General features: G+C 34.3%; 6 protein-coding genes and 3 pseudogenes across 6 annotated transcripts; 2 read left to right on the forward strand and 7 right to left on the reverse strand.

Annotated features, from left to right (window-relative positions):
• Positions 1–1,668: 1,668 nt before the first annotated feature.
• LOC120139568 (transcription repressor OFP1-like) lies at positions 1,669–2,897 on the reverse strand. Its single transcript, XM_039154740.1, has one exon. It carries the CDS (start codon positions 2,878–2,880, stop codon positions 1,720–1,722), a length of 1,161 nt encoding a protein of 386 aa, XP_039010671.1. The 5' UTR covers positions 2,881–2,897; the 3' UTR covers positions 1,669–1,719.
• A 1,302-nt stretch (positions 2,898–4,199) lies between these two features.
• LOC120139565 lies at positions 4,200–6,270 on the reverse strand (annotated as a pseudogene).
• A 16,464-nt stretch (positions 6,271–22,734) lies between these two features.
• Positions 22,735–24,297, forward strand: LOC120139579 (CBL-interacting serine/threonine-protein kinase 14-like). Its single transcript, XM_039154749.1, has one exon. It carries the CDS (start codon positions 22,852–22,854, stop codon positions 24,136–24,138), a length of 1,287 nt encoding a protein of 428 aa, XP_039010680.1. The 5' UTR covers positions 22,735–22,851; the 3' UTR covers positions 24,139–24,297.
• Positions 24,298–29,124: 4,827 nt separating this feature from the next.
• LOC120139571 (aspartate aminotransferase, mitochondrial-like) lies at positions 29,125–31,988 on the reverse strand. The gene is made up of 10 exons (XM_039154742.1): positions 31,648–31,988; positions 31,482–31,567; positions 31,161–31,367; positions 30,938–31,043; positions 30,524–30,628; positions 30,264–30,436; positions 29,863–30,022; positions 29,659–29,754; positions 29,476–29,570; positions 29,125–29,361 (listed from the first exon to the last, which is right to left on the reverse strand). The coding sequence occupies exons 1-10, from the start codon at positions 31,813–31,815 to the stop codon at positions 29,178–29,180; spliced, it is 1,380 nt and encodes a 459-aa protein (XP_039010673.1). The 5' UTR covers positions 31,816–31,988; the 3' UTR covers positions 29,125–29,177.
• An 8,672-nt stretch (positions 31,989–40,660) lies between these two features.
• On the forward strand, positions 40,661–43,591 carry LOC120139574 (annotated as a pseudogene).
• Positions 43,592–44,464: 873 nt separating this feature from the next.
• Positions 44,465–45,343, reverse strand: LOC120139575 (TOM1-like protein 6). Its single transcript, XM_039154745.1, has one exon. It carries the CDS (start codon positions 45,341–45,343, stop codon positions 44,636–44,638), a length of 708 nt encoding a protein of 235 aa, XP_039010676.1. The 3' UTR covers positions 44,465–44,635.
• Positions 45,344–45,352: 9 nt separating this feature from the next.
• Positions 45,353–48,121, reverse strand: LOC120139576 (TOM1-like protein 6). The gene is made up of 7 exons (XM_039154746.1): positions 47,910–48,121; positions 47,557–47,635; positions 47,262–47,474; positions 46,172–46,308; positions 46,018–46,099; positions 45,845–45,930; positions 45,353–45,716 (listed from the first exon to the last, which is right to left on the reverse strand). Exons 1-7 carry the CDS (start codon positions 48,038–48,040, stop codon positions 45,353–45,355), a joined length of 1,092 nt encoding a protein of 363 aa, XP_039010677.1. The 5' UTR covers positions 48,041–48,121.
• A 2,143-nt stretch (positions 48,122–50,264) lies between these two features.
• On the reverse strand, positions 50,265–55,810 carry LOC120139577 (annotated as a pseudogene).
• Positions 55,811–58,798: 2,988 nt separating this feature from the next.
• LOC120139578 (protein LURP-one-related 10-like) lies at positions 58,799–60,652 on the reverse strand. Its single transcript, XM_039154748.1, has 3 exons — positions 60,324–60,652; positions 59,987–60,226; positions 58,799–58,939 (listed from the first exon to the last, which is right to left on the reverse strand). Exons 1-3 carry the CDS (start codon positions 60,618–60,620, stop codon positions 58,799–58,801), a joined length of 678 nt encoding a protein of 225 aa, XP_039010679.1. The 5' UTR covers positions 60,621–60,652.
• Between the last annotated feature and the right edge of the window lie 5,305 nt (positions 60,653–65,957).

Raw genomic sequence — 65,957 nt, forward strand, 5'->3', positions numbered from 1 at the left:
TACGCTCTTTTTTTTTATAGAGTAGGTACCGAAGCTTGAAGCTAATTGTCCCAGAAAGAAACTACATCTCAATTCCATTATCAAAATAAATAAATCTCCAATGCAAAGAGCCTTTTCATTTTTTTTAATTTCCACACCCAAACAATTTAAATCGTCATCAATTTTTGTATTTTGAAAAACAACAAAAATCTTAATCGATTAATAGATTAAATACTGATAATTATATTAAAAGAAACACAGCCCAATCATGTCTTTTAATATTATTATTTTGGTTGGAAAAATGTTACATTTGCTTTTGGAATAATCCATGTAACCTTTTTTTCTCCCTCAAGAGATCAGTTTTCAACTCTAGGTAAACCTCCAACAACAAAGCCCTTTCAGGGAATAATATAAAAACTAGGTGACTGTGAATATATTTTCAATTGCATGCTCTCGAGTATAATTTTTTTAATAATTTGAGATGATCAGATGATTATAAGGTAATATATGTTCATATATTTTCTTAGTCTATTAGTAATATGTACATTTTACAAATGCAACTGCTTGAATTCAGAACCTTTAGGGAGAATAACACTTCCTTTTATGGCTAAGATCACTCAATGAGTTATGATCCCAAGAATATTAACAATAATATAAGAGCTGAAAACATAAAATGAAGATGGTAATGAGAAGTATTTAAATTTCCTAATGTATATGATGCCTGGAGGAGGATATATATAAAGATTTAGAGATTACAAAAACTGTACTTAAAAAGAATATATTCTTGTGGTTGAGAAAACATGGAAGCAGATGGATGAAGTTGTCAGAAATTGTACAATGGGGGGACCTCTCTGCTTGCATGCAAGTATTCATGTTCATTGAATATTTGTGGTGTTTTTCTGTTTCCAAATAAGTTTGGTTTTCGTACATTTTCCATTTTACATATTATTTCATTTATAGTGGAATCTTTTTACCTCATAACTACACCCTACAATTATCCCTTTTTTTAATTGAATAAACATAAAATCTCATGTTTAATGATATAGTTTTCAAGAAATTATATCGAAAATTAATTAACTCAGCCACTAATTCCTCTTAAATTTTTTTCTCCTATTCAATACACAATATTATTTAGGGGCGAATAAAAGAGGTGATTTAGACGCTCGCCCTAATCTTACGTCCATGATACTATCACTTTGATACCCATGGTGTCAACTATCAACAACCACCTCTCCAACTTTCCCATCAACAAGATTTTATAACTTAATTTTTGGACACCAATGAATACATTAAATGATTCGTTTCAGGCTTAGAGACACTGCATGAAAACCAGGTAGCCTAAGGGCTCAAACATTCATTTCTAATTGTCTCATTCCAAAGACAGGGAAGCTTGTCTTTATATACCACGCTTAGAGTTGCAAAATTATAGATTTTTCCTGTTTTTCTTTTTCTTTTTGGGATTTCAACTGTCTCAGTTTCATAAATTTTTACTGCAAAAGATGTTTCATTGTACGACAGGTTAGACATAATTTATTAAAACACTAAAATAAATGCACTCTACTATGGACTCTGTTGTCATCAGATACTTTCCTTTCTCCTTTTTCTTACTTTTATTCAACTGTAATTTGATAGGTAAAATTTGTTCATGCTTTAAGAACTAAGTAGTAAATGACAAGAAAGTTACAAGAGAAGATTGAAGGAACAAAATATACAAGTCAAATTATTATGTTTAGTAGGAAATTATTTGAACCGGGCATCATTCAAATCAAACCAGATTTGCTTGAAAACCTTGATGATAAGAGCATGATATTCATCAGAATTGAGGGAAAGGTAGCAAGTAAGCAAATCTTCCAAATCCTTTGATGCCCTTATGTTGTTCTCCCTAATCATTTCCACCATTGATTCCCTGAAATCTTTCTGAGGATCGAACGACGGCTTCACCACCGCAAAACTCCCAGACAGACTCTTTCTCGAGCTTATACTTGAGTTCGAACCTGACGATACGCTTTTCCGAGAAAGACCCTCGAATTTTCGGCTTCTGATTTTCGGAGAATTTATTCTCAGCCTTATACCTGGAGAATTCACACAATTTTTTCTCCCCGGTGACGTTTTCTTGTTTTCTTTTAACAAGTGTGAACCATGAACATTGTCTTCTTCAAATTTTGTTGAAGTCCTTGGATGATTTGTTGGTTCAATGTTCTGTTCTTTCTTTTGGTTTAATTCGACGGGCTTGGTTATGATCCGAGGGAGTTGAACTTCGGAGAAGTTGTCGAACTCGTCTAGCTTTTCGAATTTCTTGACAAAAGACTTGTCATCGTCATCGGCAACAACGATGTCCTTGGCTTCAGAATTCATGGCTTTGCAGCTAGAAGAGTGCGACAACGAAACCATTTTTTCAAACGATCGAGTCGTAAGAATACAGTCAGACCTGAATTCTTGCGGCGGAGAGCTACCGTGATCAGAAGAGGAAGAGGCCGAGTATTGCAGCGGAGAATCAGTCTTAGTCCAGAGAGTTGAACGGCAGCGACAACCGGCGGAAACGGAGGAGCTAACAAGCTTTTCATCAGAAGAAGACCTGATGTTTCTTTTCCTGGATCGTTTTTGACAAGATTTTCTGGGTGGATCAAGTGCATGTGAACCTGCAGACTTGACGCCTGTTGTACGAGAAACATAGAATCCATCAGTCGGGACAAGTTCTCTAGTAAAGTAATAAGATTTTCTAGGATAAAAATGGTGGGGCTGTTTGGTTTTTGATGAAGAAGGTGATGAAATCTGGTGTTGTTTTGTATTGCCATGGTTTCTGGGTTTACCCATGTCTTTAAGCTTATAAAACCAGGCATTGGGCATCATATCCGATAATCTAAACCTATAATTACCCATCAGTTTTTCTCTGTTTTTCATGGGAAAAGGTGAGGCTATTTAAAGAAGATAGTGGGGGTGGGAGGGAGAGAGAAATAAAGGCAAAAAAGGAGTGGTGTTGTTAATGAGTAGACACAAAACTTTTGTATACAAATTCATGATTAATGTTTTTGTTTACATCTTAAAACAAATATGATTTTGCTTTATAAAATTTTGCCAGGGGCCCTACCATCTATGATTTCCACCGTTGCTTTGTGTCTTCTAATCTCTTAGATTGCTTTCCAATATATATAATTCAGTTTATTTTGTAATATGATACTTATAACTTTTAATTTCGAATAACCTATTAAGAGAGAATGTTATTTGTTTTATAGATTTTAAGTTCGAACAAATATATATGTAAAGTATGTATTTTTTTATCAATAATTAAAAAATTCAATATAAATTTTACATTATAATCACCTATATTGTTAAAAATAATTTAATTTCGTATATTAGCGTGGTTGTTATAACTGATAGATTGAATCCGAAATCAAAGGTGTTATTGGTTGAATATTTCTCGTGTAATTTATAATTTTTTTGACAAATTAATAATTTATATTATATAGATTTATGTATATTGTTCTGTATTTAATATTCTTTTTGATTTAATTATTTTTTTATATAATGTTTATATCTTGTATAGTATTACAAAATCCCCACTAACTCCATGCTTGACCTCATTGTTTGAGAAAAAAAAACGCTATGATTAGAGGTGTATTATGAATCTTTCCTCTAATATCTCTATAAAATTAATCTCTACAACGTAAATCCCAAAAGTTTTAGAGACTACAAAAGGATTATATCTCTAAAAGTTAAGACATACTCTCTATTTATACAGTCGAATATTTGATCACCAAGAATTTTTCTTCAATAAGTATTCTTACTAAATAAACTTAGTTACCAAGTAATCTTCAATCAATATAATTATAACAACATCCAGCTTAATTTCTAATTACAATTTGAGCTCATATATAATAATATCCAATTTAATTACCAACTAATTTAAATAAGATATTACATATATATAATATGAAAGTAATTTCTCACAACATAATATATTTTATTCACAATATTAAACTTTAAACTCTAAATATTATGTAAGTGATTTAATACACATTAAACTTCAGAGTTAATTAATCGAATTCAATGACTTTGTTGAAATTTTGAAGGCAAATTAACAAAATATAAACGAATACAATGAATTTAGTTGTGGATCTAAGATTCATAGGACTATCAAAGAATGATCTTTCATTTGTGAGACTTAGTTGCAATATGGAGCGAGTATAATTTTAAAAATTTACAAATCGACCTTAACAAAAATTAAATGAATGCTTTCCATTTATGCCGGCAACATTGTTCTTGATGTACCAATGCCGGTAGTCATCATCATTGAACTATCCACGATATCATTCATATCCAAACCGGCAGTCCATCTTCGAAGAACCCTCAAAAGCGTAGCCGCCTTCCGTTGAGCTCTCATTGTTCTTGTCCCCATCATTTCCCATATAATCTTTTCAATAGACGGAATCGTCGCCAACTCTGCCACAACCTCCGATCCCCCTTTTCTACAAATTGTAACTAAAGTAGCCGCCGCGCTTTCACTTGCAATTTCCGAACCTTCTCTCAAAGTAACACCCAGTTTCATTATTGAATTATAAGACGCTACAATTGCCGCCAAGCCACCTCTCTTCACCACCGCCTCAAGTATCGTCACCGCTTCTTCCGGAAGAACGTTAATGAGTCCAGTGGCAAGCTCAACCACACCTCCTTCCACTAATCTCCCAACGGTCTCCCTACTCCCGCCAAATTCAAAATTGCCACGACTGCATCTCTTTTGGAGTCCGTGGGCTCGTCTTTTGCCAAATCCAACAATCCTTTGATTACGCGTGTCTTCCTCCCTAGCCTTCTCCTGACGCGTGCACACCGGATAAGCTGAATATTGTAGCGGCCGCATTTCCTTTGGCCTCCCAAGTGGTACCCGAACGTAACACCTCGATAACACCGTTTAAAGCTCCGTCAATTTCCATGATCCTCGTTTTTGTTTGCTTCTAGAATAGACAGATTGAGAATCGCTGTAATGGCATTGACTTGGAGGTTTGGATGATCAGAGCCTACACCCGAAGCAAAATAGCTGACGAGGATCGGTATTGCCCCAGCTTCGGCGATGAAGACTCGGCTATCCGAGTCAGTTTTAGCGAGGGCACGAAGCTCGAAAACGACGGCGTTAGCCGCCTCCATAGACGGTGAAACCGATAGTTTGTTGACCAAAAACGACCCCGTCATTTTCGTGGCTTCAAAGGCGGCTTTGGTGGCTTTAACGCCGTTAACTTTATCGTTACTTCCCGCGGTTTCAAACGGGAGTCTTTGTTGGCGGCACCACATGGTTATAAGATTCCTCAAAGCGCGGTTAGGGATGAGGTTGGTGTGGGTCAGGGTCTGACCTGTTTCTGGACACGTGTTGTGTCCTGATTGAATCCATTGATGAATTGACTCCCGATCGTACGTCTGTCCGGAAGCCACGACTACTGGGTCCCGCATCAACTCTAAGATTATCGGGCACCGAAAGTCCACCGGAGCTGTAATATCCGACATCGATTTTCGCCGCCGGTAGTCTGGTTTCTCCGTCGTTGAAGATCTAAACAGAACACATTTAGCGTAACGAACGAGACCGATCAAAGAAACAATCTCCGATTTAGACTTTTCATCGATTTGGTTCTGGATTTCTTGTTGGAGACTCTCGATTTCTTCCCTGCAACTTGAATCGTCGCGTAACCCTATATCCTCCAGAATCCGTTTAAGCTTCAAATGATCCGGGACAATCTCTTTCTTAATCAGTTCGAGCAAAGCTAAAACGTCTCGTCTGAGAAAATCGTCGTTGGGATCCACCGATGGTTTTGATTTGGAGCACCGCTTTCTTACCAAAACAACGAGTTCCTCCACGTCTTGACTCAGATCAAATTCTTTGACGGGGAAGATGTCGAGGAGAGTGGATAATTCGAGGTTGAGCTCGTGGAAACTGTTGGCCAAATGTGGGATTAGCATGAGCAGCCACATCTTGATTCCATTGGAACAATCTTCGATCAAAGTTCTAATTCTCTGTAAAACAATGTACATTTCTTCGAAGCAGAGGAGCGTTGAAGTAGAGAAGAAGATAGTATATGGGTCTCGAAGAAGCTCTTCGAACAATATTGCAAAAAGCTTGGACTTGTTTATAGTGGAAAGGGATTTTCGTATTAGAAGACATTGAAGAGGTTTAAAGGCAGAGATTTCCCGAGACAAAGAAAGAAAAGAATTGACCAGGTTTAAGTCTGCTAATCTCGGAGATGGCGCCGGTCGGCGCTTTCTAGGAGGGAGAACTAGAGGGGAAACGGTCATGGAAGACAGAATATTACTCCAACACAAAGAACTGTTGCAGAATAATAGTCTGCAAAGATAGATATGTGGGCTAATGGGAGATGAAATTTGGTAGCTTTTTTGTAAAGTGTTTGAATTGAAGAAGATAGAGCAGTAGTTGATTACAGGTAAAACCTCTGTTTTGAAAACAGGACCGGACAGGTCGGTTCAACCGAAAATCGTTGTTTAGTCCGGTTTAATTTAAATCGGTTAAACCGTTCGAATTGGACCGGCTAAAAATCGGGTTTTTTTTTTAAAAAAATTAAACCAAACAACGTCGTTTGTTAAACGAGCCAAGTCGAACTCGAGTATTGCTGAGCTCGACTCGAACTTGAAAACTTTAAAAGTAAGCTCAACTCAACTCAAACTCACAAGCTAAAAATTATCAAGTTTAACTCAAACTCGAAATATAATATTGAAACTTGAACTTAAAAAGGCTTGAACTCAAAAAAAAATTAGAAGCTCGATTGAAGCCTAAAATTCGAGCTTGATTGAAGTGAAATAATAGTTCACTCAATGCTCACCAAAAGGCTCCATGATTTTGAATGTCAAATTACCTCTATTATTTATAGAAGTTAGTTGTGATGCGCTTCTATGTTTTTTAGCAATGTGAGATTGTTTTGTTTTCATATTTTTACTCTTTAGACTTTTGAGATGCTCTTCTATGTTTCTTAGCCATGTAGGATTGTTTTAAAAAAAATTAAACCAAACAATATCATTTTGTTATGATTTTTTTAACCCCAAATTTATTTTTTTAATTATAGTTATATAATTATATTTATTATTTAATATGTTTTACCTTAAATATTATGTTGTAGCTAATTTGAATCATTTTGTTTCACTTGATTTTATGATTTTTAACTTATATATGTTATGACTTGCTTTGAATATGACTTGTGATATAAAAAAATTATTTTTATTAAATATTTTTTGTATTTTTATTTAATTTTTTAAATAATTATGATATCGTCCGGTTCTTCCGACTGGTCGAATCGATTCGACCGGTTGAACCAATGAACTGGTAGCATGACCGATTCGCTAACCGGTCCGGTCCTGAAAACGTAAAACAAGTTGGCTTGCATTTCAGTTTCTATAAAAGATTAAGAAAATATTTTATCTTTCTCCCACACTCTTTCCTATGTTACAATAACTAAAATTTATTAACTTATGCAAAGGAATTAAATTTAGTGATACATTTTTATCTTTTTAGGATATTTTCATTTTGGTCCTTGAACTTCTAAAACCTGTATTACATGGTTGTTAGTTGTTATTAGCTAAATTAATTCACTTTCTTTACGGTCATGTCGTTGATGTCGTTATGAAATATTAATGTGGCACATTAAAGTCTTTTTCCCCCAAAATAACCTTAATTTTCTAAATTGGCAATTGTGACTAAGATCAATTTTTTTATTAATGGAGCGATTATCGGTCAATTCCAACAGTAAAAGTGTTATGTCTATACAGAAAATTAACATGATTTAATTTCAAGTTGATTCAACAATTAATAGTGGCGACACAAAAAAAATCAGCTTTTAGTTTCTATTGAACTGTCGCCTCCTTTCATCATTGTTTTTGTCATCGTTCAATAGTTTCTTAAGTCGAAAAGATCATCAACTACTACTCTTGTTCTTTTTCTTTCCTTCATTTAAAGCTCATTAGAAAATCTTGCAAACTCCTCAATGCCCAATTAAATCTCAATCAAAAATAAATGTTAAAACTTTTTATATGTCATTACCAACTTTCAGATCAACTTGAAATCAAACTATTTGGTCAAACAGATCCTTCCCACCATTGAGATTGATAGAAAATCGCTTCATTCATAATAAATTTGACCTTTGCAACTACTGCAAATTTGAAACTTTATGATTTTTTGGGAAGAAGACTTTAACATGCCATGTGTGTTTCTTAATTGTAGCTAACAACAATGAACGTAATAAAAATGATTTAAAAGTTTAATGATTGTAATGTAAGTTTTAAAAATTTGGTGACTAAAGTGAAAATGCCTTAAAATTCTTGTGACTACCAGTGTAGTTTACCTAAAAATTCACATATAACAATTAATAATTAGTCAAGCGTAAATAAGCTCTCTAAGTCTCTTAAACAAAGTCAAGAGCTCAATTCTTGACATTGTGAATGAGACAAACAAAGTTGAAATGATCACCTAAAATAAGCTTTTATTGTGTTCGATTTAAATTTATTGATTAATAAATCAAATATCAATGATTATAAAAAGGTACATATTAATATTTAAAACACAATATTTTTAAGGGTAAGCTACATCAAATATCATTAAACTTGAGGAATTTTATCATTTTTACCATTAATCTTTTAATTGGTTGAATTTTAACACTAAACTTTGATTTTGGATATAATGTAAGCATTGAGCCGTTAAGTCATTAACAAGCGGGTAGTGTGTTAGATTGGTGCTAACGTGAAATTTTAGTCTATGTATAAATTTTGTCATTAAACTTTAAAACGCTTCAATCTTAGGCACTAAACTTTAGTTTATATATCAATTTGATCATTATTGATCAATCATTACCTCTATTGGATAATCAATGCCTTCATCACTCATGGCATGATCAGTATCAAAAGTTTCACATTTTACTCATCTCTTCTCCTTAAATTAAATTTCCATGAAACATGTTTAAAATCAACGAAAATTAATCTAAAGGTTCAATGTTCTAATGCTCTAGTTTGAGGTTTGGAGATTTTATTAGATTTGAGGGTTTTAAGGTGTTTGTTCGAAATTTCAAATGGCGAGAAGCATTCTTTCGAGAAGACAAAAGGCATATATTAAACTTAGTCTCTTCAGATAATAATTGAAGGAGATTAGAGTGTTAGAATGACAAATCGTTAGATAGATATTCATTGATTTTGAATGGGTTTCTTGGAAAACTAATTCAAGGAGAAGAAAGATGAGTGAAATGTGGATATTTTGGTATAAATCTTACCGCGAACGGTGATCAGTGATGAGTGAAAATAAACCAACGACAATGATTTAACCGACAATCACCAAATTGATATGTAAACTAAAGTTTAGTAACAAAAATGATACACAAACTTTAAGTTCTACAAAAGAAATGATCAAATAATTACGTTTTTACTAATTTAACGAACCAATGCTTACATTGAATGTTTAACTAAAATTTAGTGTTAAACGTGAGGGAATTGAAAGTTTAATGGTTAAAATGATACATAACCTAAAGTCTAATGATATTTGATATAGTTTATCGTTTTTAATTATGTTGTTGCATGGTTTTGGTTTTAGTAAATGAAATGGTAATGGTAGGCAAAAGAAGAATCATTGAAGTATTGAACAATAACATTTACAATTTCGATCAACCTGCTTAGTCCAATTTTGCACAATTGCCTTGCCGGCTGCAGGCTCCCTAATTCCACGTGCCGAATAATATTTTGTCATATTAACTTTATAATTCTTTCAGTTTTGATGTTAAATCGAGCCATGTGATTCCCCCCCCCCTCCCTAATTTTAGGTTTAAAAATAATTTCGTAATTATTTTACTAAATAAATGAGAAAAAAGAATAAGATGAAAGATTGAAGAAAAAAGTTGTTCAAATTAAGTTTCACCAGCGGCCGGCAGTTGAGCAGAAATATATAATAGAATGAATAAAATATTAGATTTATTGAAACTATAAATTGATAAGTAAATTTCATAATTTTAAAAAATACAATCAGTCTAATGAAGAATAGGATAAATTATATCACAAATCACTAGATTATTAATAAGTTTACAAATGAGCTATTGTGTTTAAAAAAAGTAATAATCAAATCATTCAATTAATATTTTTTTTAAATTTTTTCATGTATGTTTTACGGTTGTCTCTTCCGATAATATTTTATGTAAAGCTTAGAAAATAACGAGAAGATATAAAAGAGGTCTAATAACAATTATGGATCAACAAAAAATCATCCTAAACATTCAAGAGTTAAAAAGTCTCAATTTGTATTATTTTTTTCTTTTTTTCATTGAGCACTAATTTATTCTTCATTGTAATTCATATTTTAGTATTTTGTAATTATTAATTTGCTAAAACTTCCATCAAATTATTTTTAGGTTTAATGTAAAAATAAGTGTCCAAACTATATTTAAATTTAACTTTAGGTGCCTAAAGAATTTGTCGTTAAAAAAAAGCGCTTATCGTTTCCAACGTTACACTTTTAGGTGTTTTGATTGTAATGACCGTTAAATTTGACTGTTAAGTGACACATGTAAAACTTATAAAATTTAAAAAATTTATTTTAAAATAAAAAACTTAAAATTAAAATTTACTAATAAGTTATCTTCTTAGAGATTAAATGTGACTTCTAATTACAATAATATTTTATGAAAAACTAGAACTTAAGTTATCTTCTTAAAGATTAAACGTGACTTACCATTATACTTGATACTTATAGATAACTTAATTATAGCAAGCCCTCATATTTATTCAACAATGAAGGCTTCCCAAAATTCCAAAGCCCTAAGTATTAGCTCTCTTGAAAAGCCCTCATTTGCTTATTTATTAAGTGACATAGCCACATAAATTTATTTATTTTTTCTTGATTAATATGAGATAAATACAAATTAGTATATGCTCAAAGGTAATTCTTAACCCTTTGAACGCTTATAATTCTTTAATTGTTAATATTTAGAAAATTTACTTTCTTTCTTTTAAATGTCAATATGGGTCAATAATCTTTATAACATGTAGTTAAAAACTCAGTTGACATTTCTCATCTCCCTTAAATTATGAGTTCAATACCTACTAAGAGTAAAATTTTCCTTTTTCTTCTCTCAAAGTAAGAATTATTCAAAAAAACTTTTAATATGAAACGTGAACAGTAGGTTATTTATGTTTCACATATCACCATAATCAATGATTATTTCCATAAATTTCTTCACCTTGAATATCAAATTATTAATTTGTTTAACAGTTAATGAATATCAAATTAAGGTTAAGTTTATAGGTACAGCTATTCACGAAACCACTCGTTCTTCAATCTTATAAGTTTGACTTCAATTGAATCAAATCTAAGACATAATTTTGTAATCGACTAATCAATTTTATTTATAATCATTTTTTATTTTCCATTAATGACAAAAGATTTGTGTTTGTTTCAAATCTTCAGTTCTGTTTAGTCCAACAAACAACATAAATGAAACACAATCAATTAGAAAAATGTATATGATTTATGAGTTAAATTGATATTTTATCTAAATTTTGAGGTTAAAATACTATATTATCTAAAGTTCATACGTCATGTTAAAAATTAATTTCTTTTACTAATACGCAACATTATCACAACATAAGTGACCAAACTATTTTTTTTCAATAGATTAAAGGTTAGATTTTTAGCTTTAGAATTAACTGTATGTTCCCGGATTATGACCTCGTTTCAAATTAATCATTAAATTTTTAAATATTTTAATTTTATCCTTAAACTATACTCACTCTGACAATGTAAAATAAAAATTAAAAGGTATATTCTTTAATTTTTTTTTATCTCTAGGTCTAATGAATCTACTTATCCTACATTGTCAATAAACATAACATAAACACTCCAATATACTTATATAAGCTAATTTCATTAAGTTCTTCAACTCATAAAACTAATATGTATTAAATTATGATATTAGTCATTATAGTTTAATTTTTTAAATTTTGTTAAAATGATTTGAGAGATGATGTGGATATTGAAAAGCATGTCCTTGAAATGCACCCTCAAGTGGTGTCATCTCAACATTTTCCATGGAATACATATTTCATGATACTTACCTTCCGTATATGTGAGATGTTCAGTGAAGGTGCAGATGAATATATGCGTCTTTCTTTACGTGAAGTCAGTTTGGATAAAACCATGCGAAAACGCGAATGGTGATAGATCATTAATATTAGGATAGATAGTGTCTTATATGTAATTAATGGGTGTGAGGGTGATATTTTGGTAAAAAGTCAAAAATTTTGAATTTTATTTGAGCAAATTAGGAAAAGTAATAAGATACTGGGAATCCAGCTGGTCCAATCCTAATCCAACATTACAGATTTATTTGCTGGCCACATTTTATATATTCTTAAAATATTATTATTTGTACGGTCATCTTATTTGTCAGGTTATCACTTTTGTTTTGTTCTATTAAAAAATCATTTACCCGACTGTTTGGTCTGGAACTTAATCCAATTTCTTTCTCCTCCTAAACATCAAAATTATTCAGATTCAATTTAATTTTAAACTGCTGTTTATTTTCTATTTAAAAAAACTATGTTTAATTAAATACTTGAATATTACTTTTATCCGATTAAATATTTAAATTTGATTTATTTGTTCAAATTAATATTTAAAATTAACCTATAAACAAATTTAATTTATAAAGATAACTTTATATATCTAATTGAATAAAAAATATTTTATATATTAAATCGGATAAAATCAATTTAAAGTATCAAGCCTTAAATAAAATATATACTAATAATAAGTTATATGTTTTTATGGTTAACTCTAATTTGAGAGAACTAGGTGGCAGTTGAAAAAAAAAATCTTAATTGGAAAATTTTGTGGTCCCCCTTTCTAAAGCGGGGACCCCAAAAAAATGTTAGGATAAATGACATTATACCAAGAGTTCCCGCTCAGGAAAATTATATATATAAATAAATTTTAATTTATATAAATATGTTCGTATTATAATTCAAAGATTTTATTAATAATTTAAGGGTTTAGATTTAAAATTTTAACTTTAGAGTTTAAAATTTAAAATTTACTGTTAAAGTTTAGAGTTTAAAATTATATATAAAATGTATCTCTTCAGAAATAACAATAAAAGTCAACTGTAGTTTATGAGTAAAATACTCCTGCTTATTTAGAATATTCATCAATGATTGTTCTTCTGCTTATTATGTGCATTGTTTTGCAAATAAAATATGTGCTAATCAAATTGACACTTTAAAACGAGCTGAAGATACTCGCTGGGATTCACATTTTTATTCTATATGTAATCTTATAACAATTTTTGATGCAACTTGTTTGGTACTTGAAAATATTAAAAGTGGAGGTTTCACTTATTCTCAATGAAAGGATACCATGAGTGCATCCAAAATGATTCAATCGTTCAAATTCATTTTTAATTCGTTTTGCATTTGATGAAAGAGATCATGTGTATTATTGATGTATTATGTCAAGCTTTACATCAAAAGTCTCAATATATTGTAAATGCTATACATTTGGTTTCAAGTACCAAAATGTTGATTCAAGATTTGAGAAATAACGGTTGGGAAAGTTTGTTGAAACATGTGGTATTATTTTGTGAAAAGAATGATTTGAACGTTCCTGATTTAAATGCACGACATTTTGAAGGTAGGCGTCAACAACACTAACAAAATCAAGTCACAATGGAACAGTATTATTATTTTGACATATTCAATGAAGTGATTAGTTTTCAACTGAAAGAATTGAATACAAAGTTTAGCATAAAGGCAATGAATCTTTTGAAACTTTTATCTGCTTTGGATCTTAATGAATATTATAAATTTTTTAATATCAATGATATTTGCACTATTGCTAAAAAAATACTAACTTTTGATTTCACTGAGATGAGAAATTGAATTTGAAATCCCAGTTAAAGCATTTTAAGTGCAATATGCACCTTAATGTGAACTTGCAAAATTTATCATGTCTGTCTCAATTGTGTGTTGCTATGAAGAAAACAGGAAAATCAAAAGTATTCTATCTTCTTGATATATTGATCGAACTTGTTTTAACTCTTTTAGTGTCTACAACAACTAGTGAGATGCTATTTTCAGCTATGAAGATCATCAAAATAAGATTGCGAAATAAGATGAAAGATGAATTTCTTGTAGTTAACTTGGTTATTAATATCGAAAGAGAGATCACTAAGACTTTTACTTCGGATTCAATTTTTGAGGATTTTGTTTCTTCAAAAGAATGTGATTCACAATTCTAGATAACATTATTATAGATATTTGTTTTTTGAATTTTAATGAGAATGGATGAATTTTAAGATTTCTTAGTTTTTCTTTAATTAGTGTGAATTTTTGATTAAATTATACAATTCTTTTTAAATGCCTCCGACAAATAATGTTGAATTTTGCTATTGTCTATTGCCACTACGCCAAATGAGGACAATGAATTTTAAGGGTTTTAATTTAAAGATTTATGGATTGAGGTATCAAAAGGACGATAATTGATCACTCGGTGAACAATAACAAATGAGTGATTGTTTGTTGGTGGCAGTGTCGACGACATAATGGAGAACATATTACAACAATAAGAGGGATTAAAATTAAGAATATTAAAAATAAAATTTTAAAAATTCTAAATGTAACACATGTGAGATAATAATTTTTTTGACGAACTAACTATTTGAATTAGTAATATTAAAAACATTAGACTTACATTAAATTAAAAAATTAAACATTTAAAATAATAAAAACTATTATTTAAACACTTATTTTCTTTATTAAACCTTTTAGTTTAAAACTACTACCATATTAATAAGATGTTGTGTATACTATTTAATTTTCAGGCGATTTGATCAAACTGACACCCTTTAATCGAATATATTTCTTTTTAGCACCGTTTGTTCTATATATTCCGAAGTGGCACATTTTCGGTTGAGGTGGCGAAAGGCGCATCTCCGGGGACGCGTTTTACCTGGTTTTACGTTGAGTTGGATGCCACGTGTGAAAGGCGCATCCCCGGAAACGCGCCTTTCATTAAATGTCTTAAATACCCATCCGATTTTTCCCCAACTATCCCTCCTCCTCCTCTATATAAACCCCCTCATTCTTCACACCAAAATCTTCTTCTCATTTTTTATATAACTCAAATTCTCCAAATCTCTGAGTTTTAAATTTCTTATTAGTGGTAAAAAAATTATTTTTTAGTTATTTTTTTTAAACAGTAATTATATTTTATATTAATATAATTATATAAATATTATTTTTTATTAAAATAATATTTATATAATTATTATTTATTTAAATTTATTAATTAATTATTTTTTGTGCTAATTGTTTTTTTTTGTCTACAGTTATAATGGAAAGTGAAATGCTGCTGCGATTGGATGATGACCATATCTCCAGACATTTTAGCGATATGGTAATATTTTTTATAATTAATGTTAATATTTATTGTTATGTTTAATTTAAATTTATTTTGAATTTATATTAATTTTAATTTTTTATAATGCATGTTATTTATGATATTGATCGTATTTTAGAGCCATTTATTAAAAATCCACGTATACCGACACCGGAACGTATTTTGCCATTTTTGGCTTCTGTCGAGTTCGAATATATTGCAACAATCATTGGCGGTTGTAAACTCGAACCTGTCCTAATTTCTGCATTGATTGAGAGGTGGAGGCCCGAGACACACACTTTTCACATTCGATGTGGAGAGGCTACAATTACATTGGAGGATGTCTCTATGCATCTGGGGCTTCCCGTCGACGAAAATATGATGTGTGGTATGGCAGATGGTGATTGGCAGTCAATGTGCATTGATTATGCTCCGCCAGAGTTTAATGGAGGTATAATAGTTTTATCTTGGTTGAAAGCTAATTTTGAAGTTTTAAATGAAAATGCTTCAGAGGATCAAGCAAAGGCATGTGCTCGGGCATATATTCTATGAATAATTGGAGGAATACTGATGCCCGACAAATCTCGCAACCAGGTGCATTGTATGTGGTTGCGACATCTGATCGATTTTGATGAAGCTGGAAGATATAGTTGGGGCGCTGCAGTTTTGGTATTTCTCTTTAGAGAAATGTGTCGGACGACGAATTATAAGAAAACTGCTATCGGTGGATGTATCATGCTTCTGCAATCATGGGCGTGGTTCCACATTCCTTTCTTATGCCCGATCGTGAATGAACCATACGTATTCCCCTTATTGTTGAGGTAATTATCGAACTAAATTTTGATTTAAATATTTTTAATTAAATAGGGTGATATTTAGTTTATATTATATTTCATAGGTGGTCGATGACAAGAAAGAACCATAGAAGTATACCTACTGGGTTAGAGGAAATTTGTCTACTTATTAATACAAAAGCTGAGTCTGAGGTATGTTTTTACACCTGTTTAAATATTAATATTTTAATTTAAAATGCTAGATATAATTAGAATATTTTATTTATTTGAATTGTATATTTATATTTCAGTTTCAATGGATACCTTATGCGAGCGATGAAGTGAAGGCTTGCATCCCACCCCACCTTGGTGGGTCATTAGAGGTTTGGATATCGGTTATACCTCTTATATGTTATGCTATTATTGAGTGGCATCCAGTTGATCGCGTGCTCCATCAGGATGGTTGTACGCAATATATTCCTGGAGCACCTAGGAATTTAGACGTCGTGCATAACATAGATAGACGAGAAAAGAAATATGTTAACTGGGTAGTGAGACACAGAGATTGGATTGCGCTTTGGGAGAACCGGTATGCACAGTTGGCCCCTCAAAAATATTACGCTGAAATTGGTCATATGGTTACGGATAACTATATAGAATGGTTTAATGAAAATGGGAAGCCGTTTCTACTTTCGGCGAAAGCACGAGGGGTTAGCATTCCTAGGCAACGAGAAAGACGTCAACCGTCTCAATATCATCGTCCTCCGACACATGGACGGAGAGAAGGTGCTACCGATTCTGCATCAGTCCCACCACAACATCCTTATCCACCGATGCCACAATGGTACATGTCCAGCCCTCCACTTCAGATGCCATCTCCTCAGGGGTATATGCCAAGCCCACTAGTGCATATGTCATCTCCGCATGGTTACATTGCTAGCCCACATGGTTACATTCCTAGCCCACCAGGTTACATGCATAGCCCGCAGGGTTTTATACCATATGGAGATGCATATACGGTTATGTTTAATGATCCAACATATGGTTCATATGCATCTTATTTGGCTGGTGGTGCTTCTCCTCAGACACCTCAATCTCCATCTGGATCACAGAAATCGATGCCAATGTTTCCACAGTTTTCACAGTTCCCGAGGAGCCGTGGGATGGTTACTAGCACTCCTCAAAGGTCGTTATTTTATACAGGCCTTTCAGCACCTTCAGCGTCATCTACGCCAAATGAAGAAAATGTCGATGATGATGATAGTGAAGATGAGGAGACTGAAGAACAAGTTCCACGAAGAAATCTTCCGCGAAATAGACAACCACCGCCATGTGGAACTCATTCGAGAAGACGACATCGGTGATCCAGTTGTATTTTAATGTTATTTAAATAGTTATATTTCAGAAATTTATGTAATTTGGTTATGTTATTTAAATGTTTCATGGTTGTTACTGTTAATATTTTTAATGTTATTTTTTATTCAAATTTAACATTAAATGTTTAATAAATGTTTTTAAAATACAAATTATAGTATTCGAAATTTAAAATTAAAATACAAATAATATTATTCAAAATTTAAATTTAAATATAAATTATAGTATTCGAAATTTAACATTAAATTCAAGTTAATATTCCAATTGTATTCGAAATTAAAAGTTATATTCCAATTATAGTTCACAGTACTTAAATTGAAATTAAATTTATCAATACATATGATTTTATCATTAACATATATATTAAAACGTATACATTAAAATCAACTTATCACTTCACATTTATTCGTAAAAACATGTCGATGCTCATTCCATACAATTTCAATGTCACAATAAACTTATCACTTCACATTTATTCAATTTATCCATAACATTTTATCTAATTTATTCAAACTTCACATAACGTTTTAATTTAAGTTATGGACTTAAATTTATCTATATATATAATTTTATCCTTAACTTGCTGAACTTCCAAAAGAAGTTAAATTTTGGTTATAATTTACCTGATTTCACCATCCATCTATAGTTCCCCAGGAACGCTCTTTAAAGTCCCCTAAGGAATAATAGGTATTGTTATGAATAGTTCTCGGGTGGAAATAAGTGACATAATAGGATAATGATAACATATTCTCTGACAAAATAATGGAAGGCGCCCCCCGGGAACGCGTCTTCACGGTCCCTTAAGAAATAATAGGTATTGATATAATAGTTCCCGGGGGACATAAGTGACATAATAGGGCAATGATAACATATTCTCTGATAAAATAATGGAAGGCGCGCCCCCGGGAACACACCTTCACAGTCCCCTAAGGAATAATAGGTATTGACATGAATAGTTATCGGGGGACATAAGTGACATAATAGGGCAATGATAACATATTCTCTGACAAAATATTGGAATGTGCACCCCCGGGAATGCGCCTTCACGGTCTCTTAAGGAATAATAAGTATTGACATGAATAGTTCCCGGGGGACATAAGTGACATAATAGGGTAATGATAACATATTCTCTGACAAAATAATGGAAGGCGCCCCCCGGGAATGGGCCTTCACGGTCCCTTAAGGAATAATAGGTATTGACATGAATAGTTCATGGGGGATATAAGTGACATAATAGGGCAATGATAACATATTCTCTGACAAAATAATGGAATGCGCGCCCCCGGGAACGCACATTCACGTTAATAGTACCCCAGTTATAGACACTATTATATGCAACGTATTATAAACTTTCAAAACAAACTTCAGTTCACAAGCTTTGAAATTCTCAAACTCTAAATTTCTCAAAAATCTCAATCATCTATTCTCTGAAAATGAGTCGTCTTTCTGCTGTTGTTTTGTATGATAGAGAAATTAAACAAGCTGAAGAGGGGGTTGTTTTTTAGTCAGATCATTATATCCCCATAACCTTGAAGAGAAACATCACTTTTGAGGAGTTAATCACAAAAATTTCGTTAAAGATTCGTGTAGCAGGCCGGAGAAGATTATCTTCACTTCAGTACAGATTTCCTAATAAACTTTTTCCGCTCACGTATACATCATTTCAGCTTTCAAGCGATGATGATGTTTCTATGATGGTTGATGCTCATATGGGAAGTTCACAATCTCTTATTGAAATGTATGCGTCTTTTATTGAGGTTCGTGCTTCTCGTGGTCTCTCATATTCCTCTCACTTTGGCATTGTATATCAAGCTGATCAAGTTAATAGCCCGACACAACTGATCTGTAATGTTTTCACATCATTAATGGCAGATCCAACACCAGATGCAATGTCATCAAGTTCAGTATGAAGGCATTCATCTGCAACTGCTTATGATCTCAACCCACGTGGTTTCACCAATAATCCATATGGAAACATCTCTTCTACTTCAAGGGGCAGACATTCATCTGCCAATATTTTCGACTTACATATGGAAATGCCAACGAGACGGCAGTTTATTCACATCTCACATTATACAATGGCCTCAAGTTCAAGGGGATGACACACAAGCGGGAACTTATTTGACCTCAACATTAGATTATCGGAGGAACCATCATCTCCACCAGAAGAACCTCTTCGGGAGCCAGGTGCAGATGGTACTGAAACGGGATTATTCGTTGAACCTGACTCACCACAGTTTAACGTACATTCTGATGATGACGAGGATGACGTTCCGATAAATACAACACCAGCCGATCTTCCTGTACATATGTATGAGGCTGATTATGATGCAATGTATGAGCCTGAATTTCTGGATCTTCCTGATGTTGGCAACTATAGACTTCAATCAACAGTTAATGACGGTGATTTACATATTAGAATGGAGTTCGCACCGAAGGAGGAAGCAATGATGGCATTAAAGAGTTACAATATTCGTAACTCAGTTCAGTCCCGAGTTGATCGATCTAACACAGATAAATATGTCTGCTACTGCGTCCAACGTGACAACGGATGTCAATGGATGGTTTGTGTATCAAAGAAGAATAGGAAGAACAACTTATGGGAACTAACCAGATATAACAGTCCTCATACGTGTTGTGCAAGAGGTATAAACAAGGATCATCCCAACTTTGACTCCAACATTATTTGCCAAGCAATCATGCCTATTGTGAAGCAAAACTCTCATATAGCTGTTGCAGTGTTGATTTCTGCTATACAATCACAATATGGGTACACCGTCTCATATAAAAAAGCTTGGTTGGCAAAACAGAATGCCATTTGCAAACTTCATGGAGAATGAGATACATTTTACAACGAGCTGCCCAGTTGGTTTCATGTTGTGCAAAGACTCAATCCTGAGACAATTGTTAAGTTCGAAACTCAACATCATTACGTGAATGATCGAGTGGTTCGTGATCGCTTCCAATTCTACCGTGTCTTTTGGACTTACCCTCAGTATATTAATGCAATCAAGTACTGTAAACTAGTTGTCCAAATTGATGGTACTTTCTTGTATGGGAAATACAAGCAAATTTTATTATTGGTTGTGATCCAAGATGAAAACCACAATATTCTTCCCGCTGCGTTTGCTCTCGTTCAAGGAGAAGACACTGAGTCTTGGGCTTTTTTCCTTAAAAATTTACGTTTATATGTTATCACCAGGGAATGAGTATGCATTATTTCAGACCTAGGAGTCGGGATAAAAGCAGCAATGGACTCTTTGGGTACAATGTATAGACCTTCACATGTTCAACATCGTTATTGTGTCCGTCATATTGTTGCAAACTATTACGGAAAATACAAGAAGAACGATGAACGTCAATTAGTCGTGCGGATGGGTATGTTACTTTTCCCCAATTTTTCTATCATTTTCGTATTACTTATTTATACTTCATATTAAATATTACATATTCCTAATGGCTTAGGTTACGAACTCTTACCTCAAAGGTATAAGTTGATGCTACAATAGTTGTTTGGCAAAAATAAAAAGGGGTACGAGTACATTATAGACATCAACAAGAAAATGTGGACAAATGCGTATAACGGGGGTATCGCTATGGTCATATGACAACAAACTTGGCTGAAGCAATAAATTCAACCTTAAAGGGGGGGAGTCATTTACCAGTCACAACATTGGTCAAAATGATTTATTTTCTTCTGGGTCAACTCTTTGCAAAGCTCGGTGGACAAGCTCTTACTTGGATACAAAACGGTCATATTTACCACCCAAGACTAGTAGCTGATTTACAGAAAAAAGTGGTTGCATCAAATGAGATGTTGGTTATAAATTTTTCTCGCACCCTTGAATTGTTTCGTGTAACTGAAATGACACGTCTGTTGCAAGGGATTGAAGCTAACTCTTTCATAGTTAATCTGCATGAGAGGTGGTGCGATTGTGGTTTCTTTCAAACACTTAAATATCCATGCTCTCATGTCATTGCAGCTTGCTCACATTCGCATTTGGATTACAAAAATTATGTTGATCCCATATACCAACTTTCACAAGTATTCAAGGTATATAAATTTGAGTTTCCGCCCATAGAAAACGAAAGAGACCCAGATGAGATTCAAATTTGGCTTACAATTGCACTAGATACATTGCTATTGAAGGACTCAGGTCGTCCAAAATCTACTAGAATACATTGTGATATGGATATTCGGGAGAAGTCAACAGAACAAAAATGATGTGGGCATTGTAGAAACATCGGACACAATAGAAAAAATTGTCCAGCTCTATTATCATCACATAATCGTTAACCCTTATGTAACCTAATATTCTATTTAAATGAATGTTTTTGTTTCTAATATTTAAATGTAATTGTATTTTCTATAATTTCTCAATGTATAATAAAAATAATAACAGATTAAATGTGTAATTATACTAATTTTATTAACTTATGCATCAATATTTTAGTTAAATAATAATAACAAATGACTAGATTGATAATATTTAAATAATTAAGTGATAAAATTAATAAATCGATAATCAAAACAAAAAATAATAATATAATCATACGTGTAATATAATAATTTTATATATTTTTCATATAACTATAATAAAATAAAAACTAGTTTTCATCTGTTGTTCTATCCGATTAATGTGGATAATACACTCTACCTTTAACACACATTTAAAAAATACATTCGATAATTATTAAATTATAACTGAAACAATTTACATAATATATTACTAATTTATAAAAATAATAAAAATAAAATTTTTATTATTAAAAAAAATACCACGTAACAACTGAATTAGTAGAATAAAGATAAAACATGTTTTCGAAAATACGTCTTTCACACGTGACATCCAACTCAACATAAAATCAAGTAAAACACCTCCCTAAAAATACGTCTTTCACCCCTCAACAGAAGGGACCGGTTCGAGAAATATATAATATATTAAAATTAGAGAAATTCGATTAAAGAGTGTAGTCAAATCGCCTAATTTTCAAGCTTATATACAGAAATGTGACACATGGGTGGCTGAATTTGTCCTTGGCGTTGCGTCACCCGTACCCTGACAGTAACTTTTAAGCTTTAAAAAAGAAAATAAATTAAATAATCAAGGTGTCCATTTATTTGAAATGAAGAAAAGTCCCAATCTACCCTTCATGAACTGCTTAAAATGCCGTGCCATCCAGTCGAGTCAAAATGGTCCACTGTAACTGATTTCCAGTTCAAACTTCCTTTCCTCTTTCTTAAACAATAAGGATGATCCCATAATCATCTCTTTAATGGTATTTCGTTGAAGTTTCCATATAAAATTTATTCCTGTGTGTTTGACAACAATGCCCGAGGTTGAAGACAATAGCAGTTACAGCACGATCAGTGAGTCGGCGGTGATCTCATCGGCGAACACCCTGTCCGGGAAATACGAGATCGGGAAGTTGCTGGGATGCGGGGCGTTTGCGAAGGTTTTCCACGCTCGGAACGTGAGGACGGGGCAGAGCGTGGCGATCAAAGCCGTGAGCAAGCAGAAAGTTCTGAAAGGCGGGTTCGTGGAGCAGGTTAAGAGGGAGATCGTTATCATGCGCCGGTTGCACCATCCCAACATCGTCAAGCTCATCGAGGTGTTGGCTACGAAAACCAAGGTTTATTTCGTCATGGAATTCGCCAAAGGCGGGGAGTTGTTCACGCGGATAGCCAAAGGACGTTTCAGTGAAGATCTCACCCGTCGGTATTTCCAGCAGCTGATTTCGGCCGTCGGATATTGTCACTCGAGGGGAGTGTTCCACCGCGATTTGAAACCGGAAAATCTCCTTCTCGACGAGAACTACAATCTAAAAATAACGGATTTCGGACTCAGTGCGGTGAAGGAACAGATACGACCCGATGGTCTCCTCCATACTTTATGTGGAACACCGGCTTACGTGGCGCCGGAGATTCTGGCGAAGAAAGGGTACGACGGCGCCAAAGTCGATGTGTGGTCATGTGGCATCATTTTGTATGTTCTGCACGCCGGTTATTTACCGTTCAACGATCCCAATCTGATGGTGATGTACCATCGAATCTATAAAGGCGAATTCCGGTTCCCGAAATGGACGTCTGTCGATCTCCGGCGATTCATATGCCGGCTTCTCGATCCGAATCCAGATACGAGGATCACCGTGGATGAAATCATCAACGACCCTTGGTTCAAGAAAGGTTACAAAGAAATCAAATTCCACGACGAAGATTTTGAATTCAAAGAAGAATCCCAGGGCAAGAAATTCTTAAACGCCTTCGACATAATCTCATTTTCATCGGGTTTCGACCTCTCCGTCTTGTTCGACGAGGCCGAACCTTCTGTGCGGAGAGATCGGTTTATATCGGAGGAGAGACCGGAGAAAATCATTGAGAGAATCGAGGATGAGGTCGGTAGAACGGGTAACGTGAAAGTGAAGAAGAAGAGAGAGAATGCGATAAGGTTGGAAGGGCATAATGGTAATTTTGTCATCGCAGTCGATATCCATCCGTTGACGGAACAACTGGCGATGGTGGAGGTGCAGCGCCGCGATTTTAACGTCGGCACAAGCGATGAAATTTGGGAAGATAAGTTATGGCCAAAACTTTCCGATTTGGTATATAAAAGGTAAGCAAGGCAACGTGTTTCTGGGTAATTTAATGTAGATGATAATTTATGTGTAAAGTCATTGCCGTGAATCTTAGAACAGGCGGTTGTAGTACATACACATGTACACAACCAGCCAAGAAAGAAGAAAAAAAAACCGAGAATCTCCGTCCGTTTTGTCTTGATGGTTCGACAAATCGGAACTGACCCAATTCACGGACCGGGTTCCTGTATTATGCTTTTTCCCGGATTTAAACTTTAATTTTAATTGCTATAGTTTTTCGTAATTATTATGTATTTATTCTTGAAAACCGACTACCTACCTGTTAGTCATTTTCATTTTCCTCTTATATAACTTGTTTATTTTCTTTATTAACGGAGAATGTGGCAGATTTTCCAATTTATCACTTTTTTAAATATAATTTTGGATTTATTCTCAATCTGTGATCGAAAAACACATACAAATAATGAGACAAGTGTTGAGTTGCATCATCATTTGTTCCCCATGATTCTCATTAAATTTATTTTCGAGGTAATTCTCCGCAAAATTTTAAATATTTAAAATTCGAATTGAAATTTTAAATATTTAATATCTTTCTTAAAACTCGATTTTTGTTTTTCATTTTCATAATTGGAATCCAAATTAATGGTCTAAGTTGTTGAAAGTAATTTGTTTAATAATATCTTTCTTAAAATTCAAATTTTTCTTTAGGTCACATTAGGTTTTTCATAACTAGAATCCAAATTATTGGTCCCAGTAATTGAAATAAATTGGTTAACTGATTTAGGGGATTAAAAATAGTGTAAATTATACCGTTAGTATCTCAATTATATTTTGATCATTCATTTATTTTTTATATTACATTTATCATTTTATTTTGGTTATCAATTATTAAAAAATTAGCAGTGATACTGATAGATAATGTTACACCATATTATAAAATAAAAAAATATCACTTCAGAAATTCTATTTAAATAAAATTAAAAATTAACATCAAGTATAATCAAAATAAAATTAATAGTTGGATACTAGTCACGTAGGCACCCATCCACTTTATGCCGATGATAGTTTGACATTTCTTTAAAAAAATGCGGCGGGGGTTACACGACTTAAAGGAATTCTCACTATGTATGCTCGGGTCAAAAGGTAAATTACGGTATGTCTATGGTCTATTTCAGTATAAATATTAGTAGTGCTACCCGCAAAAACATATGTAACATTCTTGATGTTTGAGAAGAAAAAGATCCAAGCTATTATCTTGGTATGTAGTTACTAGTTGGTCGCAACAAGACACAAGCTTTTGATATTTTATGTGATTGGGTTAGCAAACGTGTAGGGAGTTGGACAAGGAGTCTTTTACCTTTCGGAGGTCGTGAAGTTTTTTTTAACAGTGGCACAAGCTTTTCCGACGTATATTATGTCTTGCTTTATGCTACTAGATAGTCTAATTAACAATATAATTTCTATCATGCGTGACTATCGGTGCCCTGGTAAGGCGAACGAAAGAGGATGGTCGTTAGTAGCTTGGGAAATAATATGTCGATCTGGAAAGGAGGGAGGTCTTGGTTTCAAGAATTTATTTATTTTTAACACAACGCTCCTTGAGAAACAAGTATGACACCTCATTCATGATACTAATTCACTATGCTATATGGTTCTCTCGACAAAATATATATTTTTTCTCGTGGCAATGTCCTAGAAGTGAAACTTGATGATAAACATTCTTTTGGCAAGTGAGTTGCAACAGAAAAGCTTGGATTCTTAAAGATCATTAGGGCGGAAAGAAAAAGATTCAATTTGTTTCTACATATGTTGATGATGTTGAAAATCCTTTGAGATGTGATGATTTTATGTGTGCAGAAATCAGCTCTTGGAATGATGATTTAGTTCGACAAGTTTTTACTCCAGTAGGTGTTGCTGCTATAATGGATTGTATAATTGCACCAACTAATAGGGATACTATTATTTAGGGACATGCAGATTCGGGAGTGTACTCAACGAAATTCCAGTATTTCTGGCTTCAAGGTCCCTCAAGAATGGGCAGATAAGAAGAAATTCTAGAACAACATCAAAAAAAAATTCACCCTACCTAAAATTAAACGGTTTTGTTGGCATCTTGGTCACGATACTTTACCAACGGGAAGCAAGCTGCTGGCGACAGGACTAGAAGAGTAGATTTGCAAAATGTGTGAGCAAGACGATAAAACCATGATTCATGCTTTAAGGGACTGCCCTTGTAACGGTGAAGTACTAAATTTTGGTGGCTAAGTTCTGCATAATGCAAGCATGAGTTGCAGAAATTGATTAGAGGAATTGCTGAAGTTGTTCGATATGGATGGTTTTACAAGTTTTATAGTTATCTTGTGGAATGTATGGAATCAACGCAATGCGTATGTGCATGAAGAAAGACTTCAACCAGCTTGTGTCGTGTTTGATAATGTAAAGATTCTCCACGTGGATTTTAAAACTCACACAGCAACATCAGACAATGTTCTGAATCCAGCTCTACGGGTTGTTCATCGGAGCAAACCAAGTTCGAATCAAGTGAAAATAAATGTTGATGGTGCCTATAGTGTTCTAAATCGAGAAGGAGCTATTGGAGTTCTTGCTCGTATAGTAATGGGGGTCATGCACGACGTATACAAGGGCCACCGGATGCAGAGCTTACCGAAACACAGACGTTCCTCAAAGGGCTTCATCTTGCTATATATCACCAATGGAACTTTTTTTTTTTTGAAACTCACCAATGGAACTTGATTATTCTAGAAGGCGACACCATCAATATAATAAATTGCAACCAATCCACGACCATATTTCTCCATTTTGGGACATTATCTTCAAAAGGCTCATAGATTACTAAAGTAAATTAATAACGTAAGGTGTCGGTGCGTGCATTGAAGCGGAAATGTAGCTACTCATAGCCTTGCAATGGTCATATAATGGCAATTTTCCAGTGTGGTTTGATTATAAACATCTAGATTGTTTAACTAATATTGTTGAATGTTCTTTCTTCGATTGAAAAAAGAATTAAAATAGCTCAAGTGGTCATTAGGATTAAAGTTGTGGTCCTAACTGAATCATTGATTTCTTTTAAATAAGAGTCTTGTTACAAAAATGTTGATAATTTAAACTTTAAACATATAAAAAATAATTTAAGAAATAAATTTTAAATAGAAAACAATTATATAAATTAACCAAGAAAAAAATACTCATGTATAAATTTCTCCGATAACAATTTGTTACTATTTAGAATTATCCAAAGAATTTTGAGTTTCTTATTTTTGCTTCTAAAGTAAAGGTAGGTGTTTAACTTTAAGTTGGTAGTGTTGAATTGATAAGGATAACATTTGTAATCTTATCAAACAAGTTGATTCGATGATTTGTTTTTAACACTTTTTTCTTTAATTATTCCATCATTCCTAAGTTCAAAATTATTTCTTTAAAGAATTTATGGGATCAAGTTCAAAAGTTTTTTGCATCCGAATCTCATCGGTAAAAGTTTAACGGTGATGTTAACGTGTCACTATAAGACAATGTCATATCATTATTGAAGAAAATAAAAATGTCACATTAGCAGTTTTATTAATTTTTTAACAATGGTTTACCAAAATAAAACATAAACTAAACGATTGATATAGTTTAAAAAATTAATGTTTGAGTACTAAAACATAATACAAGCAATCATTTATATACTAAATGTGTAGTTTACCCTAAAAAAATTTTGCAATGGAGCTAGAAACGTAAACCTTCAATTTAAAGGAAGACGAAAGTCATTGCAAAATGCCAATAATTGAAACCCACCAACTTTTTAATGGAACAAAACTTCATTGTTTACGTTAATGATATGATTTTTTTAAAAATCATATTTTAAATTCCAGTGTTTCCTATATAAATCATGCGAACTCATTTCACCTTTTTGTTTTCAGTTCAACTAAATAACCCAGAAGGTATACAGATATCTTCAAGCCTAAAGCTTTTTCCTTCGTCTCTGGGATTATTTTCCTTTAAATAATCTCTTTTACCCTCTGATCACCGAAATCCCAGAAAACACATCGGAAGATGTTTAACACAACCCCTGATCATCTTCCCCATGATAAGACTCTGGAAATCAAGCAAGATGACAAGTTCTTTTGCAGGCTATTATCCAAGGAAAACTCTCTTGCCAATCCTTCTTTCAGGGTCTATTATGATGGACTCTCTGCTGCTGTCCCTTTCATATGGGGATGTCAGCCCGTTACTCCCAAATCCACTGTCTCCGATGCATATATCCCTCCTCCATCTTATTACTCCAACTTCAACTAGAAATCCATCAAGAGTAAGCGCTCAAGATCTGGTCTTTTGCGGTCATTGTTCCCGAATATTATCAGTTTGAAGAAAACCAACAATTTTTTACCGTCATCATCTTCTTCTTCACCAATGTTTCTTGCAATGAGCCCCGGGAAAGACAAGAAGAGGACCTGATTTTCGAATCCAAATGATGAAGATACTGCAGCCATTGAACCGCCAACTTCGATTCTATGTTTCGATATTGGTAGAGGGAAGCCCTGGTAGTTAAAGCTTCGTGGATGATACCGCTATCCTCAGTTGTTTTGTGTTGAATTACTCTCTAATAATCTAGGTATGCGTTTTAGCTCTTATTTGGTTAATCAAACTGTGAAACCACCCAAAACTGTTGAATGCATGGTACTGAATCATATAGACATTTGCATGCCGATTCATCAGTTACTGATCTTAGTTATTATTAAATTGTACAGTTGTGCAGTTTCTTTGCAAATTTTATCATATGATAATTTATTGTACCCTACACTGCTCTAAACTACTATCAAAGGGAACATGCTCTTTGAAAGGACACTAAAGATTTTGTTGCATATTTACTGGTTTGAAAAGATCAGAAATCGTCGTTAAGCAATTTGGGGTGGTTGATTGTTTGCAGATCTCTCTGTGTCATCATTTAATACTTGGATGAAGGATGGATAAAGGTTCCTATCTTCGTATTAACATGTTTCAATGTTTCTGCAACATATATAAATGGTACAACCTATAAGAAAAGAATAATAGGGATATTACAGGCTTAAATTCATTCCCCTAGCTCTTGATTTACTGGCACCAAGGGAAGTGAAACGAATATCAGTGTTAATCCTATATGCATCGGTGTTATGCAGTATCTTGGCATCCTGATCACATGTGGTGACTTCATGAATAGAGTTCGCTAGATAATCAACATTCTTCGTGGTCACCCCGGCCATGCTGCAAATGTCATCGCAACAAGAAGCTCGGATTAGCTAATGGTAGTAATGCATGACAGAGTAGCAAGTCTCAAGCCTTCAAGAACAAAACCGATGTTTTATATTATAAATATACCTTATGCGTCCATCAGGCGTCATGTATATATGAAATTCCTTTGCAAGTAGATAGACCTCAGCACGATTTAATCCGGAGAAGCAAAACATTCCGACCTGCAATTTTGCATATTCTGATGTGTTAAAATGCAAAATAGGGAGCATTTCAAGCAGCATCGGAGAAATTTCTAGTTACATTACTGACCTGGTTGGTGATGTGTTGCCAATTGAGGGGAGACCCTAATCTCTCGAGAGCTTCCCGTAGAATAGCTCTCATTCGGTGAATACGAGTTGCCATGACCTTATAACATGTAGATATTATTAAACGCGCGTCAGTCCAATCATCCTTGTGATACTGTTAATTGAAGAAAGTGCAGAACCGGAAAAAGAAACTTGAAAGTATATATACCTTGACCTCTTTGAGCCAAATGGCCTTAATGTCTGGATCACTCAAGATTTTCGAGGCTAGTGATATGCCGTGAATCGGTGGACTGCCATACATAGTGTTAGAAATCTGCTGTAGCTGGCCCTTGATTGCCATTGCTTGTATTTTGTCGTTGCAGAGAACACTGGAACAATCATTGCAGTGTAAGATTGCTGAAGAACAATACGGACCAAACCAGAACACAACGTGATCCTTGAAACCTTAGCCTTCTAATGAATTTTGGATCGAATGAGTGATCTCGACATGGAAATAAAGTTCATTTCAAGCCAACCATATTAAAACACCAAAACTTGTTCGGTACTAATTCAGAGAGGTAAAACATATATCCATCCAAATATAAACAGAAGTGAAGAACATTGGCAGACCTGAGACAACCCACTCTGTGTCCATACAAACCCATGTTCTTCGCGAAAGATTGTGCACAGCCTATTGAATGGCCATCTTCAAGAAAAATTCTAATTGCTCTGGCATCCCTCTCTACATCTCCGCTGGCAAACCCTTGGTAAGCCACGTCAAAGAAGGGAAAATGATTCTTTGCCTAGAAAGTAGTCAAGGCAAGGATTTTAAAAGCAGCAATAGATATTAGAGAAATGATGACTCAACACAATGTAATTATCATCATTACCTTGAACAGAGATGAGATTTCTCGCCACTGCTCATTAGTAGGGTCGACCCCAGTCGGGTTATGGGCACAAGGATGAAGTAAGAAGAAAGAACCATCTGGTGCATTCTATAGGAACCATCAAAACAAAAGCAGTCAATAACTGATTTCGTACTTGAGAAATTTTATAGTATTTTCACAGGTATGCAAATATTGAATCTCTCCATAGAACGCAAGTTCCACGCAGCAAAAATGAGTATGCATATGCAAATGTAGTATCTTTGCAAGGGAAATATTTAACTTCATGACAATTTAGAAATCGTTCACATTTAAAAGTCTTTTCTTCATTATATCTACATTTATTTTAAAATAAAGATGCATATATGTGTAGACCTGCACTTTGTTGGAAATAACATCCATGAGAGGTGATCATGGTACCTTGATGTCATCCATGAGTGCCACGAAGTTTAAACTCTTCGAATCGGGATGGTAGTAGCGAAAGGTTCGATCCGGAACATGAACATCTCTCCAAATGTTGCGGTGACTGCGAAACGAAAATCATTTAGGTACTTAAAGCGAAAAGCTGAAAATTTCTTTTGCATAACCCATTTCTTATAACTCCAAACAACAGAATGAAATGAAAGGGAACAAGACAACTTACTTGGACCAAGTTGGATCAGGCAAATATATTCTCGACTCCGGATAAAATCGTTTCTGAAACTCGGCAAAGAGACGACAAGCACCGGTTCCAGATAGAGCCGGAATTCCGGCGAACCTCCTTTCCTTTATAACATTCGAATCCTGTCCATAAATCAATTTTGCACTCTCCTCAACAAATTTCGAGCTAACTGCGGTAGACGTTGACTCCCTGCCAATGCATCACATAAGATAAGACAAGAAGACGTTTGGAATTAGATATAAAAACGATGAAATATTATTGGGAAAAGTCACAAATCAGAAACATAATGAAAATGAAACTCACAAGAAATTGGAAGCCGCAATCTTGCCTTCTGCTTCTCTAACGCATTGAAGCACAACAGGTTTCCCTTCATCATCCCTGTAAGCTCCCTGAAAAAAACCCAGACCCACAGTTATTCGTATTATCCCAAAAGATTGAACAATCTATTGTGAAAGACAAAAGAAAATACCACTCCAAGATTTATCTTGTAAGGAAAAGGGTCAGCTAGAAAGGCCTCGGTGACTGCAATGATGGGGTCCTTGGGCGCTGGAGTGACATGATCCCACCATGAGCGTCGAGTGGCGCAGGTGGAAGCTGTTGAGATTCCTCTTCTTAGAAACCTGGAAATAATCATCATCAAGAAATGCGATAAACTGCCGCTGATTTGGTTCTGTTGTGTTCAGGTAACTACGGCTTGGGTCTATAAACAAGTATATATGAAGACGAAGGGAGTTTGGGGGGAAAGGGAAAACAACGGTGTTGTTGTTCCTCTTCCATGGTTTTGTGTTACTGTTCAAAAGGATGGTGAACTTAGTCTTCAATTTTTCAGTGGGTTTTACAGTTTTGTTCGTTGGTTTTCCTTCTTTTTCTCCCCTGCTTGTAGCCAACAGAATAGCAGAAATGTTGTGTCGGATTTGAACTTTTGTCGGCTGGTTTTATTTAAATCCAGGGTAAATTACACAAATAGTTATTAAATTATGTTGAAATAATATTTTAATCTTTAAAGTTTCAAAAGTTATAAAATGATTATTAATTTTTCAACCGTTAAAATGGTCATTAAAATTTATCAAACTATTATAAAATGGGTAAATTCACGAGATAATGTTCTCGAATTTTTTTTTCCACGATATGGTGCACATCATAGATTAATTGCTGGAATGGGGTGAATTCAACAGTGATTGCCATAGGACGCCATGCAATCCAGGCGACCTTGGAGGACGCCATGCAATCCTGGCGACATACGGGGTGACATACGAGGGTGACATACGAGCCATATACGAGCCATATACGAGTCATACGAGCCAATGGGGAGGATGCAACGAGGCAATGGGGAGCATGCAGGAATAGAGAGCCAATGGGGAGCATGCAACGAGCCATATACGAGCCCACGGGGAGCATGCAGGAATAGAGAGCCAATGGGGAGCATGCAACGAGCCATATACGAGCCAATGGGGAGCATGCAGGAATAGAGAGCCAATGGGGAGCATGCAACGAGCCATATACAAGCCATGCAGGAATAGAGAGGTCGCCATGCAGCCTAGGCGACCTTGTAGGTCGCCATGTAGTCCCGGCGACCTTGTAGGTCGCCATGTAGTCCCGGCGACCTTGTAGGTCGCCATGTAGTCCCGGCGCCATTCCATCATCCATGCACATGCACAGCCACATAGCCACATAGATTCCTTCACGTGCTCCCCGCTGCATTGCCTACACCTCCCAATTCACGTGCTCCCCGCTGCATGCCTACACCTCCCAATGCATGCATGTGAACCATTTGAGGCATGTGAACCATTTGATTATTGGTACAATAATTGAACGCGTGAAATCAGCTGCAATTGTACAATTGGTGAAATAATTGAGGCCTCAGCCGGTTATAAAAGAAAGAAAGAAAGGGAGAAGAGATTGCAGAAGAAAGGGAGAAGAGATTGCAGCCGAGAAAGAAAGAAAGAAAGGGAGAAAGGAAAGGAAGAAAGGGAGAAAGGAAAGTAAGAAGAAGAAAGGGAGATAAGGTAAATTTTTTATATTTAAATTAGTTTATTATTATAAATGTTTAATTTGTTAGTTTAGGGTTTAGGGTTAAACAAAAAGCAGTTAATTAGTTTGTTAGTTTAGGGTTATATGATTGTTAGTTTAAGTTATAGTATACATAAATTAAAAATTATTTAATTAGTATATGTTTGATAGTTATATAGTTAAAAAATAATTAATTAGTTTGTATTGTTAATAGTTAGTTATATAAAAAAAATTATTTAATTAGTTTGTGTTAGTTAAATAGTTAAGTTATATTTGTTTGTTGAATTTATATTATATAAAAAATTAGTTAGTAAGTTTATTAATAGTATATTATAATGAAAAAATAGTTTATTAGTTAGTTTTAGTTATATAAAAGAATATTTTATTAGTTGTTTAAGGGTTTAGCGTTTACGTTTAACTTATATTTTAAAAAGTTTAGTTTGTTAGTTTATTAGTTTATTATATTATATGTTATTATATTAAAGTTTAGTGTTGTAAATTAGTTAGTTAGTTTATATTAGATTATATTAAATGATTTTTTAAATATTGTTGTTTAATTTTTTTACAGATTCATTCTAATGGCTGACCAAATTCCACTGTTGAGGCTTGACAATGAACATATTTCAAGTCATTTGGGAATAATGGTGAATAAAATATTTGTTTAATGAATTATAATTAATAAATATTTGAATATTATTTTATGATTGTGATAATTTTTTTGAAATATTTAATTGTAGGAGGACGAGCAGCGAGTCCTTCGTCTTCGACTACATAAAGTGCCCAAGCCACACCCACTAATAGAAGAAAATTTGCAAGAGGCTGGATTTTGGTATATAACATTTGTGCGAGATTACAAGTTGGTCCCAGGTTTGATCAGTGCGTTGATTGAACGTTGGAGACCAGAAACGCACACGTTTCATTTGCCGTGTGGCGAATGCACGATAACTTTGGAGGATGTAGCAATGCAACTCGGGGTCCAAACTAATGGGATGCCGGTGGTAATGTCACATGAGTTTAATAAGGTGGAACAACTTTGCAACTTGTTTCTTGGGAAAGCGCCCGTACCACCAGAGGGTATCCAACGACTTCCTGGTCGTTCAATTGCCGCCAAAATACCCGTTCCTCTATCGGATATCAAGCAAACTCCATCTTCACGAACGACATATTGACGTAGATTGGTCAGAAAGAAATCCCAAGCCTCTGTTGTCTCTCCCTCAACAATGGCGAATGCAATTGGGAAGATATTTCGCTCACCATCTTGAGCAACTGCCATCAAAAGTACATGCCTATATTGACCATACAACCACGTACCATCTACTTGGATCTTCAACCATCGCCTTCACGTATTCACATATTACATCGGAGTCCAATAGTCGGTGGTCTTGTTCGATGGAGTTTCGCAAACATGTGTGCGAACCATTGTACCTCGTGATGACCCAAACATCGTGCCTTTGATTTTTCGACACTCTGATCTTCCACTTGCACTCTGGGCCATATTTTACACACTTTGCGTATAGGGTTTTCTGGTTGGACTCTGCAACATGGACATCAACATGGCATTTGATGCAGTACTCTTTAATCGCCAGCGTAGCTTCATTTTTTCCTCTGAATTGCACCCCAACTGAAAATTCACCAGAATTATCGAATGATTCAGTCATTTGGTACGGAGGTAAATGTGGCATGTCTGGGAATTCAGGTGCCCTCATTGCATCATAATCTATCTCGTACATGTGAGGAGTAGCTTCATACGGTGTCGGAACTTCATCAATTGCACCTCCACCAAAAATATTTTCGTCGCCGCCCAAAACGGGTTCTTCAGTTTCTTCATCTTCGCTTGAATCATCATGAATTTCTCCCCATCGATTTTCAGCGTCATTATCAACAACCAATTCCGGTATGTTTCTCGTCTCATACTCTGCTGCTGTAGATGTCCCCCCGACTTCATTTACACTTTCCAATAGTGCCATAAAACTGTTCGGGAACCTGTATGTCGGCTCCTCAAACTGACTATATAAAGCCATTTCAGATGGATTTTGAGCCACACCTCTTGATGACCCAGGAACATCACATATGTTACGCACATCAACAAATAATTCAATAACTGCTATATTGGTTGACTCATGTAATCCAACCATGGTTCCAATATCATCATCTTCTTCAAGTGGAACTGCAGCATATCTGACTGGGTTAGAGCATATCATAAACCTATACCTCAAACCATCAACTGCAGCTCGAATTTTTCTTTCTATCTTATGCTTCATTTCTATAAATGTGATGTCTTTTTTGAACATCATATTTTGGTTTTTCAGACTGAAAAACTACTCCGACCTCATTTTCCATAATCTGTCCATTATAATGGACAATCGTGAAAAAGTTGCTGCTCATTTTCTCTACAAATAAAAAAAAATTAATTTAGATTAAAAAATTAGATAAGATAATTTCATAAATTATTAAATATAATATAATATACTATTATATTAATGATCAAATAAAATTTATTATTTAACTTGATTGATTGCTTACTAATAAACCTAATAATGATTTGATAATTACTATTAATCTAATGATTTGATATTTAATGATTTAATAATAATATGATTTAGTCATAATCACTAATAATTATTTATTATAAATATTTAATGATTTTGATTTGATACTAATCATTTAGTAATTATTACTAATAATAATGATTAGTTTGATAATATTTTTTATTTTTTAAAAATATCAAACAAATTTGTTAGGCAAAACTGTCGATATACTGTTCTCGAAATAATTATTTCGCGAGATAATGCGTTGTCCGGATTATTTCATTCAATTAATTTTTACTTCTTACTAATATACACATACAATGTAAATTAAACAATTTATTTTTAAAACAACACTAAATATTTTTAAACACAATATTTTTTAAAACGGAAATTATCTCGCACAAATTAGTTTATATAATATAATATAAACTTACTAACTAACTAATTTACACATACACAACAACAAAAAATGGACAACAAAAAATAATAAATTACTCACGTCTTTATGCCTTCTTCCTTTACTTTTTTTCCTGCCTTGTTTCTTTCTTCGAATCAATCTGTACGTGGGCAAATATTGTGAAATAATGTCATGTATGTGTAAACAAAATATTTATTTAAACAACAATAGCTCCCACAAATTAATTTTATATAATCTAATATATTATAATATACCTTAAACTAATAAACTATTTCTTTATTATAATATAACTTAGTTAAAATAACAAACTAATTAAGCACTAATTAATTTTTTTAAATATAACTTCAACTTCAACGAACAACCTAATATACGTTTAAAGACACATACAAATTAATAAATATTTTTATATTTAATAACTTAAACTAAGAAACTAATTAACTAATTTTTATATAATAATATATAACTTAAACTAATAAACTAATATATAACTTAAACTAACAAACTAATAATTTATACTAACAAACTAATTAACTAGATTTTAATTTTACCCTAAACCCGAAACTAACAAACTAATAATTTCATATATTAAACTAAATTAAACAATAAAAAAATTACCTCACGAAATATGTTTGAGCCTTTATCTTCTTTTCTTCTTCTTCCTTTTCTTTCTCTCGGCAAAGTTTATATTTGCCGGTTCTGCTTGTGCTTCTACCCTAAACACCATATCCTTTATATATAAAGCAACTGAGCGTTGGACAGAGTCATTAAATTTGATTGTTGAAGCAAATAATATTAGCATTGTCGTCTAACTATTGAGCATTGAAAGGCTGACAGCTAAATTAACGCTGCAATAACGCAACAACACATACAGCTACGGGTGCAGGAATCTCAGCTATGATGCAACGCATGCATGCAGCAGCTACGGACCAGACCTTGGTCGCCGAGACTCCATGGCGACCTACCGACCACGCCGCCGTGACCTACACCGTTCGACGTGCATGGCCATGCACAGTTCCCACGTCCCATGCACAACATGCATCTGCATGACCATGCACAGCATGCATCCCCTCCCCCATGCATTCCCACGGCCCATGATTTTTGCAAAATATGCACAGGCGCCATGCAATATACCTTGGAGGTCGCCCGGATTGCATGGCGACCTCCAAGGTCGCCTGGATTGCATGGCGACCTCCAAGGTCGCCTGGATTGCATGGCGTCCTATGGCGATCACTGTAATTCACCCCATTCCAGCAATTAATCTATGATGTGCACCATATCGTGAAAAAAAAAATTCGAGAACATTATCTCGTGAATTTACCCATTATAAAATAGTCATTAAATTTTTTAAATTATTACAAAATGACCCTTGAACTTATTAAAATTTATATTTATTTTATAATGTGCATGACTATTTTATAATAGTTTGATGAATTTTAGGTAAACTACCTATTTAGTCAGGCACGTATCATTCTGATTCTATTTTGTGCTAAATGACACTAGGATAATTAATGAGTTAAGTAGTTCATGAATTGCTCGAACTCGATTTGATTAAACTTTGATCAACATTTGATTCGAACTATTGTGCTAGGATTTACCTATTATTAAAAAATCATGTTGAGTTAATTTAATTTTTTATTTTTATATATTTTTAATTCCTATTAAATAGTTTCTAATATTTTCGCATTCTTTCTCATTATAATTAGGGATGGGCATAGGACCCAAACCCGATGAGTTTCGAATCGATCCGTTCGAGTTAGGTCGGGTTTTTTTTAAAAAAAATGGGTTCACGTCAAGTCGGGTAGGATTTTTTATAGGTGATGTTCAGGTCGAGTCAGATTCGGCTTTAGGGTGAAAAATACCCGACCCCGAAAAAATATAATTTTACCTTATATATTTAAGAATAATTATAATAATACTCCTCTATATATTATTTCTTTCAATTAAATCATTATTTTTATTGAATAAAAATAATATTTTATTATTAATTTAGGTCGGGTCGAATCATATTCCGATTTTATCTAAAAAAAATCAAGTCGGGTGGAAGGTATATATTTTTTAGGTTGAGTTGGGTTGGGTCGGATGAAGGATATAAAATTTTCGGATAAAATCGGATTGGCCGAAACCCAACCCATGTCCATCCCTAATTATAATGGTATTAAACTTTTACAAAATCGTGACATAATTTGATACGTGGGGCACGATTGGGGGCATTCATTTACGTAAAGATGGAGGTATTGAAATTAGGGATGGGCATATATAGGAAGCTGACGGGTTTCGATTTAATCTAACTTGTTTGAATCGGATTTTTTTTTAACAATCATGTTCAAATCGGATTGAGTCGAGTTTTTAGAGATTATATTTGAATCGAGTTTGGTTTAGCCCGGAGCTTTTTCCGAATTGAAATAGTTTTATTGTATAGTATTTCATGAGATGTTAATTTCACATCCTTTCCTAACTCAATTATTTTTTAATTTTATTTGTTCTTAGTGCTATTAATTTAAAATTATGTCTAAAATCTGTTAATCTATCGGTAAATATCTATAAATCTAACAAATGAATGAACGAACAAATAAAATTTAATTTGTTAAACATAAAACAAATATAATATAAAAAATACTCTCAACAATCAACATTTAATTAAATAATTATTTTGATCTTTGTTCTCCTTTAACATTTTACTTTTAAATAAAATGATATCTAATGTCTAACTAAATAATTATTTTAATCATTTTTTCTAATATTTATCTCATACCATTTTTTTCTAATGTTTTAATTTCACATCCTCGTTTGAAACTGTTAGTATATCTTTTGATCATATTTTCATCCTTTTTTACTTTTGGAAATTTCTATTAGAACTGTGGATCAAATGAGGAGAGCACCGCAGTTTACTTCCAAGCAGAATTGAAGTTTCTACATGGTGCTTCTCTGCTAGAATCTTGCAACAGTTAGGGCACTAGAAAGGGAGAGACGATTCAGTCTATGCACATATACAGTAGCACTGCAAAACTCTGCAAGTAAGTTAAATATTAGCTGCTACAATCCATTTTTTATAACACTTCTTTTTGGAACTTAATATTGTTTAGCTAAAAAGTTTCTTTCAACATGGAATATTTTGTTATCGACTTCTTTGGGTTATTTTCTCACCTTTTTATCTTTGTTTGTCTGTTACTAATTGATATTTCACCATGAATACGAGAGATTAAATGACATTGTTGCTGGTTCTTTGGCCTACAAGTGTCTAGAGGTGGTTTATACAAGTTTTAGTAGTTTAGTGATTTAAGGTGTAAGACTCCGTTTGGAGTTCTCAACTCTCATAAAGAGAGTGATTATAAAGTAGTGTATGTTTAAAAATATTTTAATCTTTTAACCGTAAACATTTAAATATTCTTGTATGGGGGCCAAGGGGAGTCTTGCCCCCGCCAATTATTTTTATAATTATTAATTAATTTAATTTTTTTTAAAATATTTTTTTAATTATCTATAAAATTTTAAAAATATCAATATGTTAAATAATTTATTATTTTACAAAATCAGAAAATTCCAATTAAGTTAGTGTACGAATGAATCGAGTCAGGGTGATGATAGAATCCTTTGAAAATTTTATTTTACATAAATCGAAAATAAATTCATCGTAACTAAAAACTTAATTAAACTTCGTGTTCTTCACATTGTCTTTTCTAACGGATCTATAGGTGAATTATTTTGAGCAAGTCACACGGGTGGCCCTTTTATTTTTGATATGTTTTATTTTGGTCATAGATTTTGGAAAAAAAATAACGTGTTCATCATCGATGTTATCAAGTAATTATATTTTGGTTACTCTACTGTTGACTTTTGTTAGTTTGACATGATATGTTATTAAAAGAGATTAATTTCTAATTTAATCCTTTAACTTTTAAATCTTTGTTTTTCACCCTCTTCAAACAAAACAAAAAACTCAACCCCCCAAAACTTATTCCTTTAACCTTAACTCTAACCCCAAGCATCATCCTTGATGATGTTGCCGCTGCCGCTGCTGTTAGCCACCACACTCCCCTTGTCCAAACCCCAACCTCTTCGTACTCTCGTTATCATTCATCTAAACCTCAAAACACAATAACCCCTCGACTCCCACTAATTTATCACGTCGTCTGTCGCAGTAGAACACATCAAACAAGTCTGTTAGCATTGTAGCACAAGTGTACACAACAACCGAAAGGGGACAGCATTGGTTGGACGAAGTGGGTTAAAAAGTGCTAGGGGTGGTGGAGAAGCTGGGTAAAAGGTGAGTAAATGGATGGAGATTGGCATCATCAGTCGTCGCATGCGCCTTTTCTAAACCCCAACTCCTTCATACTCTCATCATCGTTCCTCTAAACCCAAAACTCTAACAACCTTAAACCTCGACGATCCCGCAACTCCCTCTACTTTACCATGTTGTGCATAGTAGCAGAGCACATCAAACAAGCCCATTGGCATGGCAGTACCGACACACATTACAACCCAAAGGCGAGGGTGTTGGTTAGAAAAACCAGGTCGAATGCGTGATGGGATTGAAGGGAAAAGCTGCGGTTGGCCATAAGATAGGGGTGCTGGAGACGTTAGATAGAAGGAGTAAAAGGCCAGGGTAAGAGCTAAAGGCTGGTGTTCACGGGTTGTTGGGGTGCGACATGCACCATGGGTTAAAACGATCACGACCTGTTGATAAAATACAATGATGTTCCACCCGAGACCCGACCTAATATATAACTTAAAAACCCGATCTGACCCGAAATAATAATAAAAATATTATTTTATTCAATAAAATCAGTGACTTAATTAAAAATATAATATGTAGAGAGGTATTATCGTAATTAATATAAAATATATAAGGTAAAATTATATTTTTTTTCGTGTCGAGTCGGGTCAGAACCCGTCAGGTTCGGTCCATGCCCATCCCTACTTGAACATCGATTGAAGGCGATGATGAAAACAACGCTGATGAGGGTTAAGGTTAGATAACAAGGATTTTTTTTAGAGAAAAATGGATTTGGGTTTTTTTGATTGAAGAGGGTGGAAAATAAATATTTGAAAAAGTTCATAGAATAAATTAAAAATTAATATTTTTTATTAATATGTCACGTTATCGAACTAATAAGAGTTAACAACTCAATGGTCAAAAATATAATATATTAATAATGTAAGTGACGAACATGTTACTTTTCAAAAATCAGTGGCCAACATAAGATAGGCCAAAAATAAAAGGGATTGTTAGTGTAGTTTACCCAATTAATTTTTGATAGTATAACTTTACTTTTATTTCTAATTTGGTCATTTAACTTTAAGAAAAACTCAATTATATCACTAACATCCCACTTTGAATGGTGGGGAATTAAGGGAGGGGGACAAAATCAATACATCTTGATTCCATATTAATTTTATAGTGGATATTAAAAATCAGACTAATATATGATCAAAGATTTTATTATGGTTTTATTAATTTGCGAGAATTTCAAGAAAAATAAAACTAAAAAGAAAAAAAGGAGAGAATGTTTTAATACTAAGTATATTGTAAGTAATGGACGTTGATGATCGAACAACGATGAAAAAAAAAGAGATTCTAATTATAAAAAAATGAATGTGAAAATTTTATGAAAACTTCAAAAATAAAAGACCCAAAAAGAAATAGCTTGGCTGTAACATTAAACAATCGGATGACCAATACAAGTGAAATGCTAAAGTTTCATTATAAAATTTAAAAAGCATTTACTCTTAATTTATATCTAATGGAATTCACTAGCAATAGATAGACTGATTCCTACAACTTCCTACTATAACATTTTTAATTTGAAATAAAAATTTAAAATACGATTTAGGATGGGTGCAGGTGGCTAAAATTCAATCATTCCTATATGATAGCATGCTGGTTTCATTTCTGAAGCCATACAAGTAATCACCAATATTTGGCGTCTCCTACAATCTTCTTCCCCTTTGATCAAATTGTCAGGATTTCCTCGTGAAGATAACGTCACCTAACATTCCATGTTTTTATTGACAGGGAGTTGGTGGAATCATAGAATTGGCCCCAGGTTACTTGCCTGCTGTTTATAGCACCATAAAGAAAGCTGGAGGTCTTTGCATTGCTGATGAGGTTCAGGCTGGCTTTGCTCGCACAGGAAGCCACTTCTGGGGATTTGAGAACCATGGGGTCGTTCCTGACATAGTGACAATGACAAAGGTTATAAATTCTCTCATTTTCTTAGTTATGAAAATCTCCTAGCCACCTCCCTTTGCTAGATGTGCATTATAACAGTAATCTTACTCTGATCTGATGGTAACAATTTTTTTTTAAAAAGAAAATTCAATGAAGTACACCACTGGTCCCTGGAATCTGTTTTTGTGTAGCTTATCCATTTACTTGCATCTAACTTTTGTGCATCGACGTGTTTCTTTTACCACATGGACAGGGCATTGGAAATGGCATTCCTCTGGGTGCCGTGGTAACGACCCCTGAGATTGCGACGGTCTTGACTCGCAGAAGTTACTTCAATACCAATGGTGGGAACCCTGTATGCACCGCTGGAGGGTTAGCTGTCCTAAAAGTAATTGAAAAAGAAAAGCTTCAGGAAAATACATTTGTTGTTGGGACCTATTTGAAAGAGAGATTAACCGCACTAAAAGATAAATATGACTGCAAGAACTTATCCTTTCTCCTGTATATTCTGCTTTAAACATTCTCTAAACCAATGGTGACTGACATGGCTGATTGTACCATGTATGTCTGCAGTGATTGGTGATGTGAGGGGAAGAGGATTAATGCTCGGAGTCGAACTTGTCACTGATCAGAAGCTCAAGACTCCTGCAAAGCTAGAAACTCTTCATATATATAATGGACCAGCTGAAAGGTTCGAGTTCTTCCATTCCCCACAATAATCATATACCGTAGAATGTACTTCGCTTCAAGTTGCTAACAACCTATTTTTGCATTGTTCTAGAAACCGGAGTATTGGTGGGGAAAGGTGGAATTTATGGCAATGTATTTAGAATCACTCCCCCTCTCTGCTTCACTAAGGAAGATGCAGGTAGGCACGCTTCTTCGGATCGGTTATCATAGAGTCGAGTACCATTCTGTTTTTAATGAACGATGATTTCTTCTTGCAGATTTCCTTGTAAACATCCCTATTGTAAGTGAAGAAATAATAAATACAAATGCTATTTAAAAATAATGATAAATACAAATAGGTTTCTGCTTCAATAAAAGCTTAAAAGGGTTGGTAGCTATGGTTTGGAAATATGCTATTTATGAGTCAACAACTCGTTGCCTCTCCGGTTGATGTCGTTTAATCCTAACTATTCAATGCCTTTATGAAAAATTATTCACATCAAGGCATTTTGACGAATAAGACCATTTTGAATCTTGCCAACGCATTGCTTGTTTAGTATGTGTTCATGAATGCCTTATGCAGTTGTTTATTGCAATTTTGAAACAGATTGGATAAAATCGATTGCTTGATGTTTAATACTTTGATTTGCTGTTGTCTAATTCGTATGTTCGTGCTTTACGGGTCAATATTAATTAATAGACTGTCACTGGACTACACCCAATTACCCATTATATTTTAAACATGTTGGCTTAAATATACGCCCGATCCCTGAATTTGTACGAGGGATGGGACGAGACACAAACTCGATAAATTTTGATTTTGTTGGGTTTATTTATTTATTTTTAAAATACAAATTGATTTGAGTTGGGTTACGTTAGGTTGAATTTTTTTTAAAAAAATAAGTTCAGATCGAATTGGATTCAGGTTTAAGATGAAAATACCTGACTCAACATAAAAAATAATATAATTATATCTTATATATTTAGAGATATTTATAATAATATCCTTTTCTTTATTATTATTTTTCAATTAGATCACTATTTTATAGAATAAAATTAAGAATTATATATATATATATCTTGTGTGATTAGAAGATAATATAGGTTCATAATCATTTTTAGCTATTGACAACACACATTTTACAGACACAGTTACTCGAATTCAGGACCTCAATAAAAATCAACACTCTTTTTAACCATTTACATCACTCAATAAATTCGATAATTTTTTCCATCTTTCCAGATCATGTTTTCATACATTAAAAGTTATTTGATCCAAACTTTTGTTTATTTATCTATTAATGATAAAATATTATAAGATTTCATTATATGAGCAAACTTCTTAAATTCGATTTGCTCAACTTACAACTCAATCAAACCCAACATTCTTCAAAATATCTAGTATTTTATTTCTGAACTGATAGTTAATTAGGTCATATTTTTTGATTGAAGACAAATTATTCTTATGGAACTAAACAAAATCATTTGATTGATATATATTTCAATAATTAAATTAAAAAATGGGACCAAATTGATATTTAAATCAATAAAAAGGAATCAGCTTAATTGATGAATCACCCGAACTACACAGATGAATCCAAAAGACAATTCCATGTCCATCTTCATATGAACATATTATTACTACAAAATCCAAACATCTCTACTTCCTTTCACCAACCATGCTTTGGGTAGAACTAGAAGTAGTGCTCTTCATCTTAAGTCTTCCATCGCCATTTCCGAGTACATTCAAATCCTCAAACAATCTGTACGGAGGAATATAAGGCTTCTCTGCCAGCATCGGAGTCCCCCAAACATCACCATTGCTTGCGTTCACGGGGAATGAGTTACACATATTTGCACCAGTGAAATAACCTGGAGTATTCGCCCATTTAGGAAGTGGATACCCAGATGTGTATGGATGATACTGAGTTTGTGACTGGAACTCTTGTTGCCCTAAAACCAGTGGATTTGAGTGGTTCTGTGGTTGATATTGTGGTTGAACTTGAGGCTGAGCCCATGGAACAATGTAACTATCGTATGGAAGTGGTCCATGAGGGACCTGAGCTGGATGGTGCATGTTTTGGTGAATTGCAGGTGGTGAAGAATTAGGGGTATGGGGTGGTGAAGCTGATGATGTTGACAATGTCACGGTTAGAACATCAATCAATTCTTGCTCTTTTGTGGTGTTTTCTTGTGCAGCTGATTCCGACGGCAAAGATAACGCTTTGCAAAGATCATCAGTGGCAGAACCAGATGGCTCATATGAAGTTGTCACAACCGGTTCATTGACAGGCACAAGAGAATCCTTTGTTGCAGCAGATGTGCTCTGAGATGACCTCGACCCTGTTTTCGAACGCCTGAAATGCATATCGAAAAGTTAACCGATCGAGAACCGAGCGACACTCGTATTCGACACATATTCAGACACACCTAGTCTGTACGATGGAATAGAGGTTAGAATATGAAACCTTCTAGTTAGCTGTGCAAAATCTTCTTCGTCTTCTTCGATCAGGCTTCTTGTCACAACAGCAACACTTGCAGGTTGACAGATATTCAACGGCGGGCATGAATTCTTTGCCTCATTTGATTTTTCGATTGTAATTGCTTCAGTTGGCTTGGAGCTTACACTAGTAGTAACTTGAATTGTCAATGGAGAACCTGAACATATGGCATCATGTTTCGCAAGTAAGCTTTGCAGTCCATCATTTAGCTCAAGGCCCCGAGCTAATAGCTTCTCATCCCTGCCACATGATATCCGTTAGGAATTCGAAAACAGAAAAATAACCAAAACGACGTAAAAATAAAATAAATGCGATGCGACTCAAAACGCGTCTGAGTTTGTTGCTAAATCATGAACATCGACACTAACCCGGTATTTGTAAGCATCTGCATTAGCTTTTTTTGGTTAGAACGACATTGGTTGACAAGATCAACTATAACTTCATCTTTCACTGCCTACACATACAAAACAGAAAGATTATCAAAATTAAATGACAGAAAAAGGTTATATTTTGTAAAATTGAATTCCATTTTTGTTGTTACCGAATGGTCCCTAGGGTTTACAGCCTGCAGCATGTCACCTAAGAGATACATAGCATCCTTCATAGAGTCCAAGCTTGACAAACTAAGATAAGCAAAAGGAAAATTTTAGAGAAAAACATATATGCAACATCTCTGTAAGTAGAGAAATGTATACCTTAAATTTCCAATGTGAGTTTCGTCAACCCTTTCAGAAGAATTGCTTGGCGTTCCATAAGCAGGATGACGCTTAGCCAGTGGTGCAATGATAGGGACCGCATTTGGTGACGACTCGGGAAATGATACGCCTGAACGCTGACATTTGTTCACTCACATAATTTTACTTCTTTTTTCAAACATTCCACATATAACAAATATTATACTAGTATTTAATAAGTCTAACAAAAGGGATAGTTAATTGTGTTTTATTGACTCATTGATTATTAAAAGCTACAAAATGATTCTTTAATTATAGTTTATTATTTTGTTGAGTCTTTCGATTATTAAATATTATAAAATGATCATCTGACTATCATATGTTTCAAACTCGTCATTTTTTATTAAAAATTTGACAACAGTCTGAGCTGAACATTAACCTACTGACTGTGATAATATAATATCAAAATCTCAAACGACTATCATATCTCAGTCAACAGGTTAACACTCAACCTAGATTGTCATAATTTTTTTAAGAAAAAAATGACAAGTTTAGAATATATGAATAGTCGGGTGATCATTTTGTAATATTTAATAGTCGATAGACTCAACAAAGCAACACCTTATAATTGGGGACTATTTTTGTATTTTACCCTCATATTTAAGGTTAAACTTTTAAGTTTATAATTTTAGGATTATTTTATACATGTATATATATAGAAGATTAAAATCAGAAAGGATTAAAGGAGATCGGCCGTCTCGATCTCTTATTAAAAATTTTAAATTATCATATATTTTAAATATTTTTTTGTTATTAATTTATTTTCATTCCTTGAATTTTATAAGTTTGTCTCTCTATTAAAATTTTAAAAATTCTTCCCCTTCTCTAACTAAGATTATCTATTTATTTTTTCTCGTAAATATCCTCTTATTTTTTATTGTTAGTTTTAATCTTGCATTTTCACTCATATAATATTTCTTAAAAATATATAAAATTAATTTTTTTTACATAATATAAGTAGACCTGTCTCTCGATAAAAATTGAAAATGAAAAAATAAAATAAAATTATAACATAATAATTTAAACGTATTTGGGTATTAGCTAGGGTTACCTTTAGGTCTTGACATGCCCAATAGTACTGAGGATGTTCACCCGTACGACCGCCGAATTCCTCCTGCCATGACTCTAACAATCCCAATATTTTATCCCTCACTCTCGTATCTGCCTTCTTTTTCACCATTTTGATCATATCCCGCAGTACTTCTCTCTCATCAATCTGATAATGGACAAAGTCTCCACAATTCTTCACCATTGTCTCCAAAAGCTTCAAAATTAATTAATCCACATGAAACATCCCCCTCTCTCCACAAAAATAAAATATTTAATTTCCAATAATTAAAAGTTACCGTCAGAGCAAGTAATTGCACTTTATAATTCCTGTGTTGCAACCTTCTTTTCACTGCCTTTAAAAAATCCTTTCTTTGCCTGCAAATTCATCACCCATGAACAAATGTATAATTCAAAGGGACAAATTTTATAATTTATGAAAATAAATTATCAAAAAATATTTTCAATATATGATCATTTATAATTTTTAAGGAAGATGACTACCCGATGTATCCCAACATCCATTAAATATTATAAATAACTTAACTTTTCATATGTTACATTAAATATTTAACATATACATTTATACAGGATAATATATTAAATATAAATCCAAACCCTTTTTTTAAAAAAAGAGATTAAAATATTTTACCTGGGATTAGAATTAAGAGAATCACAAATATTAATGTTGAGAGTCCAATCGGGAGTGTTTAGAAGTTCGCTGGTTGCCTTGTCGACTGCCACTGTTGCAGCTGAGGATGGAACTGGTTGCAGTATCATCATCTTTTCTCTTTTTTTACTGGTCAATAATTCTGTTTGTTTCCCGAGGAAATTCAAACAAAAAGGAACAACAGCCTATAACCTTCCCCACAAAGAAAGAAAAAAACGCACACACCACCTTTTCCTTACCTTGTGTTTGAATGCCTAGAAAAAAAACATAAGGCCTAAAGAAAAATATAGAAGTGAAATTCTTTCTTGGTCTTCTTTGCTTTGTTTGTAATTAATTATCAGTGAAATAATGCATTTTCTTTATTGCTATTATTTTTATTCATATCCGGTGAATAGAAGGAGCGTTTGAATTAATATAATCACACTTGGTTTACATTACTAAAAAAAGTTCATTTCCCCCCACTTTTCTATCAACTTTTGGCCATGATCTTATCATAGAAAGGAAATTCTTTTTCCTCGGATTTCTAAAACTTTTGGTTAAAAATTTATCCTCGTGTTATGTATCGACAATTTATAAATTTAAGGGTAAAATATATAAATAGTCTCCAAACTTTTAGAATTTTGCATTTTAGTCACTCAACTTTTAAAATAATGCAGTCATCGAAATTTTAGTTGGTTTTCAGTAAGTGCCCTGCTGCTGCTGCCGGTAGTTCTTGGGGGTGAAGAATCGAAGCACCGGCCTCGAAAGTTGCACCGCCAATGGAGACAGTGGCCATTCGACCACTGACGACGAACCTGCTTTCGAAGATGATGATGTTGGGAGGGTTGGGTTAGGAAGGAGTGAGGTGGAAGTAGTTGCGTAGGAAGTGGACGACGGAGTAACCGCCGATGCCACTGTCGCTTCCGACGATGCAGACTGTAGACGGAGCGGATGCATCGGTTGATAGGCAGAAGATGAGAGGTTGTATAGAAAGGAGGAGGAAGATGAGGAAACTAAAACTGGGTTTGGGATCGAAAGCCATGAACTTTTGATTCTGGGTTTGTTTTGAACTGTTCCTTGTTGATGTTAAAGGATCCAACGGAGGAAATCTCAATCCATTTCCATGGTTACAGTATAAATATATTCATTCATACAGACACTGCAAGCTCTAATCGAAGGCTAAAATATTAATATTTTATCATGGTTGATTGAAAATTTTGAGCTTGGATTTCGAGCTCTATATGTTGGTTCTTTTGCTTACTAGAATCGCCATATAATATTTAGGGATAATGCAACTCCCCGCGTTGATAACTTTTATCAAGGTGTTTTAGTTTAGAGACAAGAAGACTTTTATCAAGTGTTTTAGTTTAGAGACAAGAAGACTTTTATCAAGTGGTTTTAGTTTAGAGAGGAGAAGAAGAAGAATAACGGGGTTAACGGAAGTTAAATGTCACGTCATATAAAACTAATGGAAGGTAACATCGGAACCTTACTAAAAACGAATAAAAAGTTGGATAATTGTATTGCAAGTTTTACAAGTTGAGTGATTAAACTGCAAGTGCCCTAGAAGTTCGGGGACTATTATATACTTTACCCTAAATTTAATTGACTTTTTTTTTCAATTCCAGATTTAGATTAATAATAACAAAATAAAAATGTAGCCAAATCATCCCAAAGGAACTTATATACCACATAATATGACTCAAAATCAATCAAAGCGACTAAACATAAATTTTGATCTAATTCATACATCTAATTAGTTTTAGTATTTAGTTGAAAGCTTTAAATTTCCAGTTCACTTGTGAAATTAAATAATTTTTATGTCTGTTGAAATTTTAGAACCATTTGAGTTAAAACCAAACCATAATTGTATTTTTAAAATCTTAGGACAAAATTATCAAGAATACAAAATACAATTAAAATCCATCTAAAATGCCAAATTTCAATAAACACAATTAGTACCAATACCAACAATTAATATCAACATTGAACCTTGAGTATTGATATTACAGGCTACATTGTAAAATTTTAATGTTTTAAAACAAAAATCTATCTCAGTTCATCATCATGAACTCTAATCATGTTCCTAACATAATGTCAATACATCAAACACTTAAAAATACACTTAAATGTCATGTTTGACGATAAAAACACATTAGATCATAATTTGAACATATGATTCATTTTGAGTCATTTTCAAACATATTATGCACTAACACTGCCATTTCATGCATCATAAGTCATTACGTTATTCCAACAAGTTAGATTAATCTTATTCATCATATTAAACATGCCCATGACATCAAGATCACACAAACACATTGATTAACATACTATGTCTTTAATCATGATGGTAAATCAATTATTAAGTTTGTTAAAGAGTTTCATGTGGTTTGTTTCCAAACGAGCTACCACTGACAAACTCCCATCATTTGTTGGGCTTGGCAGTATCACAATTTTGCCTTCCTGGACAATATTTGCTGGCCCCATAAAACTGGGGCGACCCCATCCGAAATCTGTATCATAAATAGACAACCGCACCTATGTATTTATACTAAGGTTTGGGCTGCGGAAAGTATGTGATCCTCTAACCAAACTGCTTAAATCAGACAGTGTCTCAGTGTAATGAAGAGCTGATCTCAAATATTCATCATTAATCTGATCTAATCGTTCATGGATCCTCTTTATAGTATCGGTAAACGATTCGGTTTTCAGATCACCAGCTTGAGTAATTAGTGCAGTTATAAAGATTGCATTACCGAAGTATCCTGCTGGGAGAGGAGGACTTAATTTCGATCGACCGTCAACCGGAATGTATATCTTGGTAGGTTGATCATCTGAGAGACCCCTGACTTTACTTACACAACGCCATATATGTGCAGCCAGTATGTTGAAAGTACTATATTTTGTACCATTATTTGCACCTGCTTTGGATTTTAGGAGATTCAATTGATCAACTGTGAGCTTGAAGGTGGAGACAATGGATGGCTGAAGATCATCCGAGTGGGAAACCATAGTCTTCAATGGTGGAGAAGGATCATATTCAACATGGTGAAATTTAGGCATCGGTGGGACTCGAGCACGAAGAAGAGTTCGATTGATGAACGGGGCAACTGCAGGCGACAAGCCCCGTGTGGTGTCAGCCCAACTATTGATGAAATGGCGAACCGATGTAGCATCTCCTAAAGTATGTTGCCTGTAACCCCCAGACTGATGCGATAACTCGATCCGATTTGGGTTGTCACATTAGGGCCACCGGAGAGACCCACTGTAAAAATAGCGGAAAATTTAAAACTTTTTATCCGAACATGTAAACTTATAAAACCATTTTTCACTATTTAAAAATAAAACAGATTTCCAGACTCGTATATAAAACAAAATAAAATTACATGCCCCCTAATCACATGTACCATTCTATGAAATCAACGCCGGAAGAACTCCCATACTAATGACGATAGTTGCACTGGTACAATTCTTTTAACCTGCAATGTTGAGTAATAGAGTGAGCTTCGGAAAGCTCAGTAATACAGAACTACCAGATGATGCTGATGAACGTGCAGATACAGATAAATATTTATATATCCTTATTGTTTCTGAACATTTACAGACTTTTATGCTGAGCAGAGATCCTACTGATATTTCAGGTGGTAATGGACAATGAGCTTTCAGTTCAGAGAAATATTTCGGATGACTAGTTCAGGAGATCAGAATAGGTTATCTAGTGTGTTCCCAAAAACCATGTAACTTTTCAGATCTTTTTAAAACATATATATATATATATATATATATATATACCCCTATCCGTCATGTACAAAATGTGTATGTTCCCCAGAACCATACAACCCCGTCACGTCCAGTAAGGCCCTAAGCACACAGCCGATGAGCCGACAAGTAAGGCCCTGAGCACAAAGTCGAGGAGCCTCCAGGTATTCTTCTTCCAATAATACCCCCAAATAAAACATGTTCCGTCCGTAAACGGATATATCAAAAATTAAAGCATAATTCATGTCAAATATCATATCAAAATCCAGGTCAAGTATCAGATCAGAATCCAAGTCAAGTATCATATCAGAATCCATGTCATATATCATATCAGAATCCATGTCAAGTATCATATCAGAATTCAAGTCGAAAATCATATAAAATATTCATGTGAGTAGGAAACACACCAGAATTTACAGATATTATTCAAAGATATTAGATAATCTTAACAGGTAGAGGAACACATATCTTCTGTATACCGATAGAACATCGGAATTCAGAATCACTATTGGAAGAGTTCAATAACTGACGAAATCATCAGTTATTCAGAATATGACTTGAGTCGGTAAGAAAGAAATGAAGATTCAGGACATTTACATTCTATGTCGATTATTCGGATTTTCTAACAACTCCAGATGAATAGTTCCCAGAACTAATGCTTGTCAACTGGTCAATTCATTATCCTTTCAGGGTATTTACTTTTTAATATCAAAAATTCTTATCTATATATCATCTTGGAATCATCGCTGAATAGATCTTAAAGAAACTAACAAATATACCAATGCTCTTAATTTCATTTCCACGCTTCCACGATATCATGAAATGCTGTCGTGCTTGATTTGTAGTTCATAACCCATAAGAACATTACATCATGTATGTTCATTAACGTTTTCAGACTCATCCAAATCACTTATTTAATCCATAGTCATTGAGGTTACTTATTTCACTTAGCAGTCAAGTCTATTTCAGATACTTCGGGGTTTTCCAAGGTAATTCAAACATTTCTGAATTTCGGATACATATTGTACTTCCGTTCAATTCAATTTGGTCTTCGTGGTTGATTTGTCTAACAAATATCAAATTCTTACTGTTGAATGCGATCTAGAGTTGAGCTGAGCTGAATACTTCCAAAATTATCATCGAGCCAAACTTGAGAATACAAACACACATTCAAGTGACATCTATATCGTTCAGGTACTGATATAACACTAGCATTGGTTTCTCGGCTTAATATGTGATCTGTAACTTTTAAGAGCAGTACCACATCCATGTTTATTTGGATTCCTTAATTAATCCAATACATTTCCTTAGTATATGCCATAAGGGTATTTTGGTCATTTTGTGTTCAGTTTATTCCAATCATTACAGAGCTCAAGGATATCTAATCATTCCTGATCTTGGTGATATTCTTGAGTCATTTCCATTACAGGGGTATTTTGATCATTGTACAGATTCAGTGTAATTTAATAATTTCCTTCCGTCTGATCTTACTATTAAATTCAATCTTATCATTTATTTCAGTCCTTTCGAACAATTCCGACAACAGAATAACCCCGACAAATTATTCTGCAGGTATTTACTCATAACTCGGATATTTTCGGGTCAAGTGTCTTCTCAGATTTTACAAACGGAATATCAGGAAATTTTCCTGCACTAAATCAGGATCTTAATAATCAAATCCGTACTTAATCAAGTTAAGTATGAATCCTCTAAGTATTTTCTTATTCAGGGTTAACTCAGATTATTCTACCTCTTAAGGGTATTTCCGTAATTTCTTAACCAGATAATTTCGATATTAGCTCTTAACGAAAATAATTATAATTTAGAGATCCTATGATTAATTGCTTTCCCGAACATTCGCTGATCTTGAAATTATTCCTTAACAAACTTCTAGTATCTTGCACGAACCCTTTTTAGCGATAAAAACCAGTTATCCAAATTTTCTAAACAAAACTATCATTTCTTATGCACATCTGTAATTATATTAGATCAATATGTCCTTTCAGAGTTATTAACCAACTTCCAGGGATAATTTTTGACATCTTACAACATAAGGGTATTTTCGTAGTTTTACCCTACCGAAGTATTCTCATAATTTCTCATCCAAATACCTTTAACATTTAACCTTTGATGATATAAAATATAAGTTACAAATCCAGGGCTGATTTCTTTATCACCAATTACAAACTTGTAATTTAATTCTAACAATTCCTCAATCTCTTATAATAGTCATCTAAGCCATATTCAGTTATCTACTTGCTACCGTATTCGTATCAAATTTAGATATTCATTAATTACACATATGAGACCAAACATTTCCATTCATGCATTTACCAATACCAACATGTTTTATAAAGCATAAAGAGGTAGTAAAGTATTACCTCGATTTTCGTACAATACTGATCGACCATAAAATTCCATTCGAATGCTCTCGATCTTGAAATCATCTTCCAATATTTCCTCGGATTCATACCAACAGAAATTACATAAAAACGGAGATTAATTATGAAAAATGGATCGAATCGGATGATAAATCAGTGAAAAACAGCTAACCGGGTTAGAATTTGGCAAAACGGGCTTCGGATTCAGATTCAGGACGTCGAAAGCATAAAATATGACTTTTCGAAAATTTGAAATTTTTGGTCAAAATCAAAGTCAACGGTTTTGATTGGCAATTTCAAGGCCTTATGGTCTGGATTTCGAAAAACGAACTGCGGAATCGGATTTGGAACGTCGAAAAATGTCAGGATAAGTATACTCGGTCAAAGTCAAAGGTCGTTTAATGCTCGGTCAAAGTCGGTCAAAGTTTTGGTCAACAGTGGTCAACGCCGATCAACAGTCAACGCTCAACGTGTCGAGTCAAGTTATAACCGGTCATTTTTTTACTTCCCACGCGCAGGCGCGTGGGGTTGCGTGAACAGTACTCTGATGTCGAAAAAAATCCTAAAAATTATTTTAAGCGATTTTGAGATATTTACAAAGCTCGGTTCAAATTTTTGAACGGCGGAGAATTCGATTTCAACGAATCGGAAACTTTGACCGCTTCACCTCCTCACGCGCCGCCGTCGACGGAGACCAAGGATGACACCGGCAGACTCGGAACGATGCAAAGAACACGATGGTACGGGAGGTGTCGTAAACGGATGCTCGGATCGTCGTGAATCGATGAAAATCCAATTAAAATCGGGTTATTACCAACGATACTTCCGACTAAAATTAACGACGAACGACAACGATTCATGACGAAAGGTTTGAGGGGTTTTGTGCTTCGCTCGACAAAGAACACGATGGTGGTTTCAACTCGTCGATCGGAGGTCGGACAACGAATAGATCGCAGTTAAAAGTTGGGTCAACGGGAGAGAAAAACTGGGAAAAATGAATTCTGCTGCACAGGGAGGGGTTATAAATTCTCTCATAAATAAAAATGGTTAAACTATGAGTTTAGTCACTGAACTTCCTGTCTTTCTTAAAATGGTCTGCCAACTTTGAAATTTTACAATTTAATCCTCTATTTCCTTCCAAAATTCCAATTAAATTCACCACTTTATAATTTCTTAAATTTAACCCCTAAATTAGAGTGTTACATTGCCACCCAACTCCGAGACAAACCCCACCACATTTGAATTTGGTTACCTGATAAAGCATACACACAATAAATCAATCAACTATTAGTCATATAATCTCTTATATCTTTTTGCCTATAAAATGCTTACAGATTACCTGCAACACAAGAAGAGAATAAGAAGAAATTCCTCCAGAATAGTCAACCTCAGGAACTAATCGAAGAACTTGAGAATTATCAATAAAATCACCAATCAAATGATCCATAGCTGAAAGAGTTTGAGCTTCAACGAACAAAACTCCTTCATCGTTGCATGATATTTCAAGTCTTCCATTTTCATCATATCCGAACCTTCCAGCAATAGGGTAAAATGACACAAGAATGTTGCTTAAAGCCTCCTTAAGCTTTCCAGTATCAAAGAAATCACAAGACCCATTTGGCTTATAATAGTATACCAAAGGTACGTGGTATCTTGTAATCAATAGATCTAAATTGGAGTTCCATAGACTTTTTCTGCCAGTTTGTTGAGCAGGACGAACTATTGCAGACTCCTTTAAGCTAATCTCCATAGCTGAAAATTAGTTAATATAACACTAAGAATCAAAAAGAATAAATCCGAGAACGAATTTTTCTTAAACGGGAGAGCGTTAAAATCATTGTGTAAAGCAAAAGTTCTTCTCAGAAACACTCCTTCCAGAAATATTAGAATCAAATTGAAATGAGATAATAAACAAAAGAGTATGACAGAAACCATACCTTTGATCGTAGTAGAAAGAGGGTTAGAAATGAAGAACAAGCATGGAGATGGTAGAATACAATTTGTAGAGGTTGGACTGCCGATTATGAAGTCTTCAACATATAAGCTTATTTTATAGATAAAAATTCATCAATCAAAACATAAAAATAGATTTATTACGTTACACATCCCTAAACTATGAACCTTATTATAAGTCAGTCTCTAAACTTTTAGTTATTCCAGTTTCATCCCAAACCTATGATCCTTAATCTAAATTGGCCCTAGACTTTTAAATATTATAATTTTATCTTCAAGTTATCTTCATATTATAATACATCCTATGTTAATAAAATCATTAAAAAAATTAACTACCATATAAACATTAATGTATTATGAGTTAATTTTTCAAACATTAGTGGTAAAATAAGAAAACTCAAACATGAGTGACTAGTTATGCAGTTAAGCCAAAATTAATTAATAATATCATATTCTATAATTAGATCTAAGAGCATTGTTTGAATTAGGATGGATTGCCTTTTAAAGTATGTAAAACACAAGAGCTGGGGGGCCAAGCCTAGCATGCCAAGAAGCCAATACACAAGACCTATATATGAACTGTCAACAATCTTATCACTCGTAATATATCCTTATGCTCATGCACGACTGGGATACGCAGTAAGTAAAGACCTCACCCCTCCCAATCACCTGTCATAGGTCTTGAATCAAACATTGAGTGTTGCAAAACAAAACAGAAAAATCAAAGTCCGAGATTAAACTGAAATTGAGGAACATATAAAACCTTCTTAAACCAAAGAAGAAGAAAGACGAATGTTCCCTGAATAAGCAACAGGAACAACTGAATTATCAGGTAGAAGGATCGTGACACCTTGAATTGGAGTCAAAGAATCAAAAAGATCTTTGATATAACAAACATGTCTTGATACTCCTGAGTCTATAATCCAACATTTGTTAGTATCGAATGAACGCAAGCTATTGATATAGGAAACAATCTTGCCTTGCATCGAAGGATTGATAGAGGTAGAAGGATGGTCCAAAATTGGAAGCAGACTGTAGCTGATTGGTAACCATGGCGATAAGGTGCTGACTCTGTTTTGTTGTCAAAGAATCACTAGAAATGACTTAAGAAGAATTATCAGAGGAAACAACGGCATTTGAATGAGCCAATGATGGATTCTTGGAACGAGCATGATAACCAGGCGGATAACCATGAAGCTTGTAGCATTTATCTCTGGTGTGGCCCAACATGCTATAATAACTACATTGTGGTTGAGATTTCTTGTAACCGGAGAAGCTTTAATAGCAAAGGTAGCTTCAGCAATGGGAGAATTGACAACAATGGAACTTTGATTTTCTTCTTGAAGAATCCAAGAAAAAAATTTAGTTATGGAAGAAAAAGAGTCCATTAATAAAATCTGGGCACAAATGAGAGCGTAAGATTCATGAAGACCCATTAAAACTTGCATGTTTAACTCTTTTTTATGTTCATTTATCATCTTCTGAACACTACCACAAACAACCGCTGTCGTTAAATGATAAAGAAGATTCGCAGCAATGTCCTTCGAAACCGAATTCAAGATCTAAGGGTTAACGAGATTATTAGCACGTGTCCAAGCATTGAAAAGAATTATCGATGTAGAAGCAAGTGCAAGAATGGATCCATCAATGAAATCAGTCTTGTTCTTGGCTGATTGAGCCGTCAACATACAACGTTTCCAACTGTTATAATTGTCATTGGTGTGGGGTTGCATGACCAGGATCATCCCTGGATTATCAGATTGATAGAGGTAGTAGGGATTACCACTATTGTGGAACTGATCAGAAAGACTAGAACTATCGCCCATTGAAGAAAGAAAAGAAAAGTTGCAGAGAAAGCTTAAAAGCAACCAACAACTGATATCATATTACGATAGATTTGAGAATGAAGAAGGATTTTATTCATACTTCAATAAATGCTATAGCCTATAAACATGCATCTACAAATCTATAGAATCTTACTAAGCTTAACAGTCTAGTTACAGTAAATAATTAACTTGTAACTAACCCTACTAAACCGTCACCATCCTTAACAGTCTCTCTTCTTCTCTTACACGATTCATCATATTCAACTTACTTAAAAAGCAATCGGCTGCGACTCTCTGTATACGGCCACCATTACCCCCACAGTCTATCATCAACAGTTTCCCAAGCCGTGGAAACTGAAGAATCAATCAGACAAATGGAGATTTCATCAAATTTATAATGAAAAAAGAACATAAAAGAAACATCCAATGTTAGAGAATCGAAGAACAAAAAAATAGTAGGTAGTGATACCATAGGATATTTCAACCACAAACCAGAAGACAAAAATAAAATAAGTCAGTAGCATATGATAGAAAACTATTTGAACGAGATTAATACAGTAGTATACAAACAAGAATGTCGTTTCATGGTTGTTTTTCCGTATGGCTCTGGAGTCTCGAAATCTTTTGAAAGAGAGAGGAGGGTTCGAGCAGAAGGTTGAAGACGGTGATTTTTTTTTTGGGAAAACAATAAAAGAAGATGATTTTCAAGATGTCATGTAAAAAATAAAATAATGATTGTCTTTCAGTATGATTTTATTTTAATTTATTACAATGTTTACATTAACGTCCACCAATGAGTGATGGATTATTTTCAAGTATTTATTATCCATCGTGATTGAAAAACAAAAGACAAATAGCATCATTAATCCATTATCTCGTGGTTAAACAATATTGACATCTTTGACCACAATTTAAAATCTACCCTCATCCAATTATAAAAAATTTCAACATCAAGATTTGAGGTTAAAATTCAGCCGTCGCCATTGCGATTTATTTCATCAAGAATCACCACCAGTGCAATGATGAATGCATAATCAACATTAGGGTATGCAGTTATTTCATAATTATCTGCGTTGATAACCAGGCTTTTTACACTCTGACTTTTGTGCATCTGCATTCATGTCAATAATATGCTTAATAATAATTCTTTATAGTAATAACATAGAAGTTCTAATCTTCTGGATATAAAATTAGAAATGATTCAATCATTCAAAAAATACTTTAATTAATGAGATTGATTTAATAGTGAGAACAAGTTAATTACCGAATTCTTAGAAACTATTGATTTTTCTCTAAAATTTCAATTTAACTTATATTTTTATAGTGAATTTTGAATATTAAACTTATATTTGACGAATTAATATACTATTTTCTATGTTATCATTGAATTAAATAATAAAAAACATGAAAATTAAAAAAATATATATACTATTTTCCTTTGAAATTTTATTTTTCTAATATATTGATCCAAATGTGAGAGAACAATAATACAATTTATCCTTATTAAAAGATCGAGGACAAGTATTTTATTATTTTCTATCATGTGTCATCAATTTTTTTCTAAAAAGTAATAAGATGGTTTATATAAGTTTTTAGAATTGTCTGCTATATTATATTAGGATCAAATTAATAAAAAAAATAAAATTAAAAGTTCAGAAGAATATATAACAAAAATTTAAAACTGAAATGACTAGACTAATAAATGTCAAAAAATAATCTTGTCTTAATGTTGAATCGAAATTAATATTATATTTTAGCAATTGAATTTTAATTAGGCAAAACGATATATTTACCTTTTATGTTTACAAAAATAATCATTTTGATCATTATTTTTCTATTAGTGTTTTAGATCTTAATGTTTTAATTTTTTTGTCAAAAAATTCTTAAAATAAATCGTTAATTAATTAACAATCAACACATATTAATGACATAACATTTCACATGTGTTTAATTATTTATGTAATACATGTCATATAACTATTTTAGATGATATACAAATTATTATTTTAAATGATTTTAGTTTAGATGACCTAATCCGTGTATATATATATATCACTTCATCACTTGGTATATTTTATTTATATCATTATCTTATTAATTCAAAGGGCTTTACGTTGATTATTAATTCAATTACCACGGCGATTATTAATTCAATTACCTCGGCAATGATGGTATCTCCATGGAAAACAGTGCAGTTACTGCGACACCAGTTCTCTATGATCTTGAAATCGGGGCGTGATTCACTCGTATTGGATGCCAAGAAAATATCTAGCGACGTCGCCGTCCTGGTTTTCATCCTCCGAAGAATCAAAGACGATTTCTTCACACTGAAAAGAAAATCAACCGCTCCCTCGCTTTCTCCTCTGAAAACTTTCCATCTCCTATGAACACTCGATATCTAACCAAACAACACTATATACATATCATAAATATTCATTTTATTTGACTTCAAATATCACAGTTTTCTCAAGCAAAAAATGGGACGCAAATTTTACCTTCTGTCTGAGAGAAACGAGAGGAATTCCAGCGGCGTCAAACAAAACGCGACGATTATGAACGCTGAACAACTTATCCCTAACCTTGAAAATAGGGTTACCATTATCGTCAACGATATCGAGGTAATTTTCAGCAATTGTAAATACTGTTTGTTGTATTTTGAGTTCCACTGGGTTTGGGACAATGAACTTTTTACCGATCACCACGATGGGATCACTATCCGCCGTATAGAAATTGGCTGGGGATGTCGCTTCTGACGCTGGCGGTGGCAGCTCCTCTCCGATCGCAGCTGTCATTGGATATCGATCAATCTCTTGTTCAGAGAAAATCAATGAGGAAAATCTATAGAATATTTGGTTCGGGATTGACAATCATATACGTATTCTGGATCAGTTCAATTGCCGTTCACTTCTTTTGTTTCGAACGAGATCAAACTTATCAGCCATGAAATTTTTGTTTCAACGCTTTCTCATACTAAGAAACAAATTAGACTTAACCATTTTGTCTCCTATGAAGAAAGAGAGAGAGTGTTGTGAATTCGGGTTAATTTCCACCAATAACAGATTCACCGTGAAAACTATTATCTAGGTGACTAGTGTGAAAACGATTGTACTAAAATCACCCCAAGGTAGATTCCCAGGAAAGAGGAGGGGTCACAATGGTCCCTCTTAAAACCCACTTTCCTTAGACAGAACTACCAAGACAAGTAATTTTAATAGGACAATAATTGACAACAACTATACCCGACAATAGCTATTAAATAGACATAAAAGAGAACACCAAAATATTTCACTAATAGAGGAAATATTACAAGAGAGAAAGATACAAATAGCCTTTAAAATAGAAGAAGGCTTATATTTGTGGGATAATTAACTAAGGAGGAGGAGGGCTTTATTTATAACAAAAGAATTTCCCCTCCTCCTTATACACAACCAATGTGGGACTTTTGCCAAAAACCAACAAATCTCCACCTTGGCAAATTCCACACACATCTCTAAAAACATCTTTTAATTTGTAACAATATTGACCAAATCTAAACAATGTTTAAACTTGACCGCAGTTACCACTTTTGTCAACATATCAGCAGGATTCTCAGTGGTCCGAATCTTCTGGATTATGACTCCACCTTCTTCTAGAATCTCTCGTACAAAGTGATATCGAACATCATATGCTTCGTCCTTGCATGTAAACCTGGTTCTTTGCTAAATGAATAGCACTCTGACTGTCACAGTGCACTTTGATGTGCTTTTGTTCTATTCCCAATTCACCAAGCAACCCTTGAAGCCAAATTGCCTCCTTCACAGCCTCTGTAACTGCCATATACTCTGCCTCTGTAGTAGACAAAGCCACTGTTGACTGTAAGGTGGACTTCCAACTGACTGGTGCCTTTGCAAATGTAAACACATAACCAGTAGTTTGATCGACGCTTGTCCAAATCACCTGCATAGTCTGAATCACAATACCCAACTACACACTGACCATCTTGTTTGTCCTGCTGAAAGACCAAACCAACATCTACGGTGTTTAGAATATACCGCAGAATCCATTTCACAGCTTGCCAATGCTCCTTTCCAGGATCATGCATATACCTGCTCACAACCCCAATTGCCTGTGAAATATCGGGTCTCGTACACACCATTGCATACATCAAGCTACCAACAGCACTTGCATACGGAACCTTTGACATGTATTCCCGTTCTGCATCATCCTTAGGTGACATGGATGCACCGAGCTTGAAATGAGGAGCAAGAGGTGTACTAACTGGTTTTGACATCTCATTTATGCCAAAACGTTTTAGTACCTTCCTCAGATATTCTTTCTGAGACAAACAAAGCCTCCCCAATTTCTTATCCCTTGATATCTCCATGCCTAGAATCTTCTTCGCTTCACCAAGATCCTTCATCTCAAACTCCCTGTTCAATTGAGTCTTTAGTTTCGCAATTTCTGTCTGACTCCTGGAAGCTATCAGCATATCATCAACATAAAAGAAGATATATATAGGATCCGTCTTCTAGCTCACGTAAATACACACAATGATCATATTTGCTTCTTGTGTACTTCTGCCCTATCATAAACTTGTCAAATCGCTTGTACCACTGCCTTGGAGATTGCTTCAATCCGTACAACGATTTTTCTAATTTGCACACCATCTCTTCTTTTCAGCAACTTTGAATCCATCTGGCTGAGTCATGTAGATTTCCTCATCCAAGTCTCCATGTAAAAATGCAGTTTTTTACATCCATCTGAACTAGTTCCAAATCCACTGCGCTACCAAAGCCAACAAAATTCTGATGGAGGAATGTTTTACAACTGGAGAAAATACTTCATTATAATCAACTCCCTCCGTTTGAGCGTAGCCTTTAGCCACCAATCTTGCTTTGTAGCGGATGTTATTCTTGTCAGGAAATCCATCTTTCTTTGCATATACCCACTTGCACCCAATTGCCTTCTTCCCTTCGGAAGACTAGCTAGTTTCCACGTCTGATTCTTTTGAAGGGATTGCATTTCTTCATTCATGGCAATCCTCCACTTTTTATGTTCTGAACTTTGAACTGCTTCATTAAAAGTGCAGGAACGTCATCAATTGCAATTGGTGATGCAAAAGAGACCATATCAGCATAACGAGCAGGTTGTCTAATGGTCCTCTTTCCCTTTCTGAGTGCAATTGATTCATGTTGCTGTGGAGGTTCTTGGGTCTGAACCTCTTCTTCATCTGACTCTTCTTCTACCATAGGAGAGTCAACATCATTTTCTTTACTGGTTGGGACAAATTTGCTTCCTTCAAACTCCACCTTTTGGGAGTTCCATCTGTCTGCTCCAATTTTTCTGAAGTCACCTTTCTCACATGGTAGATTCATCAAAGTAACATCCCTGCTGAAGATTATTTCTTTTGTTTCTGGACACCAAAGACGATAGCCTTTCACACCAGAGGTGATCCCCATAAAAATCGCCTTCTTTGCTCTTGGATCCAGCTTTGACTCCTTAACAGGTAGTATGCAGTGGAACCAAACACATGTAAGGAATCATAATCTGTAGCAGGTACTCCAACCATTTCTCTAATGGTGTTTTACCACCAATAGCAGTCGATGGTAAGCGGTTGACAAGGTGACAAGCATAGACCAAAGCCTCAGCCCAAAATTCTTTGCCTAACCCAGCATTAGACAACATACACCGAACCTTCTCCACTAATGTCCGGTTCATACGCTCTGCCACTCCATTCTGTTGTGGTGTACCTCTGACAGTGAAGTGCCTAACAATACCTTCCTCTTCACAGACTTTCAGAAATGGATCATTTTGTACTCTCCACCATTGTCTGTACGAGACGTTTGATTTTTCTGCCTGTTTGAGTCTCCATCATCTTTTTCCATTTAAGGAAAAATCCTAGCACCTCATCCTTTGTCTTCATTGGATACACCCAAACTCTCCGGGAAAATCATCAACAAAGGTGACATAATAGTGTGTTCCTCCCAATGAAGTTGTCTTGGAAGGCCCCCATACATCTGAATGAACATAATCCAAAATACCTTTAGTATCATGGATTGCTGTTCCAAATTTCACCCTCGTCTTCTTCCCTTTGATGCAATGCTCACAAAAAGCTAATTTGCAAGCCCGAGCACCCTTCAATAATCCTTGATCTATCAGTATTTCAAGGATTTTTCACCAACATGCCCCAAGCGCATATGCCATAACCTGGTTGCTTCTGACTCCTGTTCATCAGTAGAAGCTGCCACTGCTGCTGTCCCAACAATTGTACTACCCAGAAAGTAATACACATTGTTTCTTTTTCGGATTCCCTTCATTATCACCAGTGCACCAGAGATAATCCTCATAATCCCATCTTTTGCCCTCACTTCTAAACCTTTTGACTCTAAGGTTCCCACAGAGATGAGATTTCTCATTAAATCTGGTACATAATGGACACTGTTAAGGTTCTGATTGATCCATCCTGATCCTCAAGCGAATTGAACCAATCCCAAGTGTGTCAAGAGGGGAATTATTTGCTGTGTAGACAATTCCACCTTTTAGTTCTTTAAAATCAAAGAACCATTCTCTATTGGGGGTCATATGGTGGCTACAAGCTGAATCTAACAGCCATGAACTGGAACAGCTGGTTGAGGCGTAGCAGCGAATGCGAAATCTGAATCTCCATCATCATACTCGACCACATTTGATTCTGAGACAGCCTTCCCCCTTTCAGGTTTGCCTTTATTCTTTAGCTTGGGACATTCTTTCTTCCAGTGCCCTTTTTCTCGACAAAAACATTCATCTTTGCTCAATCTGGACTTTGACTTCGATCTCCCTCTGCTTCCTTTATTCTGACTCTTGGAACGGCCTCTAACAACAAGAGCTTCTGCTTCGACACTTGTGTTTTCTTGTTTGTCTTTCTTTCTCAATTCATAACTATACAAGGCAGCAGTTACTTCACTGAGAGACACATCAACCTTCCCATGAAGTAGAGTAGTTTCAAGATACTCAAACTCATCAGGAAGTGATCCCATCAACATCAGAGCCAGATCTTCGTCTTCAAAAGTCACGTCCATATTCATCAGATCAGTCACCAGCTGATTAAAGCTAGTAATGTGATCATTCATAGTGGTACCTGGTACATAGTTGAAGCGGAACAGTCTCTTTTTCATGTAGAGTTTGTTCTGACCGCTTTTCTTCAAAAATTTCTCCTTCAGTGCCTTCCACAATTTACTTGCAGAAGTTTCCTTAGAAAATGCATACTTCTGCTCTCTAGAAAGACACGATCGAATAGTACCACATGCCATTCTATTGATCCTCTTCCATTCTTTCTCCTCAACATCATCTGGTTTCTCTCCTTCAATAGCAATGTCTAGACCCTGCTGAAATAGGGCATCTAGAACCTCGCTTTGCCACATGCCGAAATGACCGTGCCATCAAAAATCTCCACTGCAAATCTAACATTTGTCACAGCATTTCTTGCCAAAATTGAAGATGAAGAAGCGTCTGCCATTTCTGCTACAAATTCTATTTAATAGCTGCCAATGCAGAATGTCAATTATCCCAAGGAAATTTTTCTGACGTGGAATCAGCCTACGCAACCACAGAGCATACTAAATAAACCAAGTTGTGAAATTCGGGTTAATTTCCACCAATAACAGATTCACCGTGAAAACTATTATCTAGGTGACTAGTGTGAAAACGATTGTACTAAAAATCACCCCAAGGTAGATTCCCAGGAAAGAGGAGGGTCACAATGGTCCCTCTTAAAACCCACTTTCCTTAGACAGAACTACCAAGACAAGTAATTTTAATAGGACAATAATTGACAACAACTATACCCGACAATAGCTATTAATAGACATAAAAGAGAACACCAAAATATTTCACTATAGAGGAAATATTACAAAGAGAGAAAGAATACAAATAGCCTTTAAAATAGAAGAAGGCTTATATTTGTGGGATATTAACTAAGGAGAGGAGGCTTTATTTATAACAAAAGAATTTCCCCTCCTCCTTATACACAACCAATGTGGGACTTTTGCAAAAACCAACAGAGAGAAACAAAGAAAATGACAAAAATAACTCCTTTCTTTTTTATTTCCCCCCAAACAGATGTAAACTAACTTAAAATGATTTTGTTGGGTTTTTCGTGAAATGGGACGTGG

This window comes from Hibiscus syriacus, unplaced genomic scaffold (assembly GCF_006381635.1).
Source record: "Hibiscus syriacus cultivar Baekdansim isolate YM2019G1 unplaced genomic scaffold, ASM638163v2 tig00110762_pilon, whole genome shotgun sequence".
Lineage (NCBI taxonomy): Eukaryota > Viridiplantae > Streptophyta > Magnoliopsida > Malvales > Malvaceae > Hibiscus > Hibiscus syriacus.

Coding starts and splice junctions, on each gene's coding strand:
- LOC120139568 (XM_039154740.1), bottom strand. CDS start 2,880: ATGAAAAACAGAGAAAAACTGATGGGTAATTATAGGTTTAGATTATCG.
- LOC120139579 (XM_039154749.1), top strand. CDS start 22,852: ATGCCCGAGGTTGAAGACAATAGCAGTTACAGCACGATCAGTGAGTCG.
- LOC120139571 (XM_039154742.1), bottom strand. CDS start 31,815: ATGATGATTATTTCCAGGTTTCTAAGAAGAGGAATCTCAACAGCTTCC. Junction 31,044..31,160: donor CCTGATCCAACTTGGTCCAA/GTAAGTTGTCTT, acceptor TTCGTTTCGCAG/TCACCGCAACATTTGGAGAG. Junction 29,755..29,862: donor TTTGGCTCAAAGAGGTCAAG/GTATATATACTT, acceptor ACATGTTATAAG/GTCATGGCAACTCGTATTCA.
- LOC120139575 (XM_039154745.1), bottom strand. CDS start 45,343: ATGCATTTCAGGCGTTCGAAAACAGGGTCGAGGTCATCTCAGAGCACA.
- LOC120139576 (XM_039154746.1), bottom strand. CDS start 48,040: ATGATGATACTGCAACCAGTTCCATCCTCAGCTGCAACAGTGGCAGTC. Junction 46,100..46,171: donor ACTCACATTGGAAATTTAAG/GTATACATTTCT, acceptor TGCTTATCTTAG/TTTGTCAAGCTTGGACTCTA. Junction 45,717..45,844: donor CAGATGCTTACAAATACCGG/GTTAGTGTCGAT, acceptor ATCATGTGGCAG/GGATGAGAAGCTATTAGCTC.
- LOC120139578 (XM_039154748.1), bottom strand. CDS start 60,620: ATGACAGCTGCGATCGGAGAGGAGCTGCCACCGCCAGCGTCAGAAGCG. Junction 60,227..60,323: donor TCGTTTCTCTCAGACAGAAG/GTAAAATTTGCG, acceptor TTGTTTGGTTAG/ATATCGAGTGTTCATAGGAG. Junction 58,940..59,986: donor GAGATACCATCATTGCCGAG/GTAATTGAATTA, acceptor ACATGAATGCAG/ATGCACAAAAGTCAGAGTGT.